We start from the raw sequence: 54,585 nt of genomic DNA, 5'->3' as shown, positions 1-54,585 counted from the left end.
GGCCTCCCCAGCCTTTTAATCAATGCCCTAGAGAGTCTTGGTGTTTCGGAACGCCCAAGGTACTACAGTAGGGAGTACGAGTACCATGATACTCTCCGCTGTAGGGTGATCTTGGTCATCGCCAAAAGTGACCGCTACCTCGACATCCAGCCATGGCGAGTGACCACCACCGGGTTTAGGTACCGAGACACCTATCCCTTGGTTGTCAGGAAGGCACTCCGTTATCTGTGCCGAATTTTCGAGGAACATCTCGCCCCCACACCAATGAGGATCTTTCCTCCGACCATCAGAACCCCAGTTTGGGAGGCTCGCATGAGAAGCCTGGAATGGCGCCACCATGAAGAGGACCCCCTGTACCAAGTGGCTACTTACCTAGCCTCCTTGGATCAGCTCTTTGATGAGCAAGCCAGCATCCTGAGGGAGCAGACCCATTGGGCCGAGCAAGCAGAGCTCGCGATAAGGATGCATCAAATTCGGGTGGCTCAAGCCGAGGCAAGATCCGCAGCCGCGGTCAGTAGTGAAGCGGTTGCCCAAGAGAGACTCAGGCAGGCCCGGGACCTGCGTATACAAGAATGGACCAGAAGTGGAACGCCAATCCCGGGAATTAGAGAAACCCATGTCCTACTTGGGACGCCCATCATGGGATGGGGACCACTTTTTGGGACCCCACAAACCCCACCCGAGAACCCTGAAGAGCCTACTGCCGCCGTTGAAGGAGAAGCTACGGAGCAACCCCTGGAAAACGGAGACCTAGAGAACGGCGAGCAGGAACTCCTCATTCCCCTAGAGGATGTGAGTTCTCTTCCAAGGGGAGAACCCACTCAAGCCAATGAGTCCACCTAAGTGCTAGTGGCCGTCAAGGGATGAAGCCGTGTGGTCCGAAGTTAGAATTGTGCCCCCTTCTTTTTGGAGTTGTGTACCCGGACATGTAGTACGCATTTTGGCCTTGCTCCAGTGTTGTACCCCCCTTGCAATAATAAAGTGTTGTGCTTGTTGCTTGCTAGTCTGTGTGTTAGTTGGTGTGCTTTTGGCAGGATGTGGATTCTGCCTTTTCAAAAATACGAACTAAATAACTTAAACATCACTTAATCTTAATCCCAGTCTCACAAAGACTCTATCCAATCTACAGATAGCTTCCCGACACGGTTCAAGAGCCTCCCACAGTCAGAACTCTGCAGCCCCTGGCGCAGGAGGACCGCAAAATGGGCACGGACAGAACCCACCTCAGGAAGAACAAGAAGTGAGCCAGAACGGAGGAGAAAACCAAGGAGAAGTGCCACTGCCACCACCTCCACCTGTTGGGGACCTGGCATAGGTGATAAACAATCAAACCCTCATACTGGAAGCCCTGGCCAATGCCATCGTTAATAAGCGGCCACGAGAGCAGACCATGAATGATAAGCTGACATCTTTCCTGAGGACCAAACCACCCACCTTTGCCGGATCCAGCAACCCCTTGGAGGCAGATGACTGGCTTCGTGTGATCGAAAGGAATCTCGAGCCATTCGAATGCCAAGACCGAGACAAAGTTCTTCTGGAAGCTCACCAACTCACAGGGACTGCCTTAGCATGGTGGGAGAATTACTGTGCCGCTGCTGAAGATGCCACCACCATCACTTGGAACGAATTTGTGAAAGAGTTCCGTCGCTACCATATCCCCGCAGCCACCATGAAGCGCAAGGCGGATGAATTCCGCGCACTGCAGCAAGGGAGAATGTCTGTGGAAGAATACACCTACCAGTTTATGTAACTTGCCCGCTATGCACCAGAGGAAGTGGACAAGGATGAAAAGAAATAGTACATGTTCAAGAAGGGATTAAGCCCAGAACTCCGGACCTTGCTTACCCCTCAGATATACCCAGACTTCAATACTCTGATGAACATGGTCATTCTCACAGAAAGGGCCAAAGCTGAAGAAAGGAAAGAAAACAAGCGTAAGTTCCTGGAAAGCAAGGCCCGCCAGCAGAATCACTTCTAGAGACCAAGAAGCTCCAGCTATACTGCACCAGGATCTCAGGCCCCAATGCAGTATAGGACCCAATCCCAAGTGACAGGCCCCCAGGCCCCTAACACAAAGTTCAGAAACCAAAACACCATCAGAGCCCCGCAGAACAATGCCAGCCAAGTCACCACTAACAACAACAATGGTAGGGCCTATTTCAACTGCTGTGAGACAGGGCATTACATTACCAACTGCCCATATGCCAAAAACAAGCCTGCTGCATCAGCCTTCTCCAACTCGGTGAATGTACCTAGGCCACTTGTATCCGGAGCCAACCGTGTCCCCATCGGCAGCAACAACAAGGGCAACAACAACAACAGCCAGCAGCCTTATGGACGAGCCCGCGTCAATCACATCAACGCGTAGGAGGCTCAGGGTGCACAAGGAGTGGTACTTGGTGAGTTCCTAGTCAGCTCAACTCTGGCAATGGTATTATTTGATTCTGGAGCATCACATTCATTTACATCGTCAAGCTTTGTGGATAAACATAAAATACCTATAGTACTACTAAAAACACCCCTATTAACCCGGACGCCCGGAGGTGACATCAAATGCCAACTGGGTTGTTTACGGGTAAGGATCAATTTAAGTGGGGTAGAATTTCTAGCCGATCTAGTAGTACTTAAGTCGAAAGGAATAGATGTGATCCTTGGAATGGACTGGTTGAGCCTACACAATGGTCTCATAGGTTGTGCTGACAAGGTAGTACACCTAACCAACTCAGATGGGATACAAGTAACCTGCCATACTCGGGGGAGTGGACCAGACCTAATGGTTTTCAGTATGGATGGGAAATCCCTAGAAGGAGTTCCAGTTGTGAATGAGTACCCTGATGTTTTTCTGGAGGAACTCCCCGGAATGCCACCAGACAGAGATATAGAGTTTGTCATAGAACTTATCCCCGGAACCTCTCCCATAGCCAAGAGACCCTATAGGATGGCAGCCTCAGAACTAGCAGAGCTGAAGAAACAACTAGAAGAGTTACAACGAAGTGGTTATATCAGGCCTAGTTCATCCCCGTGGGGAGCCCCAGTCCTATTTGTCAAGAAAAAAGATGGGAGTATGAGGTTTGTGTGTAGATTACCATGCACTGAATGAGGTTACCATAAAAAATAAGTACACCCTCCCCAGAATTGATGATCTCTTCGATCAGCTAAAAGGAGCCAAGTACTTCTCCAAGATTGATCTGAGATCAGGATATCACCAGCTCAAGATTAAGGAAAGTGACATCTCAAAGACAGCTTTTGTCACCCGTTATGGGCAGTTTGAGTTTACTGTGATGTCATTTGGACTCACTAATGCACCTGCTTATTTCATGAACCTCATGAAGAAGGTATTTATGGACGAGTTGGATAAGTTTGTCGTAGTCTTTATTGACGACATACTCATCTAATCCAAAAGTGCTGAAGAGCATGAGCAACACCTTAGAGTGGTCCTGGAAAAGCTAAGAGCACATAAGCTACATGCCAAGTTCAGCAAGTGTGAGTTTTGGCTCGAGAAAGTAGCCTTTCTTGGTCATATTCTGACCACAGAAGGAGTAGCAGTCGACCCTGAGAAGGTTGAGGCAGTTTCCAATTGGCAGCAACCAACCAATGTTAGTGAAATCAGAAGCTTCCTTGGTTTAGCTGGGTATTATCAGAGGTTTATTAAAGGATTCTCCAAAATCGCCCAGCCCATGACGGAGCTGCTTAAGAAGGAAAAGAAGTTTGTTTGGATAGTGTCCTGTGAAAGGAGCTTCCAAGAATTGGAGAAAAGGTTGACGACCGCTCCAGTGCTGACCCTACCGAATATCCATCGGGACTTTGCCGTCTATTGTGATGCATCCCGACAAGGTTTTGGGTGTGTCCTTATGTAAGATGGGAAAGTAGTTGCATATGCTTCCCGCCAGCTCAGGCCTCATGAGCAGAATTATCCAACCCATGATCTAGAGTTTGCAGCCGTAGTGCATGCCCTTAAGATTTGGAGGCATTACTTGATTGGAAATAAGTGTGAGATTTACACCGACCATAAGAATTTGAAGTATATCTTCACCCAGCCGGATTTAAACTTAAGGCAAAGGAGATGGTTGGAATTGGTTAAGGATTATAATTTGGAAATTCATTACCACCCCGGAAAAGCTAACGTGGTAGCCGACGCTTGAAGCCGGAAATCTTATGGACCCAAGGATGCCCATCTGCAAGAGGAAATGGCTCGATTGAATGTGCACATTGTCCCTTGAGGCTCCAGCCACAAGCTGAGTGTCCAACCCACCCTGGAGGACAGAATCAGAAAAGCCCAAGGATCGGACAAGGATTTAATGAGAATCTGCAAACATACCGGAGAAAACAAAGCACCGGATTTTCGAGTAGACGAAAAAGGAACCTTGTGGTACAAGAATAGAATTTGTGTGCCCAAAGAAGGGGACTTCCGGCAAATGATCATGGACGAGGCTCATAACTCGGCATATTCCATTCACCCAGGGTCCACCAAAATGTATTTGGATTTAAAACAAAAGTATTGGTGGAATGGAATGAAGTCGGACATTGCCCAGTTCGTGGCCCATTGCGACACATGTCAAAGGATCAAAGCTGAGCATCAGAAGCCAGCAGGATTACTACAACCCATACCTATCCCAGTTTGGAAATGGGACGAGATATGAATGGATTTTGTGGTAGGATTGCCCAAGACCTAGAAAGGTTATGATTCCATTTGGGTAATAGTAGATCGGCTCACCAAAGTCTCTCACTTCCTACCCGTACGGACCAACTATGGAGGAGAAAAGCTAGCCCAGCTCTATGTGAATAACATAGTAAAGTTGCATGGTGTGCCCAGCAAAATCATTTCAGATAGAGGGACCCAATTTACCTCTAAGTTTTGGAAAAGCCTGCATAAAGCCATGGGCACGAAGTTAGATTTTAGTTCGGCCTATCACCCGCAGACTGATGGACAGACTGAAAGGATAATCCAAATTATGGAGGATATGTTAAGGGCATGTGTCCTTACCTATGGTAAAGATTGGGAATAGAGTTTGCCCTATGCGGAGTTCTCATACAACAACAGCTACCAAGCAAGCTTGGGCATGTGGCCTTTCGAGGCTCTTTATGGAAGAAAGTGTAGAACCCCTTTGATGTGGTCAGAAGTAGGAGAACGTACACTAACTGGATCAGCTCTCATAAAAGAGGCTGAAGAACGTGTGGCTGAGATTAGAGAGAAGCTAAAAGCAGCTCAATCATGGCAGAAGAGTTATGCAGACAAGCGAAAAAGAGAATTGTGTTTTGAGGTTGGAGATTTTGTATACCTTAAGGTCTCTCCGATTCGAGGAACTCGAAGGTTTCAGGTCCAAGGAAAATTAGCCCCTCGGTATATTGGACCTTACCGAGTAGTTAAAAGAGTTGGAGCGGTAGCCTACCGTATCCAACTGCTCGAGGAAATGTCAGATATACATCCGGTATTTCATGTGTTTCAGCTCAAAAAGTGCTTGAGGGTACCTGAAGAAGAAATAGTACCAGTGGAAACAATCGATTTACAAAAGGATCTTCGATATAAAGAAGTGCCTATCAAAATTCTGGACACTGTCACAAAAAGAACAAGGAACTCAGAAGTACGAATTTGCAGAGTGCAATGGAGCAGACACGGAGTAGGAGAAGCCACGTGGGAACGCAAAGATGCGTTAAAGAAAGAATATCCCCATCTGTTCAGAACTCAGTCGAATCTCGAGGACGAGATTCATTTTAAGTGGGGTAGGTTTGTGACATCCTGGAAAAATCACCAAAATAAATCACTCGCTAAAAATTATTTTCAAAACCATTTTCGTCGTTGAGCTCAAATCGTTCTAAATCTTTTTCCGTCCGAGTTCCTAATCTCCCAAAATCTTTCCCGACGACCCGCCGTCTCGACGACCCGTACCAATTACCGTCCCGTCTTTCTGTTTGCTTTCCTCATTCTGCGTGCGCATCGCTTCCTGCCAAAGCCACGCAGCGTGCTGACGGCCAACCGACCGTCGCGCGTGCTGGACCGGTCCCGTGGTCGTCGTCGTGACCTCCGCCGCGTCTCTCTCTCTCTCTTTTCCTCTCTCTCTCTCTCCTTTTCTTCTCCTTTTCCTTTTCCTTTTTCTCTTTTTATTTTTCCCTCCTCCTTCTTCTTTCTTCCTTCTCCTTCCTTTCACCCCCACGCGCCGCACGCCGGGCTCTCTGCTCGACGCCGCCGTACCCCCTTGCGCCGGCCGGGCCCCCTCCTCTGCCGCGCCATCTCTCCGCCACCACTACGCGCCACCGCCCCTTCCTGCTCACCTCATCTCCCGTGCCCGCCCCTGCGAGCCGCCCTCGCCGCACACCGCTACCACCACATCGGCCGTCCTCTCTGCTCGCCCCCCACTTGCACCACTTGCGCGACCACCCCTGCGCGCCCGTCCTCTCCACCATCCCCTCAGTACCACCGCATCGCTCCGTGACGGTGAATTGGCCCCCACCGCCATTAGTGCAGCCGAGCTTGCCGGCCGGCCAACCACCACGGCCTCGCCCCATCCTTGCTCCGCCCGGCCTATAAATAGGCCCTCCGCGCGGCCCTTCACCCCCGCGGCCACCTCCGCTGCCGCTAGCTCCCTCCTCCGACCCTCCAGCGCCGCCATCGCGGCCATAGCTGACCGCCCCCGCTGGCCGCCGTCGCGCCGCCCCTACACGCCGCCCCAGCCCCGGGTGAGCACAGGGATAGGATCCCCTCGCTGCCCTCGTGCTTTTGCCCCGCCCCTTGGCCGCGCTCGAAGCCCCAGGCCGTTGGCCCCAAGGCCGCCGCCGGCACCTTGCCCCTCCTCTGTTCTCCAATCGAGAGGAGGAAGAAAGGGCAAATTGCCCAAAACCCCCTCCCCTCTTTTCTTTTTCCCAAAAGACCCCCTCTCTATGTTCACTTCTTTCAAAAACACCCTTCTTAAGAATGAGCCACTCCACTATGCAAACATATTTACAAATGAACCCCTGCACCATATAAATAATTCAAGATAGACCCCTGCCCATTTTTAGAGTAGCCCCGATATTTTTCTAAAATTCCAATCAAGTCCTTGCCATCCCAAAAATAATTACAAAGAAGCCCTCTCTTATTTCTTTTAATGAATAAGCCCCTCCACTATATAAAATATTTATGAGTAGGTCCCCGCCTAATTTCCAGAATAGCTCGAACCTTTTCCAAAATTCTATTCAAGTCCTGCCACTCCCAGAAATAATTACAAATAGGCCACCGGATCCTTATTTAGCCCCTAAACCCCTCTACGGCCTATCATTTCATGTGCCAAAAATTCTCCGTGTACACCGAAACTTTACCACGCCATTTCTAACATAGTTCTGGCCATGCCATTAAGAAATCTCCCAAAAATATTCTTTCTACCATTCTTTTCTTAAGTTATTCCTGATTCGAGCTCAATGATAAAACGTTTATTTCTTTTTATTTATTGTGTGTTTGTTTGTGTGCGCTGTAGATCACGGAGTAACTGAGGAAGAACCCGTCAACGAGCAGTACCATGAGCAGGTGTGCAAGGACCAGTACTACGACCCCGAACCCGAAGGACAGTACCTCGATCAGGACCTCCCGGAAGGCTTTGAAGACGACAAGTTCAATCTCATTCTTTGATTGCATATTTCGACCCAGTTTTATAAACACAGCCTATTGGTCTATTTTACAAAATTTCATATGCTTTTACTGCTGAAACATGGTTGGATAGCCACCCCTTGATTTGCTATAACCATTCCTTGACCACCTAGATTAACGTTTATATATAATTTATTCTTTATGGATGTTAATCGCTGCTAAAGCGCCGCTTAGGACCCGGTACTCATTTTATTACACTAAAAAATGGTTACAACATGCTTTATAAAAGGAAAAATGCGTGAGTGTGAAGAAAAGGGAAGTTGGGTTATAAAGAATAAAATGTTAAGATGGGATGGATGAATGGCATTCCTTGGGAAGATTGTCATGCGTCGGAGGCTCGTACCGTTGTGGTAGAGCAAGAAGGTTGGAAGATATCCATCCTGTCACAATTAAGGACCGAGTTGATGTGTCATCTTGCCTAACTCAACTATCGTGTGAACCACTCGACTGTTGTATGTGGCAACGGCTTAGCATAAACCCCACTAGTTAGTCTGATAGCCATCAGGAGAGCTGAGAGCAACGGGTGACCAAGGAGAAGGGATAAGGTCGTGGTGACTTATGCCCCGGTTAAACCTTGGTGTCAGTTCAATGGCCCCTTTGTGGAGTCTGTGTGGGCTAGTCAGATCTAGCTAAGGTGGGTAATGGCTTTGTTGGGATCTGCACCGACACTAAGGTGATCGTGATGTGGTACCCCACTTGTGGGTAAAGTTGCACACCTTTGTAGAGTGTAGAACCTATTCGAATACCCGTGCTCATGGTATTGAGCGAGTTATAGTTTGGTCACACAACTAGACTTTTGGGAGGGATGTTTTCATGGCGTGAGTTGTTTTTGGAAGGTGTCCGGCAGTTGTGCCATGAGCTACTGCGGATGGGGAGTCCGGTAGCATTTAAACTTGGATCCTTGTGTAGGATCAACCCCACTCATTGTTCGGTTAAGTGAGAAACTGCTTTAAGAAAACTTTTTTCAAAACTAAACCCCTGCATGTGTAAAATCTAGCTTTGCCGCAAATGAACCTCAGCCCTATCCTTGGTTTATCCTGCGCATATCTGTGTTACCCCCCTCCGTGGATGGGGTTGGACTTGTTGAGTACTTTTGTACTCACCCGATATATATTTGTGATTTTCTTCAGAAGAGGATCCGGACTACGCTGTTGAAGACGTCGAGTAGAGGTTGCGTCTGAACCCCAACTTTGCCTGTGGTGTTGGCCCTCTGCAAGATGATTCTGCTGGCACGATACTCTGAACCGTAGCCTTTTTACTTCTTATTATCATTTGTATCGAGTGTCCGCCGCCTCGGAGGTTTGTACGGTGATGAACCATCTGATGTAATAAATGTGTATCAGCCTCCTGGGACTGATATTTGTATCACATTTAAGTCACCTCTTATGAGGGGACGCTTCAAGACTAGTCGAGATGAGGCTATGGTGCTTCTTTATAATCTCTTTGAGGGTGTTACTTCCCTGCCTAAGCTTCCGGATTTATTTTGTGCGAGTAATCCTCCGAAACAGGTATGGTTCTCTGTCATCGAGTGGTTTTCTGAACTATCCTCTTGTGCTTTGGCTGACTCTCGGTCTTTTGTAGGATGATTTGTTGGTTTATCGGAGTGATCCCCCATTGCCGGAGGTTCATCGGCCGAGCCATATGATGCCTAGTGCTCATTTGCATCCCCATGATTATCGGCCGGATTTGGATCCAACTGTTTCGGAGACTCTGTCGAGTTCTAACTCTGATGATCGTGCTACCCTTGCCGACTTGATGAAGGGTAAGATGGGAGGAGTCGAGCTTTTGGCTCGTGAGGGGAGTCCGGGACCCGAAGCCAGCATTAGTTGTTCCAAAAAGCCGAGGACAACTGTGCGAAAGAGAAGGGCTAGCGACGATGTCATGTAACCAATCGGGTGGTTTTTGTCTCACTCTTGGTTTTTGCTGCCTGATATCTTTCCCTCTGATTTCAGCCCTGGTCCTGTGCCTAAGCATAGGCGAGTCGTTGAGGAGAGGGCTCCTACCGCTGCTGTTCCTTCTGATGTGGCGGAGTCTTCGAGGAGGGCTGGTGGGGTGGGGTTGCAGTCTCCAGAGGAGATTCCAGTTGGTGAGACCATCGTTCCTCCTTACAATGGTTCGAAGGTTCTTCCAGTTGCTCGACTGCTTCATGCGGGTAAGACAACAGGTGTCTCGCCGGATGCTGAGGAGGTGGAGGAGCCGAGTGATAGCCTGCTGGAGGAGATTAGGGCGTCTCCTCCTCCCTTTGAAAGTTATCATGGCGAATAGCTTGAGGATGATCCGCAGTTGACGGCTGGAAACATGAAGAAGTTCCAGGCCGTTGTGCGGGAATTCACCAAGTTCTCTTTGGTAAGTACTATTGTCGAGTACTTTTTCCTTGTGCAGAATTTTCTGTGGGTTGACTTTGTTGTTGCAGCAAATGGTCAATCGGTCATATCTGAAGTCTCAGAAGCTGAAAGAGACTAAGGCGGATCGCCAGAAGATCTCTCTGCTGGAAGCGGAGAATGCCGCTTTGAAGAAAGACAAAGCCGCGCTCGAGTAGAGGGTCAGGATGCTGAAGGAGGCGATCCAGAAGAACCGAGGTGGTCTCTTGTCCTTAGTTCGGATGCTTTCCTTTTTGATCATACATGTGCTTATGTCTTTTTGTTGTTGCTATAGACGGTGCTGAGGAACACCAGAAGGAGTTGAAAGAACTTCGGGTGGCTGCTCAGATTGTTGTCGAGTCTTTAGGTTTCGTCGGAGAGTCTGATGGCAGTTTGGCTGACCGGTTGCAGAAGGTTCCTTAGAAGTTTGCCGAGTACTTGGCTGAAGCTTCTAGGAATTGTGTAGCGCAGGCCCTTGGTCTTGTCAAATCGTACTGGCCTCGGGCCAAGATAGGTGTCCTTGGCGATGGCATGTGTTCGACTTGTGATTATGACCAATTTGTCAAGTTTGTAGAGGAGGCGGGACCTGTGGCCGACCAGATTGTAAAGCTAATAGATCAGTAGGATGTGCTGTATCTTCTCTTTGCCATGTAAATATAACTTTTTTGGTCAATGAGTTGGTAAGTTCTTTTTGTGAGAACTTTTCTTGGTTGACTTTCTTGTGTGGATGTAGGGATCTTGTCTCTTCCTTGACTTTCATCTTGTGGACGTGAAAAATAGGGAGAATTTCCCATTCAGAGATCGAGTACCGCAGTAGTCGAATAAGTTGTCGTCTCATGGGCGAGAAAAATAGGGAGTGTGTCCTATCTGAAGATTGAATACCGCAGTAGTCGAATAAGTTGTCATCCTATGGACGAAAAAAAATAGGGAGCATGTCCCATCCGGAGATCAAGTACCGCAGTAGTCGAATAAGTTGTCATCCTATGGACGAGAAAAATAGGGAGCATGTCCCATCCGGAGATCGAATACCGAAGTAGTCGAATAAGTTATCGTCCTATGGACGAGAAAAATAGGGAGTATGTCCCATCTGGAGATCGAGTACCGCAGTAGTCGAATAAGTTGTCGTCCTATGGACGAGAAAAATAGAGAGCATGTCCAATCCGGAGATCGAGTACCGCAGTAGTCGAATAAGTTGTCATTCTATGGACGAGAAAAATAGGGAGCATGTCTCATCCGGAGATCGAGTACCGCAGTAGTCGAATAAGTTGTTGTCCTATGGACGAGAAAAATAGGGAACATGTCCCGTCTGGAGATCGAGTACCGCAGTAGTCGAATAAGTTGTCGTCTCATGAAAGAAAGAGTAGAGAACTTGTCTTTAGAGCCGCAAGGCTCATGACCCTTAGCCCCGACTACTCGATTTGCCGTGCTTTTGAATTTGAGTCAACTTAGAAAGGTTGGTACTCGAGGTAGCCTGATAGAGTAACGACTCCTGAAGAAGGCAGAGAACTTATCTCTAAGGCCGCAAGGCTCATGGCCCTTAGCCCCGACTACTCGATTCGTCGTGCCTTTGACTTTGAGTGAACAAAGAAAGGTTGATATTCGAGATAGCTGATGGAGTAACGACTCCTGAAGAAGGTAGAGAACTTGTCTCTAGGGCCACAAGGCTCATGGCCCTTAGCCCCGACTACTCGATTCGCCGTGCTTTTGACTTTGAGTGAACAAAGAAAGGTTGATACTCGAGGTAACCGATGGTGTAATGACTCCTGAGGAAGGCAGAGAACTTGTCTCTAGGGCCGCAAGGCTCATGGCCCTTAGCCTCGACTACTCAATTCGCCGTGCCTTTGACTTTGAGAGAACAAAGAAAGGTTGGTATTCGAGGTAGCCGATGGAGTAACGACTTCTGAAGAAGGTTGGTATTGGGGAAACCAAATCTGTGGAGTATTTCGCTGATGAACTCGACTGCACGATCTGATGAGATCTTCTTGATTGGTTTGACTTCGATCCATTTGGTAAACTTGTCGACTGCCACCAGGATGTGTGTGAAGCCTCCTGGCGCTGTTGGTAGTGGTCCTATCATATCAAGGCTCTAGCAAGCGAACGCCCACGATGGAGGTATGGTTATCAAGTTGTGAGCAGGCAAGTGACTCTGTTTGGCGAAGTACTGGCATCCTGGGCATCATTTGACGAGTAGTTATGCGTCTGATAATGCTATGGGCCAGTAGAATCCTGATCTGAAGACTTTGCCGACCAGTGTGCGTGAAGTCGCGTGGTTTCCACATGTGCTTTCATGAGCTTCCTGTAGGATTCCTTTTCCTTCTTCTGTTGTGACGCACTTCATTAGGATTCCTGATCCTGCGCCTCGCTTGTAGAGTTTGTCGTCGACGAGGACGTAATTCTTGCTGCGACGCATGATGCGTACTGCTTCTGCGTTGTCTTTTTTGATTCCCGGTGGGAGTACTTTGTCCTTGATGTAGTCGATAAACGTAGTGCGCCAATCAGCTTCGATCATCATTACCTCTCGACTGGTTTCTTGGGGAACCGAGTCAACTTCCATTTGGGTGGAAATATTGATCGAGGGGTGATGAAGCTTATGGACGAAGATTCCTGGAGGGACTTCCGCTCGGTCAGAGCCAAGTTTTGAGAGGACGTATGCGGCCACATTGTTGTCGAGGACAACGTGGTGGATTTCTAGTCCTATAAACTTGTTTTCAAGTTTCCCGATCTCTGCAACGTAGGCGTTCATGGTCTCTTTGTTGATGTCACATTCCTTGTTTACTTGTTCGACCACAAGGAGGGAGTCTCCGTAAACGAGTAGCCGCTTTATGCCAAGTGAGATGGCTAGTCGGAGGCCGTGTAGGAGGGGTTCGTATTCTGCTTCGTTGTTAGATACTTCGAAGAGGATTTGGAAAACATACTTGAGTTGCTCATCTTTTGAAGAGATGAAAAGTACGCCTGCTCCTCCTCCACCCAATTTCAGTGAGCCGTCGAAGTACATGGTCCAGTGATCTGATATGGATGGTGGGGTAGGTAATTGGTTTTCACTCCATTCAGCTAGGAAGTCGACTAGAGCTTGGGACTTGATTGCTGTTCTTGGCGTGAATTTCAGCTCGAGTGCCCCTAGTTCGACTTCCCACTTTGAGATGCGACCAGTCGCTTCTCGGTTGTGTAAGATTTCTCCCAGTGGGAAGTCCGTGATGACCGATATCTTGTACTCGTCGAAGTAATGTCGCAGCTTCCTTGAGGTGATCAGTATCGCGTAGAGTAGTTTCTGAATTGGTGGGTATCACACCTTTGATTCAGAGAGTACTTCACTTATGAAGTAGACTGGTCTTTGGACGCCATAGGCGTGACCTTCTTCTTTGCGTTCTACCACAATTGTCGTGCTGACGACGTGTGTGGTGGCTGCAATATAGAGGAACAGTTCCTCTCCTGGCAATGCAGCCGTGAGGGTGGGAGGAGACTGGAGGTGCTGCTCGAGATCTTCGAGAGCATCGGCTGCTTCTTGAGACCATTTGAATTTGTCTTGTTTCTTGAGCAGCTTAAAAAAAGGAAGGCATCTCTCTCCGAGTCTTGATAAGAATCTGTTTAGAGCAGCCATGCATCCTGTGAGCTTTTGAACGTCTTTGATGGACGCTGGAGCTTCCATGTTCAAGATGGCATTAATTTTCTCCGAGTTTTCTTCGATTCCTCGGTGGCTGACAATGAAGCCGAGTAGTTTTCCGGATGGTACACCGAAAACGCACTTGGTCGGGTCCAATTTCCACCTGAAGCTTCGCAAAATGTTGAAGGTTTCTTCAAGGTTGGGGATAAAAGAGTCGAATTCTTTTGTTTTCACGACCACGTCATCGACGTAGGCTTCCATGTTGCGATGAAGCTGTTTGGTGAAGCATAACTGTATGGCGCGCTGAGAAGTCGCTCCAGCATTCTTCAGTCCAAAGGACATGGTCTTGTAAGCGTATGCGCCAAACGGAGTGATGAATGCTGTTTTGATCTGGTCTTCTTCCTTGAGAGCTATTTGATGATAGCCCGAGTAACAGTCCAGGAGTGGTAAACTTCTTTGATGAATCCGGCCGCGAGCAGCTTGGTGAGTTCTTTCTTGATGGCTTCTCTTTTCTCTGCTGAGAATCTTCGTAGCCTTTGCTTCTTTGGAGTAGCGGTAGGGTTGACATTCAGGGAGTGCTCGATCAACTCCTTTGGGACACCGGGCATGTCGGCTGGTTTCCATGCAAATACGTCGCGGTTGGCCCTAAGAAAGTTGACGAGCGTGCTTTCCTATTTGTCAGAAAGCCATGTCCCGATCAAGGCTGTCTTCGACGGGTCGTCTTCTTGTAGTTGAATTGACTTGACCCCGACGTTGTCGGGTGGCTTTAGGGCAGAGCGGTTTGTCTTCTTTGTTGGGATCTCTGATCCAGACGCCGAGTACTGCTGGGCTGCTGCCAGTACTTCTCCTGTAGTATCCGAGAGTCGATTTGTGGAGGCATAAGTTATAGCTTCCTTTTCACATTCAAAGGATCTTTAAAGGTCTCTGCGAAGGTGAGGACTCCTGGTTTTCCCGGCATCTTCAGCAGAAGGTAGACGTAGTGGGGAAAAGCCATGAATTTGGCCAATGCTGGCCGTCCGAGTATGTTATGATATGAAGACTCGAAGTCTGCTACCTCGAACTTGATGAGTTCCGTTCGGTAGTTATCTGGTGTGCCGAAGGTGACTGGGAGCACCATGGTTCCAACTGGGAAAGAAGCGTTCCCTGGGACGATGCCGTAGAAGGGTGCTTTGCTTGGTTTCAGTTTGTCGAATATATCGAGTCCCATCTTAGTGATTGTACTCATGAAGATGAGGTTTAGTCCACTGCCTCCGTCGATTAGTACCCGAGTAAGAATGGACCCGGCTACCACTGGGTCCAGGACGAGTGAAAATTTTCCAGGTTCGGAAAAGCTGGTCCATTGATCCTCCCTTGAGAAGGTTATGGGTGTTTCACTGTGCCTTAGTGGTTTCTGGACTGCTGGTTCCATCTTCAGTATTTCACGCCAGATCAGTTTCTAGTTTCTCCTGTTGAAAGAAGAGTCTCATCCATAGATCATGTTGACCCTGTTGGCGGGTTGCTGGAATCCCATGGTTCCATCTTTGTCGCCATTTTCATCGTCTTGTTTATCTTTCTTCCTTCTGTCTTCTTCTAATTGACATTGTTGGAGAGACTTGCGAAGGCTGACACATTCGAGAATTGTGTGCTTTCCTTTAGGATGTAAAGGGCAAGGTCTATCGAGTAGTTTCTGGAAATCGTCTTGCAGGTTTCCTTTCTTGCCTTTCTGTCCCCGTTCCATTATAGCTATTGTATCCTTCGGCTTTTGCTTCTTGTCGAAGTGGCACTGCCCCTTATCTGTCCGCGAGTCTCCGTTGCGTTTCTGATTGTTATCCTCGCGGCGGGGGAAGCGATCGCGTTCTTGTTCTTCTTGGTCGGCCCATGCAAGCATCATGTCTCACAATGCTACAACTGAACGGGATATGTTTCTCTCGAAGTCTCGGTATAGCTATTGCGCAGCGAGGCCATTGTGGAAACAGTCGATCACAACGTCGTCTGCTATGTTGGCAATGGTGGCTCGAGTATCGAAAAATCTCTTTATTTATGTCCTCAGGGCTTCACCTCGCTCCTATTTGCACAGTCGTAAGTCATGGCGAGTGGCCGGGCGATGAATTGAGCCTTGGAAGTTGTCGATGAAGATCTTTTTCAAGTCCTCCCACGAGTGGATCGAGTTGTGTCTTAAGCTTTTGAGCTATGTCAGGGGGGCGGATTCTAGAGCCATAGGGAAGTATATGACTTTAGTAGAATTTGTGCCTCCTGCTACTTCGATAGCAGTCGAGTATATTCGTAGCCATTGTTTGGGATCCTGCTTGCCGTCGTATTTTTTTAGATTTTGCATGTTTACCGGGTTGAAACCAATAGGGTACTCGGCGTAATTTATGTTCTGGCTGAAGGCTGGGAATCGATCAGTTTCATCCGCAGGTCGTCCATGTCGTTTGGCGTTAATGATGTCCCGAGCGTCATTAGGGTATCGGTCATGGCTTCTCGAAGGACCGGCGTGACAGCTCTCATCCTGGTACCTAGGCTGGGGTTGGCCACGCGGGTGGTTGCCTTGGTTTGCTTCTTGATGTCCCTTCTATTTAGCAGGGGTCCGGCTGTTGTGGGAAACCGATGGAGCCGGATTTTGTCTCCCAATCTGACGCAAGGCATCTCTGGTCAAGCGTTGAATTTCGCGAATTTGAGGAGTGTCTGGCAAGGCTTGCATCAATATAGCTGCCTCAGCCAGGTTGATTAGAGAACTGTCAAAAACATTGTCGGCTGCTTCGTTCATGTCTTGCTGCAGGTTTTGCGGTCCGTGCGAAGCCGGAGCGCGCTGAGCTCGAGTAGTTGCGTTTTTTCTGCGAGTGGCACGGCGGCGGTTGCATTGTCACCGGCTTTCCTTGTCTTATTGGGACTCATCTTGTGGAGCGTTGACTGACAGCTCATCTTCTGAAATTTGATCTAGACTCTCATTGGCGTACCGATCAGCCTGAGAGCCAAGTGCACTTTCATCTCCATGAAGTGAAACGTACACTTGTATGTCTGGGGTCGAGTGAGTCGTGCTGTAATCGACCAGAGCAGTGTCGCCGACTTCCTCTCCTCTAACTGGAGAAAGAGGTCTGCCTGGCTGATAGGGCAAATCCCGTAGGCAAGCTACCATCCGTGCATTGTTGACGTCATCGGTGGATTCAGAGTTCTTCCAGAAGACGACTCGGCTTTGAGGTATAGCCATGATGGTCAGACTCTGGCAATCGAGAGAATCCGAATCGAGATCGAAGTCATCATCTGAATCTGGGTAGGAGTCGAACAGGGGAGGAATCCGAGTCCCAGTCCGGTCCCATTGGCGGGAAAGTGCTGAATACGACATGGCCGAATTCTTCAGTCCGAAGGGGAATCGAGTTGGTGTTGAGTCCGAAAAGGACAAGTTCTCGATTCCCTTAGCAATTCGGCGGAGAAGGATTTCGGCGGAAGTGATCTCGCCGAGTTGTTCTCGTCGGGGCGTCTCTGTGCTCGCGGGGTTCACCAGATGGCTCGAAAACCCCCCTGATCCATTGGCGATGCAGACCCACGAGCCGAACACGAAGGTGGTTCCGGCATCGATCGCCGGGAAGCTGAATTCGAAGGAAACCATCGAATTCTTCAGTTGATCTTTGGCGAGAGGCTCCACGGTGGGCGTCAGCTATCGGTGTTTTACCGTTGGGTTCTCCTAGGGGTATCCCGAGGAGAGTGGTTATGAGTAGGGACTTGCCGAGATCAAAACGCGATGGTACGGTGCAAGGAACACAAGGATTTAGACAGGTTCGGGCTGTCAGAGCGTAATACCCTACGTCCTGTGTGGTGGTTTGTATTCCCTCTGGTATTGTTCGACGTCTTGGAGGGGTTCCTGTTCGCCCTTATATAGTCCGGGAGAACATGGTTACATGGAAAGTCCTAGCCGAGTACGTTTAGAGTCCTACTCCGAGTGGGTCGAGTAGTTTCCTTGTACTTAGGCTAGTCCTATCGCTGTATGAGTAGTTACAGTAGAGGTAGGATGTATCCATGCGGTACTCCCTACTCTAAAAAATTATGTGCCCGTGAGCAGTCCTATCACCCCGGGTCTGACATCCCCTCCACTCCCATCCATGGTGGCAGCAGCATCCAGCCTAGACGCCAACGCTCCAACAATGCTGTAGCTTCAAGCGATGACAGTGGCGTCGTGCCGACGTTCGTGGAGCACTGGAGTTGAACTCCGCACCACGAATCGGTATCTGCACTGGAGTTGAACTCCGCACCACGAATCGGTATCTGACACCGCAAATCAAGCTTCGCTAGCCGCGCATCAACCTCCGGCATTGCGAATTGAGCTCCACTGGTGACCGGTCGTGAATGGACCTCTGACTGAAATTGTGGAGCTGTCGTCTACCGCGTGCTGAGCGACATCTCGGAGACCTATGGTGTTCCTTATTTTCTTTGGCAACGTAAACTGATATGTAAAATGTAAACCACTAACTATCCGGCCATTTGAGGGCCACTGGAATAAAAATAGAAAACCAGGTGGGGATCCTCTCCCCCTCCGTTGACCCGTCAAAAAAAATCGAGATCCACCAGCTGTTGCTCATCCACCGGTAGCATGGAACAGCAGGACGGGCACGTGGATAGGGACGAGCAGCCACCAGGCATGTGGTTGAGGATGAGCAGCCACTGAGCGTGTGGGGGACGATCGAGCTTCCGTGGTGAGGACAAGCAACCTCCCGGCGTGTGGGGACGAGTGGCGAAGCTGACCACTGCCAACGGCAAGCTAGGGGCGACAACGGGGCAAGAGGCGATGGCAGAGCGTGAGAGGAGAAGATACTGAGCCCCTTGGCTCGGGATCTTTGCCGAGCGAGATAGCGGGGATGGCTAGCGAGATAGCGAGGGCGAATCTTTGCAAAGTTTGTTGGATCCAGTTTTTTTAGATATTTCTCTTTTTCGAGCTAGCCAAGCTAGGATAGCTAGGTTCTTATAGATTATCTTGTTCTTAGATGCTCAGGGCCGGCCCCGAGGGGGTGCGGACGGTGCGACCGCACCGGGCCTCCAAAAATCGGGGGCCTCAAAAAATTTCTATGTTATGAAGCATGTAACATCTTTACTTATAAGCCAGCTCAATTAGGTATTGAAAGAGACTCGGATCATCTAAGTATTTGGCATGGGCTTTGGAACATTAACCCAGCACTAATTTTGAGAGCTAATATTTAGTCTTAAATTGGTAAGCTAAGCATTAGCCCAAGATAGGTTGTTTGGATCCATGGGCTAATGCCCACCCTCTCTCTCATTTCCATATCTAGGTGTGTGTATACTCACATTTTTTGTGGGGTTCATACTAAATTAGCCCCATTATCACTTCTTGAAGGGGCTAAGAATTTTGAGAGAGATAATCCACTTTAACTTAAAATTATCCCTCATACATCCAAACAGGTGGGGTAATTTAGAGCTAAAAGGTGACGAATAACTATTATCTCTATGTATCCAAACAGACCCATGACCCCCTCATAAATTTTGTAACCTATATTGTTGGGCGTGACATCTCTGTCCAGTTGGAGGAATAAAGTCGCGCCCTGATTTGATAGAGGAAAATCAATGGACAACTTCTGCAACATCTGCCCAACTACACGCTTCAGTGCCTCCTTGACATTCTCGCGAGACGCCGCCGCTGTCTACAAATCGCCGATTTGCTACCTATTTATCATGCCGATTACCAATTTGATTTTTTATATTTTTATAGTTAATGGGGCCTCCATTATTTTTTTCGTACTGGTCACCAAAAAGTCAGGGCCGGCCGATGCTCGTATGTTTTTTTCAATACATGCGTGTACTCCGGAATTAAATGAGTAATTTGTCCACAACCTCCTCTTCTACATTATAGTAGCTCATGGCGCTTCGCCAGGGAGTCGGGGACGGTGCCGCCGGCTCTATGCTCGAGCCACGAGATCACGTCGGCGAACACGCGCTCGACGTCCTCCGGCCGTTCACCCATGAGCACGTGCCACATCCCGGGGTACAGCTTCAGGGTCTTGTCCCTGCTCGACGCCCTCTCGTGCAGCAGCTTGCTCCCATGGGGATCGGCTACGACGTCGTCGGTGCCGTGCACGACCAAGAACGGCAACGACACCTGCCAGAGGGCAACAATCACTTTGTGAGATGCTCGTATCTCGTTGGATGTTAACTGGATGGTTACAAAGTGGCAGCTATGTTGCCCGGATACACCGATACGGACACCGGTACGCGATACGGGGATACTCCGATACGCCATTTTTCCAAAAATAAGGATACGGGGATACGCCAATATATATAAAATAAAAATAAATAAAAATTTCAGGAACTAGAATGTGAGAAAATAGAAGTTCCAGGAACTATAATGCGTCGTAAACTCATATATTCATATGTTCTATAATTATTAGAAAAGGGAAGGGGCAAAGGAAAAAAGAATCAATCTTATCTTACATGTTCGTTTGTTCCACGAATGGGGTCATCTTCTTCCCCAACCTCCGGCACTCTCTCTCTCTTTCTCTGTGTAGCAGCCAACTCCGGCGGCCGTGGCTCCTCTCCCTTTCTAGCGGCCGCGCGGGCCGTCCAGAGGCGCGCTCCGGCGGCTGTGGCGGCCCGCCAGCGGCGAGCTCCAGCAGTGCAGCACCACCCTAAATAGTGATTTAACAGATGTACAGGCCTCTGTCTGGACAGGCCGCGCAGCCGCTGGAGCGGTAGGAGGCACGGATGGGTGGGCGGGCGGAGGTGACGGCAAGGGAGCAACGAGCGATGGGGAAGGAGCAGGAGGAGGCACGGGAGGGTGGCCGGGCGGCGGTGACGGCAAGGGAGCGATGAGCAGCGGGGAAGGAGCAGGAGGAGGCGTGGGCGGGTGGCAGAGCGGCGGTGACAGCAAGGGAGCCGTGCGAGGCTGTTGCGGGCCTGCAGCTGCGCAAGTGGGGATGAGAGGGTGGCACAGTTGAACAGAGGACCTTTATACGAAGCGATTGAGTGGTGTTGTTAGGGTTTGAAGGCATCGGACAGGTATCCACAGGTATCCCACGAGTATCCAATTTATTTTTATTATTTGAAAATACCTAAATAGTCCGATACTTACGGGATACGTATCCGGGAGTATCCGTGGAGTATGGGTATCCGATACGGTATCCGATACCGGTACGTGAGTTTTGCGAAGTATCCACGTATCATAGAGTGGCAGCAATAGCATGGTCAACGGAGGAGTCCAGGTATTTCCAACGCCGCATGCGGTGGTGTCAGGCTCCGTTTAGTTTTCAAAAAAAATTCACATTGAATTTGGATAAATGCATTGAGCATTAAATGCAGTTAAAAAAATAAATAATTACACAGTTTAACTAATTAGTACGAGATAAATCTTTTAAATCTAATTAGTCTATAATTGAACATTATTTGTCAAGTAACAACGAAATGTGCTACAGTACCAAAACTAATAATTTTTCACCAACTAAATAGGAGGCGAAGCATCTCACCTCGTGCAGGTTCTTCTCGATGTCGAGGCTGACCGTGAGGAGTTCACGGCCAGTCTGCAGCGCGAGATTCCCCTTGTACATGTACGGGTTGGAACGGATCTGTGCAAGAATTCAGACACGTAGCAGCACTGAATACGTCTGCGACAGACAACCAACAATAGTATGCTTGCAACGAGCTTTTCTGATTCTGTTCATTTTCTTAATTTCTTCTTCCTAGTGTATGACAAAAGGTGTTCTTCATTGTTACCTCTTTCTTGAGCTGGGGATCTTTGCAGACTTTGTCAATCATGTCCGTGGCAGGGATGACCCTCCAGCTAGGCGCAATGGTGCTGATCATCTTCAGTGCGCTGACGACGATCGGGTGGGGACGCATGCCGTCAAAGATCTGATATCATGTGTGACAATGAAGTGTAGTCGATCGAGAACAGAAATAAACAGCAAGACAAACGGTCTGTAGTCGATCGAGGAATGAAAAATCTTGGTACAAGGCTTGAGACCATTTGTCTCTTGTCTTGACAAGAAGAAATTAAATGGTAGCATGAGGTGCAGAGAGATGCGTGTTATTTCTGTTGTAGAATTCCATCGAGATAAGGACCTTGCACATAGGGGCAAGCAACACGGCACCGTCCCAGTAGAGAGGATCCTTCCTATGGAGCTGAAGCACCACGGTTCCTCCCATGGAGAAGCCGTAGAGGAACCTCTTCTTTGACTTGTTCTCCCGCTTCTCTGAAAATGCAAAATCGCTATGCAAGTTAACAAACAATGAGGTACAATGCTAGATACATAACAACTGGGATTTACAGCTTCATCCTCACCGCAGACACTCTTGAAATGGTCAGAACAGTCCTTGACGACAGCGCTGAAGTTCGATATGTAGCCTTTCGATCCTGAAGATTTACCATGGCCCTCATGGTCGATTCCGTAGACAGCAAATCCAGAGTGTACTAATCGAGCAGCGGTGTCTGTATTTTAAGTAAGTTTCAGATTATCATGTCACTAGTTGATGGTTTTCTCTGATGAACAGAATAAATTATGATACTTAAAGATTGTACCTCCCATAGATATGCTACACTCAGCTCCGTATCCTAGCAAATTTGAGCCAACAAAAGAAGTTGGTTTTTTAGTTTTCAATCAAGGCACAAGCAAGAGACTAAGTGAAGAATTGTAAGGAGAAGACGTTGGTACCGTGGCAGATAAAGATCAGAGCTCTGGGCTCCAATGCCTTCGGCGTCCACCTGCAGGTGAAGAGCCTGTTTCCTCGTGAATTCACTACGAAGTCCTGTACAAAGCGTGCAGCAGTGTATAAGCAAAGACACTGATGGAATCAGAAGAAGAAAAAAAAAATCAAGGTAACAAATGAACTGGCCAACAGAATTATGGTACAGCTAACCTCTTCGTACTTGATATTATCACCATATTGAGCCTGCATAAAAACATAAAACCGATTACTAAGAGTCACACAAGGCAAAGAAACCTAAAGAAACAAGGCAGATTGTTTCTGAATATACCATTGGATTTTTTTTTTTGAACGCCGTATGACTACGTCCAAGCGATCACTGACCATAAGAGCACAAGAGGTGTTGCACCATATATATAGTGGGCCTGCCTGAAGACAATTCGTTAGCAACACATTGAAACGAGGAATGTTCTTCAAATGTCAGAGAAAAATCAGTCTTCGGCACTAAGGAAACATATAATTTTCTCATGCTGCCTTTGCAGGAAAAGTCTTCAAGCGAAAACCAATCAAACTGAGATGGGTGAAAGTGATAGAGGGAGCTTCCCATTCAGTGGAAGATAAATTTGACATGTGCACTGGGAAATGATAGACAGGAACAGGTTACAGGTGTCGCATGTTTCTGATCTTGAACATCGTCAAGTGTGAATTAGAAAAAGGTGAATTCAGATGTGATTCAAACAAGTATATTGGATAGAGGAAAACATCTCTCAGATTTTTGAGATGGCCAGAAGTTGCTGGTCTGGATAGTCCGAAGTACCAGAAAACAGTGGGTGGAGCCCGGGTGCTCGCCGGACCAGATGCGGGAGATGCCGGCCAGCCTCACTTAGAGAGGATCTGTGTGCGGGCGCCGTATTTGGTGGGGAGGACTGTAACGCCCCGATATTTGCCGGGTCACCAAGGCCAATTTGGCCACGGCACCGCCGAACGACGCGCGCGTTCCGCGTGTCCCGCGTTGCCGCTGTGCCGCCCCTTCCTTCTGCTGCTGCTCGCCCACTGCCCTCTCCTTCCTCTTTCTTCTTCCTCGAGCAGAGCCATGGTTGCCGCCCGACCCTCACGCCGAGCCGCTGTCTGAGCTCGCCCCGACCTCCACCAACCCTCCAGGAGCACTCCCCACCTCCTATGGCACCTCCCCGAATTGCCAGACCGCCGCTCCGGCCACCAGCTTACCGGAACAGAACCCGCCGCCGCCGCCCAGACCACCCGCACGTCGAGCTCCCTTCCCCGGTTCTCCTCCGCCCAAACCGACCCTCGGAATGGGTCGCTCTCGACTTGCTGATGCTCACCGGCCTACCCACCGCCGCCCTCCCTCGCCGGAGCACCGCTGCACGCCGCGCCGAGCGCCGCCTCTCACTGCTCCCGCCGTCGGCGCCTCTCCGATCACCTCCGACCCCGAACGAGCGCACCACCAGGTAGCTCTAGCCTCCCTCATGCTCCTCCATTCCTCCATCGCCGCCGGCAAGCCACCCCGTCGCCGGAATCGGCGTTTTCCCAAGCGCCCCTGCTCTGTTTCGCGACCAAGGACTTTGGGCTGAAATTCAAACAAGTGCAGGGGGTTTTCTGCAATGTCATAGACTCATAGGAATAGTGTTTCAGGGACCAAATCGCTTGAAACTTTGAAAATCCATAGAAAATAGTAGAAAAATCGTAAAATAGCAATTTAAGATGTTTTGGAATCCTTGTGAGTAGATCTATTCATTGGAATCATAATATGATGGGTGTTAGTTGAAAATATTTGCTGTAAAAATAGATTTATGCTCGTTAAGGTTTTAATGCTAGTGTTGCTTGTCTTTTTCATAACTGCAGTTATAGTGCTCTAAATGATATGAAATTTTTATGGTAGGCTATTCTTGTGATGTGTGCGCTGTGGAAAAAATTTAAAGTTCGTTGAGGGAAGTATGACCGAGTTTTTTATTTAACTTGTTGAATGCTAAGTAAATAGTTTATAAATAATAGAAATGTGTAAAAATGGAAAAATGTGAGGCCACTGCCCTTGTATGATGTTATTTTGGTCTAAAAAAATATAATATGGACATGTGTTTAGAGAAAATATGAAGTTTTACATTTAACTTGCTCTCACACGATTAAGTGCAATAAAGATTTGTCTGTTTTATAATCAATAAAATATAAAACCTGAGCATGTGAAATTTATGCGGTAGACTATTAGGAGTATTGGTGATCTACTGTGATTTTGGTAGAATTTATTGTGCACTTTACATGTATGATCATATATATATATGCCTATATGTTTTATTATCTAAATAAATTAAGAAAGACTTTAGATAAATTAATTTGGGGTTGGATGCTATGTTTTCTGGTGATCATAAGTCATGTATGACATGTTAGATGTTGCTCATGCAACTCTTGTTTAAACTTGATATTATTTGCATATTAGCTAAAGCTAGCTCATGACCTTCATGCTTATGGATGCTCAGTCGTGACCTTGTATCTGGCTTGCTTGTTCTTTTTGATGCATTGTCTATTGTACCTCTGTGTATTCATACATATGCATTATTGCACCTCATTTAGGTAGATAGATGAACCACATGAAGGACGTGATATTGGAACCGAACACGAAGACGATGTTTGGTGGACATATCCAGAAGAGGCAAAGAACCAGGAGTACATGCTTGGACCGGAATGCTCGCCAAGCGAGTATCATCTAACTAATACTGACTTAGTGTTAATCCCAGGCAAGCTCCGGAGCATAATCTATTATTTTAACTCATGAAATGTTATATATGTATTTACTTGCTTATGCATTAAGTTTTTAGGCGTTGGATGAAACCCTAGTTGCATGATTCCTAGGTTCCATTGGTCGGAATACTAGTATGTATATGGCGTTATCCTTGCCATGCTAAAATTAGGATTCGGTAGAAGTCGAGTAATGTCCTGTTACTCGCGAGATATATGATGCCTTTATGATTTGATTATGGAATATTGGAATATGGAGGAAAGGAAAAGAATTGGAGACCGGACGGGAACTGTCTAGCTCCGTCTGTGTCGGTTAAGGACCGTACCGTTGTCGGCCCTGCTGATCATGTTTGAATTGTACTAACTGCATGCCGGAAGTAGGAGGTAGTCGAAACCGGTAAGCCTAGTACTGCCTCATTTCGAAAGTACAGAACTTCATCACCACCCCTTAGGGGCGAGTCGGGTAGTCGCGGAGAATTGGGATGCATATGTTTACTTTTGGTGGTCTCTCGTTGAGCCCGGCTGACTATATGTAGGTGGAGCGGTTCTGTAGTTCGAGGCGGTGAGGGGAATGGTTGGTTCGTATTGTCCGACGGGGCAAATACGTGCCGTGTTGGTTAGGTCCACCTTGCAAGGTTAAATCGAATCGATTCGCCGTCAGTCGCTCTCGGACATGAGCACCTTGATCTCCGAGTCACATCGTAGTAAGGAAATGAAACGAAATGATATGATACATGTTGATGTTAGTTAATCAATTATGTTTTCACATTGATTGTATTAGATCTGTAAATCATAGTTGTGTAGCAACTTTATAACTATAATTTGGAGCTAAAATTTTGAAATTAAGGATCTACTCTTAGATGCTTTTCTGCATATAAATCCACCAGCCAGAAAACTTTGCATGTCTAGATATGTGGGCTAAGTATACCCAAAAGTCGGGTAAGTCTTGCTGAGTATTAGTATACTCAGGGTTTGTTGTTTACCCTGTTTCAGGTATAGAAGCTAACTAGGATTCGCATCAGTGGGCTCGATGTGACGTCCTCACGTGTTTATAGTTATCGTTTTGTTTTATTGGTTCTCAATCAAATTTCCTTCCCTCAGGTCATATTCTCTTCCGCTGCTGTCATTTATTTTATGTAAATTCTAAATTTAAAGTTGTTTTGTAAATATTTATGTTATTATCTATTTTGTGAAATTATATTATGCTGGTACTGTCTGTGCTCGCCGTCGCGCGAGACCTCTGGTGTGTTTCGATCGGCCTGTGGGTTGGAAACAGCCTGTCAGGTTACACTTAATTAAGCTAATGCGCCTGATGCGTTCAAATGATGGTCATTATGCTTAATTAAGCCGTTTAACTTGTTGGTTCTGTCACAAGGACGATACACATGATGCTGCAGATGAACGGCTCATATGATTCATCCGGTCCGCACACAGAACAGCTAATATGTTCTTGTTCGCCTCCACAAAGCGCTTCTTCCTCAAGGTACTTGTGCTTTAGCCAGACTTCCCTCGTGGATGAATCTGCTGAGTGTTTATATCCGGTGACCCTTCACCTGCAAACAGAACAGATTTCCTCACGCTGCTCAGGATTTATGGTTGCTAGCAAGCGGAGTTTGGTCATTTGTGGTTGTGGATGTGCATCATGAAGGCCAAAAAATTTTCGAACAAATTCGGGGGATCCCCACCTACTATTTCATTGATCGAAAGAGCTCCGAGACGGAGCCATTACAATGACACTTACAAAGATTACCTCGGCCACAAATTCTAATATAGCTCAAGAGTACATCAAATGTATTCTACCAATTATTCATGGATCCAGCGCCGAACAGCTTGCTTGCCAGGTTCACCACAGCCAAAGTGCCGCCACAACACCCCTCGTAGCTACGCCGCTCTGTGGTCACCCTCTAACGATTTGGGAGGGTTTACCGACCGAATGGGGGCTAAGGGTAAGCGGGGCATCTTGACCAAAATGTCACCGGAAACGACGACCTCCCTTCGAGCTGACGGTACTACCAAATGAGGCACATTCAGACGCCACATACCGCCATCCAACGCCCTTCGAGGGGAGAAAGCCCCAAAGGAGGGAAGGCCGGCAGAGGTGACGACCGGCATTTGATTTTGATATCCCGTCAACAAGGAGAGCACCGACGAAGTAGAGGCGCCAGCAGCTGGTACTTGTGGAGCAACAACAGAATCCAAAGGAACACCAACAGGCTTGTAAAAAGATTGCAAACACGAAGGGTGGAGTGGTGGTCTTCCGAGGGAGCCACTGCCGAGATACTTACTTGCCAGGTTCACCATAGCCAAAATGCCACCACCACACCCGTCGCGGCTACGCCGTCCTGTGGCCACCCTCCAACGAACTGGGAGGGCTTGCCAACAGAATGGGGGCTAAGTGTGGGGAGGAGCAGCCTGACCAAGACGTCACAGGAAACGACGACCTCCCTTCCAGCTGATGGAAATACCAATGGGGGCTCATCCGAACGCCGCATACCGCCATCCAACGCCCTTCGGGGGGAGGAAGCCCCAAAGGAGGGAGGGCCGGTAATGGCGACGCCCAGCATTTGATATGGTATCTCCAACAACAAGGAGAGCGTCGACGAAGTAGAGGCACCAACATCGGACACTTGTGGAAGACGGCGGTGGAGCAACGGTCGTCACCAGTGGCAATGGCGCAAGGAAGAGGAGGCCCTTTGATGACGCCTTCAAGAAGGAAGACGGCGTCCCGAGGACGTCGTCGTCGTCGGCCCGCACAGGTGGAAAATGGCTTTCGCCTAGACCTCAATCTTCAATCCTCGGAGGATGCCGGTACTTGCCAATGGGGGGCTCGGAGTGCAGGGAGACGACCGGAGCGGAGGTGGTGTGGAGGATGTGCTGCGCCCCCGGGTGGAGCCATCAGCTCGCCCCCGCGGGGAAGAGGGGAGGCACCGGCGCGGGAGGCTGGGGCAGAGGCGGCGCCAGGCGAGCTGCACGGCTGGGATGGCCGAGACACCTAGGCTGTCGGCGTCGGTGGAAGCAGAGTAGTCCACAAGGGCCACGGGCCCCAGGCCACCGACATCAGCCAAGCCGCGGGCACGACGTGGAGGGCGGCACTCGGACGGAGGCCGCGGCCACCGGGCCAACGGAGGAAAGGGGGCCCGCTAGCGAGCGCAACCCGCCGGCGGTAGGCGACGCCGGAGAAGGAGGCGGGGGGGGGGGGGTGGGACGGGGGAGGGCGCGGAGGCGAGCCCACGAGACCCGCATGGATCCGCACCCCAACCCATGGCGCCGTCCTTCCTGGTACCGCAGCTGCCACCGCCACAACCCATGGGAGGCCCCGACAGCGATGATACGGCCACGCCACCGCGCAGCATATCCGGGGTGCGGAGCACCGGATCCGGCCCCCAGAGGCCCGGATCCGACGCCCAAGCTCGCATGTGGCGCCGCACCAGCAGTGCGCGCGCTCGACAGCCGCGCCCGCCCGTAGTGGGCCCGACGGTACGCCATCCGCGCGCAGCCGCAGCTGCAGCCCGCCGCCGCGCGGCGTAGTCGCGCCCCTCCAGCGACGGTGAGGGTGGGAGGAGGGACGGGGGGTGTGGCGGCGGCTAGGGTTTGCGGCACATGCGGCCGCGAGGAGGGGCGAGGGTTGTTGCGAGGGCGAGGGAAAGGGGCCCCCGCCGCCATCCTAGCAGCGGCGCGGACTTCCGGCCGGCTACTCCGGCGGCGGCGAGGGGCAGGGGAGGCCGGAGAGGCCGGAGACGGCGGCAGAGGGCACGGCCCGCCCGAGTCGCCCCTCTGGACGACACGGGGGGTGGGGGGGGAGCAACCTGCTCCCGACCATCATGAATGCCAAAATTGTCGTAGTAAATGCCTACAGACTTGCCTTAACAGAAAAGTATTGCAAAGATATGTTCTTGTTTTCCTTGGGTTATTAATTCGATTTCTGTGTAGTTGAATTGATAGAGATCCAATAATACTGAACTGCACACCATCCTTGAACGTTGCATTATTTGTTACAAAGTGATAAGTGAACCCCACGCATCTCTTAGACACTAGATGCGCTACTCTTTTCTGAAACACTACCTGCACAATTTGCCCTTTCCTCTAGCCAAGTGATTATGTCAGAGTACACGCGCTCAACATCGTTAGGGAATTCAGCTGTTAGCGCATGCCACATCCCAGGGTAGAGCTTGAAGGTTTCATCCCTGTTTGATGCTTTCTCGAACAGCAGCTTGCTGACGGAGGGATCCGTCACGATGTCATCTCCACCGTGCAGGACCAGGAATGGCATCGTCACCTGAATAACTGAAATCCTTTACCATGCTTTCAAACAGTAGAATAGTTCCCCAACAAGGATGAGAGCAAAAGGGAATTGCCTGATTCAAGTTCTTCTCAATGTCTAGGCTGACCATCAGGAGTTCATGACATGTTTTCAAGGGGAGCTTTCCTCTGTATATATATGGATTGGAACGAACCTGTACATAGATATCCAAAAGAAAAGGTACTAAATACGAACTCAATTGTAATTGTGTAGTCGCTGGGTAGTACGCGATTACTAGTTTAGTATCTTAACCTCTTTTCTCATCTCTGGATCTTTGCAGACTTTATCAATGATGTCAGGTGTGGGTATGATCCTCCAACTAGGCACAACAGCACAAATCATTGTCAGAGCGCTGACGACTATTGGATGAGGCTTCATGTCATCAGAGACCTGACATCATTGGATCAGGAAACAGGAACTGTGAGATTAACCACAGAAATAAAAATGTTCCGTCAGGCACATAACAAGTCCAATACCACAGGCTTGAGAGGGAAGCTGAAAGTAAGCATTTCATCTTGCTATGCCCAAACCTTGCACATAGGAGCAAGCAAGATGGCACCATCCCAGTAGTCTGGCGACTTTCTATGGAGGAGAAGCGCCACGCTTCCGCCCATAGAGATGCCGTAAAGGAACCTCTTCTTTTCCCTGTTCTCCGGCTTCTCTGAATTCAGGTACCATCATGGTTCAGAATGTGCGTCTATTCAGTGAAATAATGCCATTCAATTCATACCGCAAATACTCATGAAACTATCGGAGCAGTCTGTGACGATGTCGCTGAAATTTGGTATGTAGCACCTCCGTCCAGATGATCTGCCATGGCCCTCATGATCTATCCCATAAACGCCATATCCAGCCCGCACCAACCGAGCTGCGGCATCTGAATATTTTTTTTTGTGCAGCTTATTATTTCCTACTACTATTGTTTTGAACGAAATTATTATTTCCTACTATATTTGACCCACATCTGTTGTTCAAAAACTCCTGCCAAATCAACAAAACTAGAGGGTGACAGTGATACCTCTCATTGATATGCTGCACTCTGCTGCAATTCCTGCAGAAGAGAAATCAAGAATGGCAGTAGTGTGTCTGATTTTGTGCTGGGAACTGCTTGTACAGACCCGGGTTGAGGGTAGTAGTACCATGACAGATGAAGATCAAAGCTTTAGGCTGAAAATTCTGCGGTATCCATCTGCAAGTGAACAGCTTGTTGCCCCTGGAGTTCACGATAAATTCCTGCAGAAAGTGAAGTTCTCAGCAAATTTTTGGCCAAAAAGTCACATAGAATGTTTGGACACATGCATGGAATATCAAATATGGATAAAAACAAAAACTAACTGCACAGTCCACGTGTAAATTGCGAGACAAATCTTTTGAACTTAATTGCACCATGATTTGACAATACAGTAAACATTTGCTAATAATGGATTAATTAGGTTTAATGAATTCGTCTCGCAGGTTATAAGCGGAATCTGTAATTTGTTTTGTTATTAAGTCTACGTTTAATACTTCAAATGTGTGTCCGTATACTTCAAAAACTTTACACCAAAAGAACCAACCTCTTCATACTTAATATCCTCACTGTGATGATCCTGCAGAAATGAGAAGTCAGGATCAACAATTCAACTTGGATCATAAGATGTAAACTAATATGAACTAGTTAGGGTGGGTTGCTCCTGAACATACCATGACTAGCTGGCTGCCTTCAAAATGCCTTTACAGCTAGTGAAATTTGACATGTCGGGTGCTTGCACATCGCATATATACTGTTCCTTGAATACAGAAACCAGTAACCAGCACATCAAAATGAATCTTTAGGTCTAAGGAATCCTAAAGGTTCTCAACTCTAAATCCTTTTGCTTAACAGATAATTTAATCTGAAGCAAGCCAGTGGGAAGACACGTTTTTGTATACCAGTGTGCTGATGAAAGCTCTGGTTTGTGTTTAAAACTGCAAATGGCCAAAACAAACCTCGGCGGCTTGGAAAACCACGTGCACTCAGAATCTCTGCGAACAAACTATTGATTCACAGTTTTCTTCGTCATGATCTTGTTCCAAAACTTCCAACGGGAAGAAAATTTGATTCACTGGCACTCTGTTTGTTTGTTGTGATGTGACTAGTGACTGTTGCTGATTTATTGTGAAAGAAAAATACTACTGACTGACTGGTGGCTGCCGTCTAATGCTGATTTGGTGTGAGAGAAAAACATTGTTGGCCGGATGTAGCGAACAGAGTGTATTGGTGAAAAAAGAATGCAACGCACTCAAGATTCAGAAATGCAGATAATCATGGCCCGTCTCCTGCGTTTTCATTCAGAATCCACCGATCGATGGACCGCATCTTCTTCTCCGGGGAGCGGGAGCGGAAGCGCAAGAGGGGCGGCAGAGCCGACCTTGGCAGCGCCGGGGCTCCCTCGTATGAGGGCCCGGATCTGATCAGCCGCCTCCCGGACCAAGTCATCGGCGACATCGTCACTCTCCTAGACTCCGGCGAGGGCGCTCGTACTGCCGTCCTCTCCCGCCGTTGGCGCCACATCTGGCGCTACGCCGCCCCCCTCAACCTCGACGTCGACGATAAAAGCTTCTTCAGGTCCCTCTTTTTCGGAGACGAACGCAATCCGGTCATCTCTCAGATCATCGCTGTTCACCCGGGCCCCGCCCGACGCCTCGCACTCAGATCCGTCTACCTCCACCCCCACGTCGGCCATTTCGACGCCTGGTTGCGCGTGCCGATATTTGATTCCATCCAGGAACTTACCCTTCACTTCCCCTTCTCCCACAACCACCCTGAGTTGCCCGCTTCCGCGCTCCGCTTCGCCTTGCTACGCGTGCTCGACATCACCAAATGTACCTTTCCGGCCGCTGGCATCTGCAGCTCGCCCGTCTTCCCCTGCCTGACCCATCTCCATCTCCGCCACGTTGTCATCACCAAGGAACAACTGCACGAAACCATCTCTAATAGCCCCGGGATTGAGGCTATCAGTCTAGATACCAATTTCGGCTACCGGCGGCTATGCATCTCCCTGCCGAGGCTCAGATACCTGGCCATCTCAGACAGGTCCTTTGGAGAGAGGGAGGAACTGAGCGAAGTCATCGTCGAGGATGCTGCAAGCCTGGAGCGGCTGCTGCTGCACGAGGTGGACAGGGACAATGGTCCATCCGTGAGGATCACCGGTGCAGAAAAGCTCAAGATTTTGGGCTACCTTGGAGTTGGCTTTCCCATTGTTGAGCTTGGCAGCACAAGTTTTAAGGTATATCGAGGCATATCTTTCATTCCTGTAAGTTTCTTTAAATGCGCAAAAGCTACAGCTTAATTTCTGAATGGCATAGTTTATGTAAGAAATAGTTTCAGAGAGGAAAAATGAGGAATGTGAGTACTCTATCCTGCCTGTAATGAGTGAATTGTCAACCATGCGGTGTGATCGTGCGCTTGGTCTTTGGATTGCAGGTACACGGGCGTCGAGTGTCGACGGAGAGTTGCCGTGGAGGAGCTCGGGCCGGGCGGCAGCTATGGCGTCCACTCCTGGATCGAGGACGCAAGCGGCGACGGAATGCGGGTTTCTTAGTTTGCGCCACAAAACCTAGGAGGCGGACGGCGGTTGAAGACGCCAAGTCGTGGAGGCACGGGCGTCGGTCTCGGGACTGGCGGAGGCGACGGGCGTCGACGGCGTCTAGGGCCTCGCTGCGGGCGAGGAGGTGACGGGCGTCGGGCGGCGTCTAGGGCCGTCAGGAGGCCGAGGCGGGAACGGCGTCTAGGGCCACGGCGTGGAGGCGGGAATCTTCCCGCGCGAGGAGTTTTGCCGATTTTCTCAAAATCGACCATCTACCCGGGTTTCATGGACCTTCCAAAACCGTGGACCAGATCTTCATCAAAATGGCGGCATCGTGGAGAAGACTTCGTTGCGAAGAAAGAACGACGAGCGGGCGGAGCTGCCAGCGGCGCGGCGCATGGCAGGGGGTGTCGTGGCGGCTCGGGGAAGCGTCTGGGACGCGTGTGCGCGTGAGGAGGTGCCAAGAGGCGGGCCAGGTGGCGCTGTGGGACTTCCCGGGTCCATTTGGCCGCGGGCGCGCGGTGGACAAAGTCCACCGGCGGCGTACGGCGGGCGGCGGGCGAAACAGAGCCAGCCGGGAGAGAGAGATGGAGATAGGTGCTCTTTTGCGATTTCTGAAAATTCTAGGGACCTCTCTGTAATCTAAAAATATCTCCTATTTAGAGGGCTCAAATGAAAAGGTGTTGAATACCACTTTTGCATAACTTGTCAAGATCTACAACTTTCGTGTTATGCAAATTTTCATTTCAAACTCACATTTTGAACTATTTGTACATTTGCAAATTTGCACAAAAGGACTTTAGTTTTAATTAGTTTTTGACTTGATTTTGGCCGAAGTTCAATTGAGCACATGTCAATTGAAGTACCTCTCATAAGCCAACTAAAATTTTGTGCATATTTTTTAATTAAATTTTGAGTAGCTTTTTGTAACATCCTGAAAATTCACTAAACAAATCATGCGATAAGTTGTTTTTCGTTGAACTCGACTTCCCTTAAACCCTGAACCCTAATCCCCAGAACCTTCCCCGAACAACCCGACACCCGACTTCATTCCACGTCCCATCTCCTTCCCATCCAACGCGACGCGTCGTGACCGGCCGCCGCGAATCCCGCCCCCTCCTTTTCCCTCTTCCCCTCCGACCGCGTGCCCCACCTCCCGCGGCCCGCACGCCGCGCGTGGCCGACCGCGGCCGCGGTCGCCGCTGGCGCGCACCGCCCCTCCCCCTCCTTTTCCTTTCTCTCTCTCTCTCCCTTTTCTCCCCATTTTCTTTTTCTTTATTTCTTCCTCCTATTTTCCTTTTTCCTTCACCCTTTTCTTTTCTCTTCCTTCTCTCCTTCCTCCCTTCCTTCCCCGACGCGCGAGCCTGCCCCGAGCCGCTTCCGGTGCGCGCACCTCCCCTCTCCTCCCTAAGCGCGCCCAGACCACCGCCCCGGCCCCTTGCCCCGCTCCGCACGGCTCGGCCCGCGCGCACCCGCGCGCCGGTCACGCTCCGCGACCGCCCGCCCGCGCGCCCATGCCCCCGGCCTGCCCTGCGCCCACGCCCGCTCGGCCAGCACGCGCGCACACCAGCGCTCGCCGCGCCGCGGCGCACACCGGCCCGCCCGCGCGCGCGGCCGTGCCACGCCACGCCGCCGTCCGCTCAGCCCGCGCGCGCTCCCAGCCTGCGCACCGCCCCTGCTCGCGACGCCGCCACTTCCCACGCACGCCCACGCGTGCGCACCCGCGCAAGCACGCGCACGCACCGCGCCACGGCGCACCGAGCTACCACGACACGGGCTCCCCGCGCCGTGCCGTGGCCGCCTGGCCACGCTTGTGCGCGCCCGCGCCCGGCCGACCCCACACCCGCCTCCCTAGCTCGCGTGCCGCGCCGCACGCCGCGCAAGCCGCTGATTCGCGCACGCGGTCGCCGCCCCGCCCAGCGCCGCCCGCGCGCGCAGCAACCGCCCTCGCCGCCGGCCGCCCAGTGCCGCCGCCCCACGACAAGCATAGCACCCCTGGGGCCCTCCACGTGCACGCACACCGCGCCGCTGCCCGAGCCGTCTTTTCGCCCCGGCCTCGCCGCCCGCGCCGCCGCCGCGTCGCGACGCTGGGCGCCATTAAAGCGCCCCGCGCCGCTCGCCGGCCTCCTCACCGGCGCACGCCACCCTCCACCGCCTCGCTTGCTCTATAAAAGGGGGCCCCCGCGAAGCTCCCCGCCTCCCACAAGCAACACCGCCGCCTCCAGCCCTCTCCCAAGCTACACAGCGCCGCCGCCACACCCCTTTCCGCCCGTCGCCGCCGGTCCGCGTGGCCAGACCTTCCCACTCCACCACAGCCTGAACCGAGGTAGGCATTAAGAGCCCTCGGGACTCCCTTCTCCTTTTCCCCAAGTCCGGGCCGCCGACGAGCTTCATGGCGCCGTCCCCACGCCCGCCGCCGCCCGCCACCGTGGCGCCACCTCCACGGACCTCCTCCAATCGAATTAAGGAGGGGATTCGACCCCCCATGGGCCCACCTTCCTTTTCCCCTGACCCGGGCCGCCGCCATGACCGGGGCCGCCGGCGAAGGCCGCCGCCGGCGCCCTGGGAGCGCCTCCCCTGTTCTGCGGGATGGAGGAAGGGGAAGGAAAGGGCATTTAGCCCAAAAGCCCCTCCCCTTTCCTTTATTTTTGAAAGAAACCCTCCACCCTTTTTGCCCTTTTGCAGAAACACCCCCGCCCCTAATATATTTGCAAATAAACCCTCTTCCAGTATAAACTTAATTTCAAATAGACCCCTGATCTCTCCAGGATAACCCAAAAGCTTCCAAAAATTACAAGCAGACCCCTGTCTACTCAAGATTATTCACAACCAGGTCCCTGGCCCCTTAACCAACCCACGAACCTTTATAAAACCTATCATTTTATGTACCAAACGAGCTCTAATTAACCCGAAACTTTTACCACGCCACTCATAACCAAATCTTGGCCATGCCATTAGGGAGACACTCAAAAATGCCACTTCTATCTCCATATTTTATGTGATTCCGATTCGAGCTCAACGTTAGATCTTGTTTTGATTGGATGCTTGTTATGTGTGCTGTAGACCGCGGAGTGAACGAAGGAGAGCCCGTCAACGAGCAGTACTGTGAGCAGGAGAACGAGGATCAGTTCCGCGACCCCGAGCCCGAAGGACAGGACTTCCCCGAAGGCTTCGAAGACGGCAAGTTCAATCCCATCCTTTGATGCATGTTTCTGTCCTAGTTTTTATGAACACAACCCAATGGCCTGTTTTATAAAGTTGCATATGTTTTACTTGCATGAAAACACGGTTGGATAGCCACCCCTTGATTTGTGTTGACCATTCCTTGACCACCTAGATTAATGTCTGATTTTGCTTGGACGTTAATCGATATTAGAACGCTTAGGACTCTACTCATAATATAATTTATTTGATAAAGAAAATGTGTGCGTGTGGGAAGGGAATAAAATGTGGATTTTCGAAAGATGAGTATGGACGGGATGGACGGCATTTCTGTGTGAACTGCCGATTGGTGTGCTTATGCCTGTGTGGCAGGGCAAAGAAGGGAGATATCCATCTTGTCGTGTCTAAGGACCGAGTTGGTGTGTCATCTCACCTAACTCCACTATCGTGCAAACCACTCGACCGTTGAATGGGCAACGGCGTAGCATAAATCCCACTAGTTGGTGTGATAGCCATCAGGAGAGCTGAGAGCAACGGGTGACTAAGGAAAAGGGATAAGCCCCGAGTGACTTATGCCCGGTTATACCTGAGTGAACGGTCGATGACCCCTTGGTACATCCCGTGATGGCTTGTCAGGCTTAGCTATGGTGGGTAATGGCTATGTTGGGATCTACACCGATACGACGGTGTTCGAGTTGTGGTATCCTACTTGTGGGCAAGGTTGCACACCTCTGCAGAGTTAAGAATCTATTCGAATAGTCCGTGCCCACGGTATTGGGCGAGTTATGGTGTGGTCACATAACTAGTGTTTCCTTGGGATGGGCTGGTGTGAGTTGTTTTGGGAATTGGTTCCGGCAGTGGTGCCGTGTGCTACGACGGACGGGGAGTCCGGTAGCAGTTTAAAATTTGGAAACTCCGTGTTACTTCTGAAATTGATTTTCATAAAGGCTCTCTTTAAATAAACCCCTGCATGAAATATCGTTTTTCCGCAAATTAAACCGTAACCTTATCCTTGCTTTACCAATGCATATTATTCTGATATAAACCCCCTCCGTGGGTGTGATTGGACTTGCTGAGTACGTTTGTACTCACCCCACTCTTACTTTTTACAGAAGAAGATCCAGACTTCGTGCCAGACGACGCCGAGTAGGGTTACCGTTCTACACCCAACCTTGCCTGTGGAACCGGCCCTGTTGAGATGCCTCCGCTGTCGCAGTACTCTGAGCCCGTAGTAGACCCTATGTGGTTTGCAGTCTGGTGTTATGTCGTAGCCTGGTTAATTATTATTATCATCTGTATCGAGTGTCCGCCAAGGTTTGTAAGGTTTTGAACCATCTGATGTAATAAATGTGGCATCAGCCTCCTGGGACTGATGTTTTGTATCACATTTAAGTCTTCTCTTATGAGGGGACGCTTCAGGTGGTATCAGAGCCGTAGGTTGGCCGTAGGACGTGACCCTAGGAGCGAAACCCGTTTTTAGACCCTTTACCTTAGGACTTTTCTATCCTTAATCCTTTCCTCACACAAACACTCACCTTTGGTTCTTGCCCTGTTCCAGATGGCTGACAATGGATGGATTGGCGGAATCTGTTTCGCAGAGCCCGGCCTTCCCAAGTTGTTGATACTCAGCCTGGAACGCATCGGAGTTGTGGATCCACCAGAGTTTCTCTATCGGGAGTACGACTCCAAGGGTACTCTTCGGTGCGACCTGATGATCTTCATAGCAAGGAGCACCCGCTATCCTGATGTGGACCCTTGGTTCATCTCTACCACTGGATTCCGTTTCCCGGATACCTATCGGAAAGCCGCCCGCAAAGCTCTACGACGTCTGCGTGTGATCTACAGGCATCACCTCCAGCGTACTCCTATGGGATTTTTCCCGCCGACTGAAGGAAGAGGACGCACATGGATTGCCAGGATGAGAGGACTTGGAAGAGAAGAAGAAGACCTGGAAGACACGGTCTCTCACCTATCCATCTATCTCACCGGCCTGGATGAGCTCTATCGCGAGCAAGCAGCACAACTGAAACAGCAGGTCCACAGAGCAGAAAAAGCAACCCAGGAGATGGAGGAACAACGGTCGAGGACTTTCCATGCCGAGTATTCCCTAGCCGCTCTCCAAGTCCAAATGGATGAAAAAGAGGCAGAATTGGAAGAGCAGCGGACAAGGGCCGCACGTGCCGAGAACTCGCTAGCCGCTCTCCAAGCTCAGATGCGGAAGTACGAGGCTCGCTGGGGAATAGGTGGATGGATAGAGGAAGACGAAGAAGAGGAAGAACCCATGGAAACCCATTGGGACGTTGGCACTCAGACTGAAGAAGAAGAACCCGAAGAAACCCACTGGGATAAAGGAACCCAGACCGAGGATGATGTGATGGATCAGCACCTCCCACTGAAGAAGCGCTCCTTTAGAATTGAGGAAGAATCCCCATGATAGGAGTAGTCTCTAAGCTAGAACCTTTGCTCTAATAACCATGTATCCATGAAGTTGTACCCCATCGTGATGCCATAAATAAAAACCATCTACCCCTTTTGTGTACCGCAAATATTCGCGCAAGATATTCACTCTATCTTTATTTTCAGATGGCTGAGGAAGGATGGACCCAGGGCGACTGCCAAGCTGCACCTGGTTTCCCCAGCCTGTTGATCAACGCCCTGGAAAGCCTTGGCGTTACGGAACGCCCAAGGTACTACAGCAGAGAGTACGAGCATCATGGCACTCTCCGCTGCAGGGTGATCATTGTCATCGCCAGAAGTGAGCGCCACCCCAACATCCAGTCGTGGCGAGTGACCGCTACGGGATTCAGGCACCAAGACACCTATCCCTTGGCTGTCAGAAAGGCACTCCGGTACCTATGCCGGATTTTCGAAGAACACCTAGCACCCACGCCAATGAGGTTCTTTCCGCCGGCCATCAGGACCCCTGTTTGGGAAGCCCGCATGAGAAGCCTGGAACGGCGCCGCCATGAAGTAGACCCTTTGTACCAAGTGGCTAACTATCTGGCCGCTTTGGACCAACTCTTCGATGAGCAGGCCCACCTGCTGAGGGAGCAGACCAATCGTGCCGAGCAAGCTGAACTCGCGGTGAGGCTCCAACAGGTCCGAGCAGCCCAAGCCGAGGCAAGATCCGCAGCCGCAATCAGCAGTGAAGCAGTGGCACAGGAGAGCCTCAGACAGGCCCGAGACCGGCGCATGCAAGAATGGACCAGGAGTGGGACCCCAGTTCCGGCCATCGGAGAAGACCATGTTCTACTTGGGACACCCGTCATAGGATGGGGGACGCTCTTTGGAAGCCCTCGAGCTCCACCCGAGAACCCCGAAGGGTCTACTGCTGTCAGAGAAAGAGAAGTTGCTGCTCAGCCCCAGGAGAACGGGAACCCGGAGGACGACGAGCCGTTTGTTTCCCCGGAAGCACGTACCACCCCAGAAGAAGACTCGCCCCGCGAGTAGAGTGTCCAACCCTACCCAGTTGTTGTACCCTTCTAGTCCTTCCAGTTTAAGTTGTATTCCTAGTTTGAACCTGTACCCGGACGTGTAGTACGCGTTCTAGTCTTGTTCCGTGTTGTACCCTGCCTCGCTTTATTGAAGGTTGCTTGTTTGCCTTGTTGTGTGCTTGTTGTGTGTGTGCCTTTCGGCAGAAGGTTAATTCTGCCTTTTCAAAAATACGAATTAAACAACTTAAACATCACCTAATCTCAATCTCACAAAACCCTACCCAATCTGCAGATGGTTTCTCGAAGCGTCACGAGGGCCTCCCGTGTCAGGGACCCTGCAGCTGCTGATGCAGGAGTACGCCTTAACGGGCAAAACCATCCTCAGGAAGAACAAGAAGTGAGTCAGGGCAGAGGAGAAAATCATGATGCACAGCTACCACCACCACCACCCTTCGTGGACCTGGCACAAGTGATCCATAACCAGACTCTCATACTGGAGACACTGGCCAATGCTCTAATAAACAGGCAGCCACGAGAGCAGACCTTCAACGACAAACTTACAGCTTTTCTGAGGGCTAAGCCACCTACTTTTGCCGGATCCAGCAACCCCTTGGATGCAGATGACTGGCTCCGCGTGATCCAGAGGAAGCTCGAGCCATTTGGGTGCCAGGATCGAGATAAAGTTCTCTTGGCAGCACATCAACTCACCGGGACTGCTTTAGCCTGGTGGGAAAATTACTGCGCTGCTGCCAGAGATGCCACCACCATCACCTGGAATGAATTCGTGAGGGAGTTCCGCCGTTATCACATCCCCTCGGCAACCATGAAGCGCAAGGCAGATGAGTTCCGTGCACTTCAGCAAGGAAGTATGTCTGTGGAGGAGTATACCCACCAGTTTATGGAATTGGCTCGCTATGCACCGGAAGAAGTGAACGACGATGAGAAGAAGCAGGATATGTTCAAGAAGGGACTAAACCCAGAACTCAGGACCCTGCTCACCCCTCAGATCTATCCTGATTTCAACACCTTGATGAACAAGGCAATCCTCACCGAGAAGGCTAAGATTGATGAAAGGAAAGAGAACAAGCGCAAGTTTCTGGAGAGTAAGTCTCGCCAGCAGGATCGTTTTCAGAAGACCAGAAGTCTCAGCTACAACACACCAAGGTCCCAAGCCCCAATGCAGTACAAAACTCAGTCTCAAGTGACAGGACCACGGGCCCCTAACACACAGCTCAGAAGCCAGAACACCATGAGGGCCCCACAGAGTAATGCGAGCCAAGTCACCAACAACAACAGCAATGTCAGGGCCTGTTTCAACTGCCGAGAGACAGGGCATTTCATCGCCGACTGCCCTTATGCCAAGAACAAGCCAGCCACTTCAGCTTTCTCCAACACAGTGAACGGACCCAAGCCAGTGCTGACCGGAGCCAACCGAGTGCCCCTCCGTGGCAACACCAACAACAACAACAACCAGCAGAGGCAACCCCAGCAGACTTTTGGACGAGCCCGCGTCAACCACATCGACGCGCAGGAAGCTCAAGGAGCTCAGGGCGTTGTACTCGGTGAGTACCTTGTCAGCTCAACTCTTGCAACAGTACTGTTCGATTCTGGAGCATCACACTCATTTATATCTTCGAGTTTTGTGGAGAAACATAAAATACCTACAGTACTACTAAAAACACCCCTAATAACCCGAACGCCGGAGGAGACATCAGGTGTCAACTGGGTTGTCTACGGGTAAGGATCAATTTAAGTGGGGTAGAGTTTCTAGCAGACCTAGTAGTACTTAAGTCAGAAGGGATAGATGTGATCCTTGGAATGGATTGGCTGAGCAAACACAATGGCCTCATAGGTTGTACGGACAAGGTAGTACATCTAACAAACCCAGAAGGAGTCCGAGTGACCTGCCATACCCGGGAAAGTGGAGCAAACCCGATGGTGTTTAGCATGGAAGCCAAGTTCTTGGAAGAAGTCCCAGTAGTAAATGAATATCCCGATGTCTTTCCCGAAGAACTTCCCGGTATGCCACCAGATAGGGACATAGAATTTGTCATTGACCTTGTCCCTGGGACTGCCCCTATAGCCAAGAGACCTTATAGGATGGCAGCCACCGAGTTGGCAGAATTAAAGAAACAATTAGAGGAACTACAACGAATTGGCTTCATCAGGCCAAGTTCGTCACCTTGGGGAGCCCCGGTTCTATTTGTCAAGAAGAAGGATGGAAGTATGAGGTTGTGTGTTGATTATCGAGCACTAAACGAAGTCACTATCAAGAACAAGTATCCTCTCCCCAGGATCGACGACCTTTTTGACCAGTTAAAAGGAGCCAAGTATTTTTCCAAGATCGACCTAAGGTCCGGATATTTTCAGCTCAAGATTAGGGAAAGCGACATCCCGAAGACAGCCTTTGTCACCCGATACGGACAGTTTGAGTTCACAGTGATGTCTTTTGGACTGACAAATGCACCTGCCTATTTCATGAACCTCATGAACAAAGTGTTTATGGACGAGCTAGATAAGTTTGTCGTAGTCTTCATTGACGACATACTTATTTACTCGAAGAGCATTCAGGAGCACGAGCAGCACCTGAGGGTAGTTTTGGAAAAACTGAGAGTGCATAGACTATATGCCAAATTCAGCAAGTGTGAATTTTGGCTGGAGAAAGTAGCCTTCCTTGGTCATATTTTGACCGCAGAAGGAGTGGCAGTAGACCCCGAGAAGGTCGAAGCAGTATCCAACTGGCAGCCGCCGACCAATGTGAGTGAGATCAGGAGTTTTCTTGGATTAGCTGGGTATTATCGGAGATTCATTGAAGGGTTTTCTAAAATAGCTCGGCCCATGACAGAGCTGCTCAAGAAAGAAAAGAAGTTCACCTGGACGGAGTCGTGCGAAAGGAGCTTCCAGGAGTTGAAGCGAAGATTGACGACAGCCCCAGTGCTAACCCTGCCGGATATTCATCGGGATTTCGTCATCTATTGTGATGCGTCCCGACAAGGATTGGGTTGTGTACTGATGCAGGATGGGAAAGTCGTTGCATATGCTTCCCGTCAGCTCCGGACTCATGAGCAAAATTACCCGACCCATGACCTAGAACTTGCAGCCGTAGTGCACGCACTTAAGATCTGGAGGCATTATTTGATTGGAAATAAGTGTGAAATCTTCACCGACCATAAAAGTCTGAAGTATATCTTCACCCAGCCGGACTTGAACTTGAGGCAAAGAAGATGGCTAGAATTAGTCAAAGATTATAATTTGGAAATTCATTATCACCCAGGGAAAGCAAATGTAGTAGCTGATGCTCTAAGTCGGAAGTCTTACGAGCCTAAGAATGACCATTTACAAGAAGAAATGGCACGATTAAATGTGCACATTGTCCCTCGAGGCTCCAGCCAAGTGCTGAACGTTCAATCCACTCTGGAGGAAAGAATCAGGAAAGCCCAAAGATCGGACAAAGGACTGATGGAAGTTCGGAGGCAAACCGGAGAAAATAAGGCCCCAGACTTTCGAGTTGATAATAAGGGAACGTTGTGGTATAAAGACAGGATTTGTGTGCCCCAGAAAGGAGATTTCAGGCAGATGATCATGGATGAAGCCCATAACTCGGCCTACTCAATTCACCCAGGATCCACCAAAATGTACATGGACATAAAACAGAAGTATTGGTGGAATGGGATGAAGGCCGATATTGCACGATTTGTCGCCTGTTGTGATACTTGCCAGAGAATCAAAGCTGAACACCAGAAGCCGGCAGGATTACTGCAACCCCTACCCATCCCTGTGTGGAAATGGGATGAAGTAGGAATGGACTTTGTGGCGGGCTTGCCCAGAACCCAGAAAGGACATGACTCCATATGGGTAATAGTGGATCGTCTTACTAAATCAGCTCACTTCATACCCGTACGGACCAACTATGACGGAGAGAAGCTAGCTAAGCTCTATATAGAGAACATAGTAAAATTGCATGGTGTGCCCAGCCGAATCGTTTCAGATAGAGGGACCCAGTTCACCTCAAGATTTTGGAAGAGTTTGCATAAAGCCATGGGCACCAAGCTAGACTTTAGTTCCGCGTATCATCCGCAGACGGATGGTCAGACGGAAAGGGTGAATCAGATTATGGAAGATATGCTGAGAGCGTGTGTCCTCACTTATGGCAAAGATTGGGAACAAAGCTTACCCTATGCCGAGTTCTCATACAACAACGGGTACCAAGCAAGCTTGGGCATGTCACCGTTTGAAGCTCTCTACGGAAGAAAATGCAGAACCCCTCTGATGTGGTCAGAAGTTGGAGAACGTGCCCTAGTCGGCCCCGCACTCATAAAGGAAGCAGAAGAAAGAGTTGCCGAGATTAGAGAAAAGCTGAAAGCAGCCCAGTCCCGACAGAAGAGCTACGCCAACAAGAAGAGACGGGAAATAAGTTTCAACCCAGGGGATTTCGTGTATCTCAAAGTATCACCCATTCGGGGGACTCGGAGATTTCAGGTACAAGGAAAGTTGGCCCCTCGGTACATTGGACCATACCGAGTTCTGAAGAAGGTTGGAGCAGTAGCTTACCGATTGGGATTACCAGAAGAAATGTCAGACATACATCCAGTATTCCACGTTTCGCAGCTAAGACGATGTCTGAGAGTACCCGAAGCGGAACATGTGCCAGTAGAAACGATAGATCTACAGCCAGATCTACGATATCAAGAAGTACCGGTCAAGATTCTCGACACGGTCACCAGAAGGACCAGAAACTCTGAAGTACGGATATGCAGAGTCCAGTGGAGCAGACACGGAGTAGAAGAAGTGACGTGGGAACGAGAAGACGCTCTGAAGAAAGAGTTTCCCCACCTGTTTAGGAACCAGCCGAATCTCGAGGACGAGATTCATTTTAAGTGGGGTAGGTTTGTAACATCCTGAAAATTCACTAAACAAATCATGCGATAAGTTGTTTTTCGTTGAACTCGACTTCCCTTAAACCCTGAACCCTAATCCCCAGAACCTTCCCCGAACAACCCGACACCCGACTTCATTCCACGTCCCATCTCCTTCCCATCCAACGCGACGCGTCGTGACCGGCCGCCGCGAATCCCGCCCCCTCCTTTTCCCTCTTCCCCTCCGACCGCGTGCCCCACCTCCCGCGGCCCGCACGCCGCGCGTGGCCGACCGCGGCCGCGGTCGCCGCTGGCGCGCACCGCCCCTCCCCCTCCTTTTCCTTTCTCTCTCTCTCTCCCTTTTCTCCCCATTTTCTTTTTCTTTATTTCTTCCTCCTATTTTCCTTTTTCCTTCACCCTTTTCTTTTTCTCTTCCTTCTCTCCTTCCTCCCTTCCTTCCCCGACGCGCGAGCCTGCCCCGAGCCGCTTCCGGTGCGCGCACCTCCCCTCTCCTCCCTAAGCGCGCCCAGACCACCGCCCCGGCCCCTTGCCCCGCTCCGCACGGCTCGGCCCGCGCGCACCCGCGCGCCGGTCACGCTCCGCGACCGCCCGCCCGCGCGCCCATGCCCCCGGCCTGCCCTGCGCCCACGCCCGCTCGGCCAGCACGCGCGCACACCAGCGCTCGCCGCGCCGCGGCGCACACCGGCCCGCCCGCGCGCGCGGCCCGTGCCACGCCACGCCGCCGTCCGCTCAGCCCGCGCGCGCTCCCGGCCTGCGCACCGCCCCTGCCCGCGACGCCGCCACTTCCCACGCACGCCCACGCGTGCGCACCCGCGCAAGCACGCGCACGCACCGCGCCACGGCGCACCGAGCTACCACGACACGGGCTCCCCGCGCCGTGCCGTGGCCGCCTGGCCACGCTTGTGCGCGCCCGCGCCCGGCCGACCCCACACCCGCCTCCCTAGCTCGCGTGCCGCGCCGCACGCCGCGCAAGCCGCTGATTCGCGCACGCGGTCGCCGCCCCCGCCCAGCGCCGCCCGCGCGCGCAGCAACCGCCCTCGCCGCCGGCCGCCCAGTGCCGCCGCCCCACGACAAGCATAGCACCCCTGGGGCCCTCCACGTGCACGCACACCGCGCCGCTGCCCGAGCCGTCTTTTCGCCCCGGCCTCGCCGCCCGCGCCGCCGCCGCGTCGCGACGCTGGGCGCCATTAAAGCGCCTCGCGCCGCTCGCCGGCCTCCTCACCGGCGCACGCCACCCTCCACCGCCTCGCTTGCTCTATAAAAGGGGGCCCCCGCGAAGCTCCCCGCCTCCCACAAGCAACACCGCCGCCTCCAGCCCTCTCCCAAGCTACACAGCGCCGCCGCCACACCCCTTTCCGCCCGTCGCCGCCGGTCCGCGTGGCCAGACCTTCCCACTCCACCACAGCCTGAACCGAGGTAGGCATTAAGAGCCCTCGGGACTCCCTTCTCCTTTTCCCCAAGTCCGGGCCGCCGACGAGCTTCGTGGCGCCGTCCCCACGCCCGCCGCCGCCCGCCACCGTGGCGCCACCTCCACGGACCTCCTCCATTCGAATTAAGGAGGGGATTCGACCCCCCATGGGCCCACCTTCCTTTTCCCCTGACCCGGGCCGCCGCCATGACCGGGGCCGCTGGCGAAGGCCGCCGCCGGCGCCCTGGGAGCGCCTCCCCTGTTCTGCGGGATGGAGGAAGGGGAAGGAAAGGGCATTTAGCCCAAAAGCCCCTCCCCTTTCCTTTATTTTTGAAAGAAACCCTCCACCCTTTTTGCCCTTTTGCAGAAAACACCCCCGCCCCTAATATATTTGCAAATAAACCCTCTTCCAGTATAAACTTAATTTCAAATAGACCCCTGATCTCTCCAGGATAACCCAAAAGCTTCCAAAAATTACAAGCAGACCCCTGTCTACTCAAGATTATTCACAACCAGGTCCCTGGCCCCTTAACCAACCCACGAACCTTTATAAAACCTATCATTTTATGTACCAAACGAGCTCTAATTAACCCGAAACTTTTACCACGCCACTCATAACCAAATCTTGGCCATGCCATTAGGGAGACACTCAAAAATGCCACTTCTATCTCCATATTTTATGTGATTCCGATTCGAGCTCAACGTTAGATCTTGTTTTGATTGGATGCTTGTTATGTGTGCTGTAGACCGCGGAGTGAACGAAGGAGAGCCCGTCAACGAGCAGTACTGTGAGCAGGAGAACGAGGATCAGTTCCGCGACCCCGAGCCCGAAGGACAGGACTTCCCCGAAGGCTTCGAAGACGGCAAGTTCAATCCCATCCTTTGATGCATGTTTCTGTCCTAGTTTTTATGAACACAACCCAATGGTCTGTTTTATAAAGTTGCATATGTTTTACTTGCATGAAAACACGGTTGGATAGCCACCCCTTGATTTGTGTTGACCATTCCTTGACCACCTAGATTAATGTCTGATTTTGCTTGGACGTTAATCGATATTAGAACGCTTAGGACTCTACTCATAATATAATTTATTTGATAAAGAAAATGTGTGCGTGTGGGAAGGGAATAAAATGTGGATTTTCGAAAGATGAGTATGGACGGGATGGACGGCATTTCTGTGTGAACTGCCGATTGGTGTGCTTATGCCTGTGTGGCAGGGCAAAGAAGGGAGATATCCATCTTGTCGTGTCTAAGGACCGAGTTGGTGTGTCATCTCACCTAACTCCACTATCGTGCAAACCACTCGACCGTTGAATGGGCAACGGCGTAGCATAAATCCCACTAGTTGGTGTGATAGCCATCAGGAGAGCTGAGAGCAACGGGTGACTAAGGAAAAGGGATAAGCCCCGAGTGACTTATGCCCGGTTATACCTGAGTGAACGGTCGATGACCCCTTGGTACATCCCGTGATGGCTTGTCAGGCTTAGCTATGGTGGGTAATGGCTATGTTGGGATCTACACCGACACGACGGTGTTCGAGTTGTGGTATCCTACTTGTGGGCAAGGTTGCACACCTCTGCAGAGTTAAGAATCTATTCGAATAGTCCGTGCCCACGGTATTGGGCGAGTTATGGTGTGGTCACATAACTAGTGTTTCCTTGGGATGGGCTGGTGTGAGTTGTTTTGGGAATTGGTTCCGGCAGTGGTGCCGTGTGCTACGACGGACGGGGAGTCCGGTAGCAGTTTAAAATTTGGAAACTCCGTGTTACTTCTGAAATTGATTTTCATAAAGGCTCTCTTTAAATAAACCCCTGCATGAAATATCGTTTTTCCGCAAATTAAACCGTAACCTTATCCTTGCTTTACCAATGCATATTATTCTGATATAAACCCCCTCCGTGGGTGTGATTGGACTTGCTGAGTATGTTTGTACTCACCCCACTCTTACTTTTTACAGAAGAAGATCCAGACTTCGTGCCAGACGACGCCGAGTAGGGTTACCGTTCTACACCCAACCTTGCCTGTGGAACCGGCCCTGTTGAGATGCCTCCGCTGTCGCAGTACTCTGAGCCCGTAGTAGACCCTATGTGGTTTGCAGTCTGGTGTTATGTCGTAGCCTGGTTAATTATTATTATCATCTGTATCGAGTGTCCGCCAAGGTTTGTAAGGTTTTGAACCATCTGATGTAATAAATGTGGCATCAGCCTCCTGGGACTGATGTTTTGTATCACATTTAAGTCTTCTCTTATGAGGGGACGCTTCACTTTTCACTCCTTTTTCTTTCTCCTTTAATTTCTTTTGTATAATTTGTCTTTTATTTGACTCTTTCTCTTTGAATTAATTTCCCAAATTTTTGTTTTTAGTTTAACTAAGGTACATTGATTGTATTTAAATGTACTGACACCTGAGGTGTCACAGTCCGGAACCGCCACGTGCCCCTGTGGGCGCGGCCGCCGACCCCCGGCTCCGGTGCCGCCACGTGTCCCACAGGCACGAGTCTTCTGCCTGAAGCCAGCCCTCCTGCCGCATTAAATGCTGGTGGTTGGGGCGTGCGCTGCCAGAGCAGGGCATCGGATACCCACTCACGGGTTGGACAGACGTGACATGACAACACGGTAAGCCCGCCTGTTTCCAAGGGGGCTCGTCTGTTACCGAGGCAGGCAACAGTGGCTCAGCGCCGCGCGCGTGGGCGACGATTCATGATGACCAGCTACTAACTGCAACAACAGTGCACGCTGCTACAGCAGACTGAGTCAGTAGTTCGGTGCTTCATCATGACCTCGACGCGCGGCTCCAGAGGTTAGACTCTACTCCGACAGGATAGCTCAAGACCATCCCTAGACAGAAGCTACGCACGAAAGCCGACGACAAGATCTCCGGATCTGAGGCATTGAAGGCCAAAGTGTAGTTTATAATACATCGTCGGGCCCACCTGTCGGGGTCCCGCTCAATGTACTGCTCCCCTTGGGCTTATAAAAGGGAGAGCACGCACGGAAGAAAAGGAGGTTCCACAAGTTTTCACACATGCCGAGACAGGCATAGCTCCTCCCCCAGCTTGCACACAAGCTCAGGCAATACATCACACAGTGGACGTAGGGTATTACGCTCCGGCGGCCCGAACCACTCTAAATCCTTGTGTGCTTCCGTGTTCTTACGCCTCTAGATCGAGCATTCCTTGACTGCCCCGAAGCACATCCTACACTTAGGATTAGGTGGGTGCATTCCGCCACCCGGCTGTGGTTTTCCACACCACGACATTTGGCGCGCCAGGTAGGGGGTAGCTTGGTTTCCGCTTGGTCGCCCACTTGGCATCTCCATGGCTCGGATTGTCGAGTTCCATGACCACCTGATGGGGGAGGGCGCGGTGACACCCGCGCCGCAGGCCTCTCGCCGTCCAACGCCGAGGGCTGCTGCCCACGGTGTGCAGCAGCGTGCAGCGGAGCATGCCCCCAGAGCCCCCGCGCAGGTCGCTTCGAGCGAGCTGTTAGCCGCGGCCAGGGAGCTGCTCCGCAACCCGCCAGAACTGGCGGTCTCGCCAAACGTGATTAGGCAGTGGTGCGAGGAGCATAGCTTCAAAAAATCCCAGCACGCAGTATACCTCACTCATGTGAGGAAGCCCGCTCCGGCGGAAAGCCGACTCTGGTCGCACCAAGCCCACTCCGGCAGAAAGCCCACTCCGGTTGCACTAAGCCGACTCTGGTGGCTCTCTCCGCTGTTAAGCCGACTCCGGTCGCACCCCCGACTCTACATCTCTGCAAGTCCCACCCTTAAATGCCCAGCAGGGAATAAAACCTTTTCCTTTGTAACTAGGTAGTACTTCTGTGTGGTCCAGTCCGGTGAGCCTCCCCTGTGGAGGGGTCCAGATCTCTGTGAACCAGGTTCAAGGAAGCGTACTCACCCTCCGGGGAGGTCCGGAGCCGTGTAGCCGCTTGGCCTGGTTCCGTACCCTAAGCTTGCATGCTCTACCTCCCTAGGGCGAGTACCGTAGTACCTAAGACTGGGGGCCCGGAGGTCCGGACAGCTCCGGCCTCATAAACTCATGTTCTGGCTTACATCACATATCTCATGTACATCTAGTTATAAAGGAAAGGTTTATTCTCAGTTCGCCTCTAAGGATGTTATATTCCAATTTCAATCTACGCATTCTGTTTGCGCTAACCCCCGCGTGGTTCCCACTCCTGTGTCCGAATTGAGTCGGCCGGCATGTGGTTCAGTTTGGGATCCCCTCACTGCTAGAGGGGGGTCCGGGTCCTTAGGAACCTACTTAGGGGAAGAGGTACTTGTTCCCGGGGTGGTCCGGAGCCCTGTGCAGCCGCTTAGCCTAATTTCGTACCCTAAGCCTGTGCACTCCACCACTCTGTAACAGGTGCCCTAGTACCCGGAACTGCGTACCTAGAGGTCTAGACCCCATTCTAGCCTGAGGGTTGGCCTCCTAAGCTCTATTCCACAGGTCCGGCTGCGTATCTCAAAGGACCTCTGCCAACAGGATTTGGGACCACTTGGGTATGTTACTAAACGCCGATCCTAAGTCATGTGCAGGGATGCTCGGCCACCATCCGAACAGGCTCCTGACCCTCAGCGACAAGGCGTGCGTCGACGACGGACTTCAGGCGACGCAGGCGCTCGACAGCAGAATCCAGGGCGGGAAGAACGGCGTTTCCCGACGACTCCGACATGGATTTGGCCCCACCTGCGGGTTAATACCTCACCCGCAGGTGGGCCCGGGGGCCACTGTCGGTACACTCAGACAGGAGTACCCTCTCCTACAAGACAAGGATGAAGGCGCTCAGGAGCGGCAACCACGGACCACGGGTCCGGACCCCCGCGGACAGGGCCCGAACCTCCGCGGGCCGGACCTGGGCCTCTACAAGTGGAAGCCAGACCTCCAGGAGGCCTGAGTCATCAAGCCAGCCAAGGGACCCGGACCCAGCACCCTATTTGGGTAGGAGTCCGGAGCCCTCGCAAGCCCCTATGGGCGCGGCCGCCGACCCCAGGGTCCGGCGCCGCCACCTGTCCCACAGGGCCGACCTCCGGACCTCCGCTCCCCACTTGGGCAGGGGTCCGGAACCTCCACGTGCCCCTGTGGGCGCGGCCGCCGACCCCCGGGTCCGGTGCCGCCACGTGTCCCACAGGCACGAGTCTTATGCCTGAAGCTAGCCGTCCTGCCGCATTAAATGCTGGTGGTTGGGGCGTGCGCTGCCAGAGCAGTGCATCGGATATCCACTCACGGGTTGGACAGGCGTGACATGACAACACGGTAAGCCCGCCTGTTTTCAAGGCGGCTCGTCTGTTACCGAGGCACGCAGCAGTGTCTCAGTGCCGTGCGCATGGGCGACGAGTCATGATGACCAGCTATTAACTGGAACAACAGTGCACGCTGCTACAGCGGACTGAGTCAGTAGTTTGGCGCTTCATCATGACCTCGACGCACGGCTCCTGAGGCTAGACTCTACTCCGACAGGACAGCTCAAGACCATCCCTAGACAGAAGCTACGCATGGAAGCCGACGACAAGATCTCCGGATCTGAGGCATTGAAGGCCAAAATGTAGTTTATAATACATCGCTGGGCCCACCTGTCGGGGTCCCGCTCAGTGTAATGCTCCCCTTGGGCTTATAAAAGGAAGAGCACGCACGGTAGAAAAGAAGGTTCCACAAGTTTTCACACATGCCGAGACAGGCATAGCTCCTCCCCCAGCTTGCACACAAGCTCAGGCAATACATCACACAGTGGACGTAGGGTATTATGCTCCGGCGGCCCGAACCACTCTAAATCCTTGTGTGCTTCTGTGTTCTTACGCCTCTAGATCGAGCATTCCTTGACTGCCCCAAGCACATCCTACACTTAGGATTAGGCGGGTGTATTCCACCACCCGGCTGTGGTTTTCCACACCACGACAGCCACGTATCTAGAACTGCACAAATGATCAAGTCAAAGGAGGTAATTGGCTCATCCGTACCATTATATTGGATATGTGGTAGCACAAAAAGTTGCTCAAAGTCGATGGCATCCACGGACGGTCCTTAAACGATCCAAGCGGACTATGCCTATGTGACAACATTCTCTAGGCCCTACCATTCCACTCTAATCTCGGTACTACCAAACCCTTACAACCAAGCCGAACCAGTGCAACAAGGATAACCGGCAAGTGTGATACTCCAAACATTCCTTCCTAGCAAGTGATAAGAAATCTAAGCAGGGCTAAGCATCTAGTCAAGTTAAGTAATTAACTGACTAACACGTGGCAAGGATATGGATAACAACTCAAGGAAGGTTAACGCACGAGAGTAGGTACCAAATTGCAATACATACATACTATACATAACTATAGCCCAACAATACCCATGTGAGATAGCTAAACTAAATCAGATTAGATAGGTGCAAGGAATATGCTTAGCTGCTTGCCTTGGTTAACTTCGGGCTCGACTGCGAACTGGACTCTGGATTCAAACTCAATGGACTCGGCGGGCTCCACGGGTTCGACCTCCGACGATTCAGTCACTATAATTGTAAGGATCACCGGGGTGTTCGACCCTAGAGGGGGAGGGGGTGAATAGGGTCGCTAATCGCTTTCTATCATAGGGCTCAATCTATTTGCATGAGATAAACCTAACACGTCCTACACATGCTAGTTATGACTAAGGTTTATCTATGCTACTCTCTACTTACCCCTAAAAGACTTGCATCCTATAGCCAATCCTAATCAAATTAACTAGGAAAGTAAAGGCACGAAAGATAGAGTAAATGCGGAAACGTAATACGGTAAGTAAAGAGGTAAGGGAGAGAATATGCAAACTCCCGTGAAGACACCAAGACACAATTTAACGTGGTTCGGTTAGGACACCAAGTCCCTCCCTACGTCCACGGCCACTTGTCCAACAAGAACAAGTGTGATGCCAAGTCTCTTCGCTTGATCACCGTCTTGCGTTCGCCACCAAGGCTTCCGGCAAGCAAAGGCTAAGTGGCGCCAAGTCACCAAGACAAGGCCACCGCCACCGTCTCTCTCAAAGCGTCACCAACGGCACTGTCTTCACTATTGGAGCTTCTCACCAAGAGGGGTCTCCTTCCCCGCACAAAGTGTTGTTGCCACTCCACACCAAGTCGGAGGGTCACACAACAAGTACAATGATTGCTTGCCGCAGAAAGACTTCTCTCAAGCTTGCTCTCTCAAGAGCTAAGGCTAAACAAGTGCTAAGCACTCTCACAAGTGTGCTTAAGCCTATATGATGTACAATGATGCTCTATGGTGGTTGGAGGTGTTCTTCAAGTGTAGTAGGCTTCAACAACTCCAGCACACACCACATGAGGCGTGGGGTGGCATATATATAGCCCAACCCCTCAAACTAGCCGTTGGAGGAAAGCTGACATAAAAAGCTCGTAACGTCAGTTAATCCGACGCTCCTCCAATAGCTATCGTCGGTTCAACTGGGGAATGTAATCTGCCCACTTGAGAAACTAGCCGTTAGTTGTACGGGCAATTAACCGACGTATCATCGGTTTAACCGGTGAATGTAACTGTCCCATGATTCCTGAAAAACTAACTCTCTGGACAACTGCACCGACGTTCACAAAGACCCAATCGTCAGTTCATCCGGTGTATAGACCTTGCCTCAGCTTCTGGGTCCATTGCACCGACGTATTCAACTTCCCTAACGTCGGTTCAACCGGTGAAACCAAAATTCCTGGCGTGCTCCAAGTCAATGCACCGACGTATGTGATTTTCTTAGCGTCGGTTCAACCGGTGATACTAAAGTATCTCTGTCTTGATTTCTTTGACTTGGTTTCTTCACGGTCTCTCCAATTCTTTGTTCTTTGTCCCGGAGATGGCCGGCGGCGGTGACGACGTGTGGCGCGTGAGGCAGAGCAGGGAGGAGGAGGAGGAGGAGACTGACAGGTGGCCCGGGCGAGGAAAAAAAGAAAGTAAGTTTGAAATTTGAAACGAAGGTGTTTCCGGGCTAAAAAATTCACCAAATTGCTTACTGGAGATAGATAAAATCACCAAGAACACAATGCAACAAGAATCACTCAAAAAGATTTTGTAATTTGATCGCAGCAAAAAGAACAAAGAGGTTGTTTTTGAAATTTCTTAGAATTTTGTGGCTCGGTTCAAAGGTCACAAAAATCCTGCAAAAATATTTTTAAAACAACATTTGAAATCTAGTATTTAAATAAAATTTTTGGAGGCCAAGTTGCATAGCAAAATTTAAACTTTCTTAATAATCACAAATTCAAACATACACAAAATTGAATCCAAAATAAAGCACACATGCCCAGGATGCTCCGTTATGCTTTAATGATGCCCATGATGATGTGGTTAACATGTTAATCATGTTTAAATTTTTCAAGTCAGCGAGTAGTCCACGGTGGCATACGGGAGAAGGGACCTCGCGTCCTCCATCGTCGGCTCGCTCCCGAGCTGACCGTCGCAGGGAGGAGGCGCCATGGCGAATTGGCGATGGCCGATGGCAGTGGACGAGGGACGAACAGGGACGCGCGGGTGAGGTATTTGTTGAAGGCGCGCGGGCCGAAACGGTTACCGCTGCTGTTTTGGACTTACTAATTGCTCGGGCCGTTCCGATTTGTGTGGCGCAGGCGTTTCGGGCCGGCCCAAGAAGGCATTTACTCCACCTGAAGTTAATTGTTCTAAAAAAAGTAGTATTGTTTTTTTTTCTATATTTTTGCGCGTGCAAGATCCATCCCGACGGTTGTCGTTTCTAAAATAATATATTAAGGCTCGTATCTTGTTCATGGTATAGATCTGTATTGTTTAGTTCTACTTACTGGTCACCAGTCAGCGTCTTCAGTGGATAGATGACCCAAGACAGACTGGTCACCAGGTACAACCATCCATCAGTGTCTCCGTGACTCTACCGCAATCAGTGGCGGAGCTTGAGATAATATTAAGGGG

General features: G+C 50.7%; 3 protein-coding genes across 4 annotated transcripts; 1 reads left to right on the top strand and 2 right to left on the bottom strand.

Annotated features, from left to right (window-relative positions):
• Positions 1-19,042: 19,042 nt before the first annotated feature.
• On the bottom strand, positions 19,043-22,896 carry LOC120708584 (caffeoylshikimate esterase-like). Of its 2 annotated transcripts, XM_039993932.1 has the most exons (9): positions 22,530-22,896; positions 22,412-22,444; positions 22,207-22,300; positions 22,074-22,106; positions 21,837-21,983; positions 21,617-21,747; positions 21,269-21,406; positions 21,022-21,120; positions 19,043-19,661 (listed from the first exon to the last, which is right to left on the bottom strand). In XM_039993932.1, exons 1-9 carry the CDS (start codon positions 22,530-22,532, stop codon positions 19,410-19,412), a joined length of 930 nt encoding a protein of 309 aa, XP_039849866.1. In that variant the 5' UTR covers positions 22,533-22,896; the 3' UTR covers positions 19,043-19,409. The 2 variants fall into 2 exon arrangements, with proteins under 2 accessions (XP_039849866.1, XP_039849865.1); XM_039993931.1 differs by lacking the exon at positions 22,530-22,896 and having other exon boundaries at positions 22,412-22,450.
• Positions 22,897-28,902: 6,006 nt separating this feature from the next.
• Positions 28,903-31,066, bottom strand: LOC120708585 (caffeoylshikimate esterase-like). The gene is made up of 9 exons (XM_039993933.1): positions 30,933-31,066; positions 30,806-30,838; positions 30,389-30,482; positions 30,268-30,300; positions 29,980-30,126; positions 29,780-29,910; positions 29,502-29,639; positions 29,305-29,403; positions 28,903-29,225 (listed from the first exon to the last, which is right to left on the bottom strand). Exons 1-9 carry the CDS (start codon positions 30,933-30,935, stop codon positions 28,974-28,976), a joined length of 930 nt encoding a protein of 309 aa, XP_039849867.1. The 5' UTR covers positions 30,936-31,066; the 3' UTR covers positions 28,903-28,973.
• A 510-nt stretch (positions 31,067-31,576) lies between these two features.
• Positions 31,577-32,567, top strand: LOC120710249 (F-box/FBD/LRR-repeat protein At1g13570-like). The gene is made up of 2 exons (XM_039995894.1): positions 31,577-32,497; positions 32,550-32,567. The coding sequence occupies exons 1-2, from the start codon at positions 31,577-31,579 to the stop codon at positions 32,565-32,567; spliced, it is 939 nt and encodes a 312-aa protein (XP_039851828.1).
• The last annotated feature ends 22,018 nt before the right edge of the window (positions 32,568-54,585 follow it).

This window comes from Panicum virgatum, chromosome 5K (assembly GCF_016808335.1).
Source record: "Panicum virgatum strain AP13 chromosome 5K, P.virgatum_v5, whole genome shotgun sequence".
NCBI classification, from domain to species: Eukaryota; Viridiplantae; Streptophyta; class Magnoliopsida; order Poales; family Poaceae; genus Panicum; species Panicum virgatum.
This window is presented reverse-complemented; position numbering and strand designations above follow the sequence as displayed.

What these genes read in the sequence shown, in the direction of transcription:
- LOC120708585 (XM_039993933.1), bottom strand. An exon ending in TAGTTTCATGAGTATTTGCG is followed by an intron (nt 29,911 to 29,979) that starts GTATGAATTGAA and finishes ACCTGAATTCAG; the next exon opens with AGAAGCCGGAGAACAGGGAA. An exon ending in ATCCAGAGATGAGAAAAGAG is followed by an intron (nt 29,404 to 29,501) that starts GTTAAGATACTA and finishes ATCTATGTACAG; the next exon opens with GTTCGTTCCAATCCATATAT.
- LOC120710249 (XM_039995894.1), top strand. Translation starts at nt 31,577, where the DNA reads ATGGACCGCATCTTCTTCTCCGGGGAGCGGGAGCGGAAGCGCAAGAGG.
- LOC120708584 (XM_039993931.1), bottom strand. Translation starts at nt 22,450, where the DNA reads ATGCAGGCTCAATATGGTGATAATATCAAGTACGAAGAG. An exon ending in CCATTTCAAGAGTGTCTGCG is followed by an intron (nt 21,748 to 21,836) that starts GTGAGGATGAAG and finishes TTGCATTTTCAG; the next exon opens with AGAAGCGGGAGAACAAGTCA. An exon ending in TCGAGAAGAACCTGCACGAG is followed by an intron (nt 19,662 to 21,021) that starts GTGAGATGCTTC and finishes GCCCTCTGGCAG; the next exon opens with GTGTCGTTGCCGTTCTTGGT.